This window comes from Lacerta agilis, chromosome 16, assembly GCF_009819535.1.
Source record: "Lacerta agilis isolate rLacAgi1 chromosome 16, rLacAgi1.pri, whole genome shotgun sequence".
In the NCBI taxonomy this organism is placed as follows: domain Eukaryota; kingdom Metazoa; phylum Chordata; class Lepidosauria; order Squamata; family Lacertidae; genus Lacerta; species Lacerta agilis.
Window position 1 is genome coordinate 16,642,086 of NC_046327.1, and position 72,089 is coordinate 16,714,174.

The window sequence follows — 72,089 nt, forward strand, 5'->3', positions numbered from 1 at the left end:
TGTCTAGAAATAGTGCTTTTACTTTTCACACACACACACACACACACACACACACCACAGAGAATATAGCGTTGCAAAGAAGCCTTTGCCTCAAGAATGCTTCTGGGAGTGATTAGCAGGTTTTATTTTTAACGATGATTTAAGGATAATGTTGGCTCGCTGGAGTTCCCTAACTTTCCTGTTAGCAGGGGGCAAGGCATAAGAACTGCTAGGATATTCCAAGCACTCTGGCGGGGAAAAGAATAAAGATTTGTTTTCCTAATAACTGCCGCGTTACAGAACTCGCCAGGACGGTTGTATCTGTCGACACCCTACATCAAAATGTGCCTACTAGATTGCATACCACTGACAGTACCAAAAATATGTTTGAATTTCAAGCCTGGGATGCAGGGATTACGTTCCCCGAGGGCAGATAAACAAGACGGATGGGCTAAACGCTGAATTGCTTAATGATCAAAATGCAGCAAAAGCTGTCATAGAAAGGACCGCTTTGCTCATCAAAGCTGACTCCATGGTTTCTGCTGACTTACCACTGCCCTTACTGAAGGCCTGGACACAGTGAGTAATTAAGTTCACAAATCCAAACAGTTGACCTGCTAATTGTCTACCCGGAGAGATACGCATCAAGTGGCCCCATTGATATTACAGAACAATCTTGAAAATAAAGAGTATCAACAAGGGTCAATAACTAGATGGGGGATTCTGTGTGAGGCAAGAACTACCTTTGAGAGAGGACTCTGTTTCTCTTTTCCCTTTCTTCCTCTGCTTGTGTTTTTATTTAGATTACGTAGTTTCTTTTATCGTATTTCATTATGAAAGGGCTTTAATAAAATGTTATTGGGGAGAGAACTAGATGCGATAGGTCAATAAAGAATCCAGCCTAGAATTCATTGAGAATCCAGCCTCTATGGATTCTCCAAGAAGTCTCATTGAATCCTGAAGGAGGAGGAGGAGGAGGAGGAAGAAGAAGAAGAAGAAGAAGAAGAAGAAGAAGAAGAAGAAGAAGAAGAAGAAGAAGAAATAATTAAAACACAGTAAAACACCAGACATTAAAACCTTTCCTATACAGGGCTGCCTTCAGATGTCTTCTAGAAGTCAAATAGCTATTTATTTCCTTGCACTGGCTATGAAGCCACTTGGCCACCCAGAGCGGCAAACCAGGGGGCACCTGGGGGTGGGGCGCCGCTCCGTAGCGCACATGCGCAGCATTGCTATGTACGCGCATGTGTTGCTATATAGCAATGCTGCGCAAGCGCGCTACAGAATGGCAGCGCCAGCAAACCCTGAGCAAGCCGTGGAGCGAGGCTGCCTCGCTCCGCAGCTTGCTAGTGTTTTTCCAGCGCCACCGCTACGTAGCATGTATGCATCACTATGTAGCAACGCTGCGCATGCGTGCTACGTAGCAGTGGCGCAGGCAAACCTGCTCGGTGCGCGCTTTGCTATTTTTGGCTCAGGCGGAGGCGAGGGGCGGGCCAGGGAGGGGGGCCACTGATGCCCTTCACCTCCGCCCAAGCCGGAAATAGCAAAGTGCGCACTAAGCAGGTTTGCGAGCCCCGCCACCGAACATGGCATTTTACTGGGCAGCCGCGGGGCTCGGCTTGGGCATCGCGGGGGGGGGGGGTGTGCCCAGAATGTCACCCCCTCCAGGGTGGCACGGGGGGCAGAGCACCCCCAACGCTCCCTCTTGCTCTACCCCTGTTTCCTTGACATCTAATGGAAGGGTCTTCCATAGGACGAGCACAACTACCAAAAAGGCCCTCTGCCTGGTTCCCTATAACCTCCCAATGAGGGAACTGCCAGGAGGCCCTCGGAGCTCAGGTTTATTCCCAATAATGTCACCATAGGATTACAGCCTTAATTCTGTAGCCATTTTAAGCAATACCTGAGAGGCTACAAGATTTAACCCTCCTATTAGCTAACTATATATTTCATTAGTTCAGAGGCGGTTTTAGGGGAGTGCGACTGGTTTGGCCGCACTGTGTGGGGGGTCTCAGGGACGCCACAACAGTGATGTCGAATGGAAGGTGAGAGACAAGGGGCATCTCACAGGGTGCTGCTGAAATCTGAGACCACGAGGTTGACCACTGATTAGTTATTGGTGAAGAAGATGAGTTTTAATTTGTGAGGACTCTCGACTTAAGAATACACCATCTGGAGGCGGACACACACACACACAAATGTTCCCTTTGAACCATGAATTGGTATCTTCTTTTTTAAATTGTAAGTTATCCTACACTTCATTCAGCAGAGTGTGTGTGTGTGTGTGTGTGTGTGTGTGTGTGTGTGTTGAGACTTTTCCAATACTGTACAAAATACAATCAACTATTTAGTTGCATTTTTTTAAAAGGGCGGGTGATAATCAGCTTTTTGAAAAATGACTCTTTCCAACTTCATAGTGCTGGAGGGAAATCTCAATAGCAAATGTGCCGCATGGAAATTACTCGGCATTTACTAAAGCCACCCAGAACAAAAAGCTTGAAATTTTTAGTGAGAGAAATTGATTGTGGTGGGGAAAGCACATTGGAATAATAACTTTTTTTAATATATAGTTTTCAAATATTTGCTGTAATTCACATCCTTGGCCTGCAAAGAAAGTGAGTTCCCTCTCTCCTACCCATTTGGCTGGGTGGTTATTACAGTCTTGTTGAATCATAGCGACAGAAGTTGGAGCGAGGCACTAAATTAAAATGTGAATAAGGCTATGTACAGATGCTTTTCGCCGACTTAGGCTTGATAGGCAGGCAGGCATCCTTAAAAGAAGTATGGCTTTCCATGGTGCATGCACAATTCTGTTGCCCCACTCTCAACTGCACAGGGAACTCGGTATTTGCAAATTCCAATACAAAATGCCCCGAACTTCACCACTTGGAATAATGTGCAGATCAGAACTTAATTATCCAAGAGATTTTGCCCTACTCCAAGCATAGCGGAAAACGCATTGAAATGCATGTTCTGAGAGACAATCCACATTTAAATACATAGTTTAAGAGGATCCTTTTTTAAAAAAAATCCAGTTTAATGCAGAAAAGTAATGGAATTATGAATATTTTTAACAAAAAAAAACTCAAAGTGGCACAGACCACAAGCAGGCAGATTTATGCCATCCGTATTGTCAACTCCGGCCACGCAATTTTTGGAAACAACACAAAAGCCTGTAAAAATTGGTTACTAGAGGCAAACGGGAGAAGAGGGCACCAACTGTAAAGAGGGAGCCTATTTAAATCTCTGTTCAGCTCCATGAAAAAACTGTTGTCTGTGCAAGGATTTTTCATGCACTCGCACTGGGCTGGTCGAACCACAGGGAAAATTCACAGCTCCCTTCCAGCAACCAGGGCCAGATTTAGGTTTGATGAGGCCCTAAGCTACTGAAGGTAATGGGGCCCTTTATATGTCCAGCTGTCCTTTGTCAACAACAGATTGTTGCTGTTTTTTGCATTGAATATACAGTCATACCTCGGGTTACGTCCGCTTCGGGTTACATTTTTTCGGGTTACTTACTGTATATTCTGGCGTATAAGACTACCTTTTAATCCAGGAAAATCTTCTCAAAAAACGGGGGTCGTCTTATACGCCGTGTGGAGAATCTGCAGTCGAGTATACCTCAAACTCTATATTTTAACTGGAATAGTTGGGTGTCGTCTTATACGCCCAGTCGTCTTATACACCGGAAAATACGGTACTCCTATAACCCGGAAGTGTTTTTTGCCCCGCGCACAGTCTGCGCGGTCTGCACATGCACAAAGCGCAAAATTGCGCCGCGCATGCACGATGCCACCGTTCGGGTTACATACTTTTCGGGTTACGAACGGCACCCTGGAACCAATTAAGTAAGTAACCCGAGTTACCACTGTATGCTATATGGTAATTTATGTACCTAATAGGAGCAAACCAGTGATATTTTAGGAAGCAGGCTAGCAGGCGGGGCCCATTACTTACATCATAGGAGCCTACACAACACTAAACACTGTTGCTATATGTAGGGGTTGTTGTTTTTTTCCTTTAATTTTTTTGGGGTCCCCAAGAGAGTGGGGCCCTAAGCTATAGCTTGTTTAGCTTATATGTAAATACAGCACTGCCAGAAACTAACTTAGAAGTTAGAGAAGGGAGTCTACAAAAGCATGCCAAATGGGACTGGTGAGGTCCTGGGGTCCAGGAGTTTTGGCTGGACCATCAAAGCCAGCCAAAATCTGTGGGCTCCTGGTGCTCCTCTAAAATTTCATAACAATCTTTCCAATAAGTTTAGCCAACCAGGATCGTTTCAAATTCAGCCTAATCCTTTGCTTTTCTCTTAATTCAAGAATGTCATTGTGCAAAGAATGTGAATCTGACCCACTTTCAGAGGGGGGACACACGTTACCATATCTTGTAATGATTTGGGTTAAAATACCATAAGAGGTCACTGCTTTATAAATGTAAAAAAAAAAAAAAACCAAAAAATTAACCTTGTATAATAATGAGTCCGTAATGAAAGCAAGACAGGTCCCACTTAAGAAGAGCTTTTCTATGTGCACATAGTAAGAAAGCAGAATCATACTTACTAGGAACAGTTAATGGGGATATACCCAAAGAGAAAGTGGATTTTTTCCTATACGCGACAACCGCAGCGAGAACATTAATAGCCCAGCACTGGAAGGATAACTACATCCCAACCAAGAAAGAGTGGCCGAGTAAGTTAGCGGAATATCTGGAGTCGGCAAAGCTGACCAATATAATAAAACAAAAGCCAAAAAAGGTAATTCAAGACCAATGGAAGTGTTTTAATGAATATTTAAGTAAACAAGGATCAAGAGAAAGGTTTTGGTTGTGTTTAGAATAGCGATTAAAGTTGATTTATGGTAATTTTTTTAACGACACACGATGTTGTAGGAAAGAATGGCAAAAATGTTCAGATAAGCGTAGGTAGTGAAATGCAGCGGTGGAAGTTGATTATTGTAGTTTTAACAATAATTTACCTCTTTTTTTCTTACCTCTTTCCTTTGTTTTCTTACTTTTCTTCTTTTTCTTTAATTCCTTCCTTTTTTCTTTTCTTTTATTGTTTGTAATGTGAATTGGATTATTTAAGTGCTTTTGTAAAATTTGTAAAATTTTGTAAACTATTTGGAAAAAAAGAAGAAAAAAAGAAGAGCTTTTCGTTTTTGAAACAGAGGCAATATTGTGAATTGTACTAGAACTCAAAGATCGGCAACGCCACCTCTGCTTGCTGGTGCTAGTGCAAGCTGAGGTGTACGCAAAGGGGTCATTAATCTGCACAAACCTCCCCAAAGTGCCCAGCAAGAGAGGTTTTTGCAGGTGTCTCCCCAGGGAGAGGGCCTTCTTGGTAGTGGCTCCCGCCCTGTGGAAAACCCTCCCACCAGATGTCAAGGGAATTTAAAAAAAAAATACAGTGGCCCCTCTGGATACGGGTTTAATTCATTCCGGGGGTCCGTGCACACCCCGAAAAATCCGTAGCCAGAGGTGCTGCTTCTGCGCACACATGCGGAGCGATGGAGCGCTTCTGCGCATGCGCAAGTGGCAAAACCTGGAAAAATACTTCTGCGTTTGCCGCTTTCACAACCCAAAGATTACGTGTCCAGAGAGGTACGTAACCCGAGGGTCTACTGTGTCTGATTTTTAGAAGACATCTGAAGGCAGCCCTGTTTAGGGAAGTTTTTAATGTTTGATGTTTTATTGTGTTTTTAATATCCTGTTGGAAGCTGCCCAGAGTGGCTGGGGAGGCCCAGTCAGATGGGTGGGGTATAAATAATAAATTATCATCATCATCATCACCACCACAGCTGCTCAGTTCTATTTGTCAGAGTCCACTTAGGGTGGGATAAGGAGGAGAACTCTGGCAGAGGCTCTGTTGCTTTTCATGCTGAGTAGATAGCTCAGTTGGTTAGAGCATGGTGCTGATAATGCCAAGGTTGCAGGTTCGATCCCCGGAAGGTACAGCTGCGTATTTCTGCATTGCGGGGGGGGGGGGGTGTTGGAATCGAGACGATCCTTGGAGTTCCTTCGTTCCTTCCAACTCCATGATTCTATGTGAAGAGAGAGGGTTTTAAAAGTCTGTTGCCTGTGCCTTGGTTCAAGAAAATGCAGCTCAGCTGCATAACCAACGAACCTACTCTGGAGATCCATCAAGTCTCCTATCCCTAATAATTTAAGGGTTTCCCCGTCCATCTCCTCAAGAGGCCCTGGAAGTATGGAAAGAGATGGGGACGCCCTCAGAGGCTGCAACCAGGTCAGCGTTGCTGCTTGAACCTTTATGACAACAGTATAAAGCAACTTCCACAACACCAGGAAGATAAGCTCTTTAGGAGAAAATATAAAAGCATTAGCTTGGCAATTCATCCGAACTTCATCATGCACTGTAGACCTTTTTTTTTTTTTTGAAGTTTAACAAAGAAAAGCACATCATTAAAGAATACTGCTCTATCGCCATTCTTATGCAAATCCTTCCCAGATAGTTGGGTGGAAAAATTCCATCTCGGCACTCAGCGAGAAATAAAATGTTGTCGGGTGGAAATTTCTGCTGTACCGAGCGCATCTATCACTTGTATAATCCAAACTACTGTATATGTGCCCTGACTACAGAATTAGTATCGATCCATTCACCATGTAAACATCAAGTGCTTTCTATTATTACCTGAAATAGCATGCTATCACAATTTCTATTTCCTTCCCCCCTATCTTAAATAGAAGTCCTGCACATTAGCTCTTACCTTCGTGTACTTTTTTGCACAGCTATCTAACTACAGTGTTCAAGGCTCTCTCTCCCCCCCCCACCCCAGGTTTCCTGCAGACATCTGCAGTATTACAGTCAAAGCACTTTACTTTCAAGTCGCCTCTAATGGAAGGCAATGCAACTTTCGTTTACCCAGAAACCTGTTCCCGAGACTTGGCCTGGCATAAAGATGCCGGCAGCTTTTGTTTCAAGGCCGACTCTGCCGGACGGCCATTACAAGCAACTACATCAAATGAGGCTTTCCAAATATTACTTACAGGCTTCTCAAGCGGTTCAGCTAAGGTAAGAGTGGGTCACCGGTGTCAAGGGTGGCTGTAACATTTGCGAACGTCTATGTGCACAAAGGCATTAGGCTTTCATTCCTACTATGCTCTCTCGCTGATGCTCAGAGAAAACGGGGAGGGCGGAGGGGAGAGAGAGAGAGAGAGAAAAGGAAAGGTACTGGTAGAGGAGAACGCTTTGGGAATGCATTGCAAGGCTGGAAACGTTCCATTCTGTTATCACCCACTTTGCAATTGTCAGGTGCGTTCCAACAATTCATCAGTGGGTATTAAGAACCTGGAACAGTGGCGGGAAGTATAGGAGGCATGGTGTTGATCGTACTGCTCAGCCAGAGCCACTGAGTGGTGAACAAGGAGCAGAAAGGGACCCTCGCTGTTGCCGGAGGGCATATCTTAGCAAAGGAGGCAGGTGGCAGTGAGGCTAGAGCAGCACGCTGCAGTTGTCATGCCCAGATCGTGATTTACCAGCTGCCTTGGGCTCTTCTGCTGCCCCAGCTGTCAGCTAGCAGCAGCCATTCCATCCGGCTGCAGCCAAGGGAGAGACAGGAAGTGGGGCTGCTCCAATCAGGTCTGCTGAGAGAACATTTCCATTCGGCAACTGCACTCTCCAAACGGTTTCCTTCTCAGCTGATCCTTAGAATCACAGAATCGTAGAATCTTAGCTGGTCCTTAGGATCACAGAATTGTAGATTTGGAAGGGAGCCTGGGGATCATCTACTCCAAACCCCTGCAGTGCAGGAACATGCAGCTGTCCCATATGGGGATCAAACTTAATAACAACTTTGCAACCAGCACCTGAGTTTCCTTGCTTTCTTCATCCCTCCTCATCCCAATTCCTTGTGTGTTATATCTTTTATCTTTCCAGGAGTCAAAATGCCTTTAAGAAACAACTAAATGGGTGCCGTCAAGGGATAGGTAAGTCCCTACTGCTGTCCATATAACGTTAGGTGAACACTGAGATGGAAAAAATATTTCTTAATTTCATATAGATATAGAGACAGATTCTGAGCTGGCAGTGAATGACCAGGAATGAGACCTTGGGGTCATAGTGGATAAAGCTTGATGAGGCTGTGGACCCAAGCCAGTACATTTGCATTGTGAAAAGGGCAGATTCCATGCTAAGGGGTCATTAGGAAAGGGATTGGAAATATAATGCATCAATAGGTAAAGGGACCCCTGACCATTAGGTCCAGTCACGGACGACTCTGGGGTTGCGGCGCTCATCTCGCTTTATTGGCCAAGGGAGCCGGCATATAGCTTCCGGGTCATGTGGCCAGCATGACAAAGCCGCTTCTGGCGAACCAGAGCAGCGCACGGAAATGCCGTTTACCTTCCCACCGGAGCGGTGCCTTTTTATCTACTTGCACTTTGACGTGCTTTTGAACTGCTAGGTTGGCAGGAGCAGGGACCGAGTAACGGGAGGTCACCCCGTTGCGGGGATTCGAACCACCAACCTTCTGATCAGCAAGCCCTAGGCTCTGTGGTTTAACCCACAGCGCCACCCGCATCCCAGGCATCAATATCATTATACAAATCTATGGCGTGGCTGCAATTGCAACCAAAATGATCAAGCGGGGTAGAGAAGAAGAAGAGTTTGGATTTGATATCCCGCTTTATCACTACCCAAAGGAGTCTAAAAGCAGCTAAAATTCTCCTTTCCCTTCCTCCCCCACAACAAACACTCTGTGATGTGAGTGGGGCTGAGAGACTTCAAAGAAGTGTGACTAGCCCAAGGTCCCCCAGCAGCTGCATGTGGAGGAGCGGAGATGCGAACCCGGTTCACCAGATTATGAGTCTACTGCTCTTAACCACTACACCACACTGGCTCTAGAGCAACTTCCCTAGAAGGAAATGTGAAGAGGCTTTTTAGCTTAGAAACAAAGGTGAGAAGGGGACACATGATAAAGGTGTATAAGACAATGCATGGGGTGAAGAAATTGGATAGGGAAAGGTTGCCCCCTCTCATGATACAATGAAGCTGGATGATGGAACATTCAGGACAGAGAAAATAAACTATTTCCTCACACTGAGCGGCATTAAACTATTGAATATGTTCCCATAGGACAGGTGTGGGGAAACTTTGGTGTTCATAGGATCATAGAATTGTAGAGTTGGAAGGGACCCTGAGGATCCTCAAGTCCAACCCCCTGCAATGCAGGAATATGCAGCTGTCCCATGCGCTGTATCCAACGGAGCTATCCAGGACTACATCTCCCATCATCCCCAGCGAACATAGCCAATGGCAAGGGATGCCGAGAGTTGTAGTTCAGTAACAAGAGTGATAGCCCCCAACTTGCGATAGCTTTGAAAGATTAAGAAAGTCCATGGATGAGTTTCGGTCCTTGAAGGCATACTGGAAATGAATGCCCTTGTGAACCTCGTTGTACCTTGTCCCAGTGCTGTTGCACACCTCTGCGACAACTTCACCCCACAACCTCTATACACCTTTGCAATTTTTAAGGTCCTTTGCATGTGCATTTATCAGAAAATTAAGATTTATACACTTAAAGTGCATGTACACAGATAGAAGACTACAGATCCTCTTGCCCCATTTTTTTAAACAACAACAACAACAGTGATGGGCTGAGCTGTGTGCTGTGTGCTGTGTCCATACAGCTGCAAAAAAAAGAGGGTCCTCTTGGAATAAAAGTGCTGAAGAAATCATCCCTCCTGGAGTAGGAATGATACAGCACAGTGCAGGTAGGCTAGGCAAACGCCTCTCCAGCTACATTCGTGTAGACTCTGCTCCTTGACCCTGTGACAAGTTCCATCTGCAGTGCAAAGGAAAGGAGGCAGAGCATTGGGACATCAAGCTACAGGCAGAAAGAATCAGATATACACACCTAGAGGATACGACAAGACTGGAATTCTGACCTTGTCCGGTGCAGACCAAGCCATGGGATTAAATGGTTTATCATAATGCAGAGCAAAGTTAAATATCAGATATTCGCTTGCATGAAATCTCCACTGTACATCTGGATGACAGCCTGGTCCTGACTTTGTTCTCCTTCCGAACTCTTCCTCTTGCAATGTCGGCTTCCTCCTACCCAACTACCCACGTAATCCATACATTAGTGGGCGACTGTGGTTCGAGCTGCTGTTCGTTTAAAGCTCTGCTGCGAAGTGTGCGCAACCGAAACATTTTTATCGTGGCAGTGAAAAGGAGAAAATATTTCCTACCAGAAACAAATTAATGAGCCTCTACAGTTGAGAAATTATCGTATGGCAGATCATTAGCGCCGCAATGAAAGACTTCCCGTTTCTCTTGCCCCGACTCCCAGCCTTGCCCACTCAAACGAAATAATCAAGCTTTACACATAATCAACAAGCAGGTATCTAAAATCAATTAATACACAACAGCTTACTTTGTAGTTCACCAGTAGCAGCTTGATTCCGGTTTGAGTTTTTTCCTTCTGAAGCGGCACTTGATTGCTCTGCTAAGTAGTGCTGTGCTTTCTGGAATACAGAACTTTGAAGACATTACACTATGAACTGATATCGTCTTTGTATCTGTTTAATTACCATCAGTAAAATATCTTTACAATTTTAGTTGGGGGGGGGGCTGAGTATTGACATTAGTTCATCCAGGAAAAGGAGGGCAGTATCCAAAAATTCAACTTTATGTCCCTTAAGTCTCCTCTTCTTAAAGATTGTTTTTGCTGTCCTGGTTCCTGCGCCCAACAGCTGCTGGGTTTGCAGACAGTAGCAGGTAAGATTCCTGCATAACACAGGGTGGAGCAGGCCAGACCATAGTTATTCAGCCAGCCAGCAATATCACTGAGCAGGGGCATAGCAAGGGGGGGCGGGGGCGGTTCGCCCCGGGTTCCATAATAGAGGGGGTGACAAATTATCAAGGAACAATTTTTTTTTGAAAAAAAGTTTTTGATTAATTTTTTTTAATGCCTGCTCCAAAGGTCTTATCTTACTATATTAGGGATTATATAGCTATATATGAAATTTCATGCATATCGGTTAATATCTTGACCCTCCTCCACCAAAATAGCTGTTCACTTGGCTGTTTTCCTATGTCATGACGGCTGAAATTTCAGTTCAGAGAACACTTACTGTTCCCAACCCTAGCCCTGTGGAAAGCCATCTAATTAGACTTTAATTTGATTTTGACATGTTTTTAGGAGGTAATTTAATTATTGTTTGATTTTATACCATTGTTATGTATCTGATGTTAGCCGCCCTGAGCCCGACTTTGGCCAGGGAGGGTGGGATATAAATAAAAGTTTTTTTATAATTACTTGTTATTATTCCTTTGTAAGAAAATATGAAATAACGTAAAACCATTTTTGCAGGGGGGGAATCAATGGGAGTGTTGACAAGAAATTTTCCGCACCGGGTACCACCTGAACTTCCCATGTCTTGGGGGGGTTGACAAAAAAAATTTTTGCCCCCGGGTACCAATTTACCTTGCTACGCCCCTGTCAGTGAGCCTTCTTAGTCATTTGGAGAGCAGGGTTGGAATCTTATCACGAGACAGGCTTTGGTGCTCTTATGTTGGAAAAGAACTGGTGCAACAACTGGAAATTTGGTTATCGGGCCATGCGAACTTAGGGCCACCAACGTTTTAACCAGTTGCGGCAGCTGTGTGTTTAACAGCGGCTTGATCTGTGGGAACGATGAGCACAGCTCTCCGCAAATTTCTCAATGAGCAGGCGTTAGATGGTTTATTTCCACGCCATGAAAAGTTTTGCCTGCCAAATTCTGAACATCAAGCCACAAGAACAGACAAGGCTTTTTTTCGTGGTTGGCTGACAACCGTTCATAGTTTACTCTATATACCTGTATATATATTTTTAGGTACTTATACCCCCCCCACACACCTTTCAAATAAACTTTCCCAGGATGGATTTATAATAAAAACAGAAATACAACAATGAGAGCAAAAATGATTTAAAAAAATATAAGTAGCAACAGTAGAAAAACCAGTAAGAGGATTCTAACAGTGCAATCCTAAGAATATCTACTCAGAAGGAACTCCTATTGAATTCAATGGGGCTTACTCCCAGGTAAGTAAGTGAGGCTTACACCCTCGAAGTTGTGACAACATAACCTATAACTCTAAAGTAAAAGCTTCTTTGGCTCTCCAGTATCATTAAGAGATAAAGGAAATTGCAGCCTCCTAGCAACTGTTGCATCTCCAAATTGTCCCAGTCGACTGTCAGTTTGCATTTCTTGGTGCAGAAAGTATTGATCTGATGTGTAGAGATCTTTCCTATTCTAATTAATTCAACAGGGTTCTGGAAGGTTCTCTGTGTGAAAGAAACAAGCAGAAGGTTTGTGGTGTTTGGGTTATTCCTTCAGAGAAGCTGAGTACAACTGGTTTAAACTGGTTCTCTTATCTCTTTCTGTCAAGGTCATGCTGACTATAAAAGTAAGGCGAGAAGGAGCCTGGTCTTCACTTTCTATCTCTTTTCCTTCTGGTTTGGTTTTCTGTACATAGTATGCTTAGTGTTGAGGTTTGGTCTTATTATAAGTTATTGTAAGTTTAAGTTAAGTCTACTGCAGCTGGATTTCTTATGGACAGTGCCAGTCTTGAATGTATTGGATTTGTGACCACTATGCTCATTTGCCTTCAGTAAAGCTCTGCTAGATGAAATACAATTGCCTCTGGTCTGAATGAATGAATTTATTATTACCGTCACAGACCAGTTCCAATTGCCTCTGGTCTACTTTGGGGGGATCCTGCAACATGTTTAAGTTTTTACTCTGCTAACTATACATTGGAATCTACTCTGGATCAACGTTGAGTAGAATTTCAATGACATCAACAGCCAGGTGCGATGGGAACTGTAGTTCAGCAACATCTGGAGCACTGCAGTTCCTCATCCTGGATTAAGGAATGGACAGGGCCGTCCGTGATCACCCTCCCAACCCATGTATTTTAACATAACACTGTACATTTTGCTCTCCGTGACTTACAATTTTGCCATTTCTGCCACCGTCGGTATTTAAGCGTCAGAGCGCTGCAGGAACACGGTCTTGCATCCCTCATTTGAAAATTAAAAACAGCAATAAAACCGCAAACTGGCGCAGAACACTCAGCTAGGCTGCTAAGAGAGACATCTGGCCATTCACACATAACACCTGCGCGGAAAGAGCTGCGCTGGCTGCCAATTTGCCAGGTTTAAGGTGCTGTTATCAAGATATAAAGCCCTAAACGACTTCAGGGCACAGTTACCTGGAAGAACACCTTCCCCCATGCAGGCCTGTTAGATCGCGTCGATTTTTGGAGGGTGCTTGTTGCCACAACCTGTGAAATTGCACCAGTGAAGAATTCTCGGCAGTGGCACTTATTTTGTGGAACATGTCCCCCATGCGCACAGTCATATAGCAGGCAACAACAGGGGTCTTTCCCCATTGTTTATCAGAATTGTGTATTTTTGCCCAGTTGTTGCCCAGTTTTAAACCACCTTCTGTACTGTCTTGGTGATATTTTATTGTCTTGGTGAGTTTTGCCACGGTTATGTCAAGCTGCTGTTGTAAACCACTGTGGGGTGGTTTTAAAAATGAAAAGGAGTCTAGTTTAAAAACAAACAAAACAAACAACAACAACAGATGGCAGAGCAGCAGAAAAGCACATCACTAGAGATAAAAACCCACAGTTTAAAATGCCTGGGAGAATTGAAAATGTCTTCCTTTGAAAAGACATCAGAGTCACTGTCCAGCCTCCAAGCCTAGCAGCCATTCTCAAACCATGACTTTAAGAACAGGAGGAGTTGGGAAGAGAGGAGTTAAGGGATATTTTTTTAAAAATAATTTTATAAGTTGTGTGTCTTTCCTCCTCATTTTGTATTGTGTTATTTTATACACTGTGACTTGCTTTTATTTTTCTTGATTATAGTTTAGAAATTATTTATTGTAATTGTTAAAAGAGTGAATTTCTGTTTATTGTTTGCTGGTATTTAATTTTATTGTGTACTACCTGTATTACACAGTGGTACCTTGGTACTATGGGATGCGGGTGGCGCTGTGGTCTAAACCATGATCAGAAGGTCGGCAGTTCGAATCCCCGCGACGGGGTGAGCTCCCATTGCTCAATTTATTAACATACACATAATGTCATTAGGGAAGAGCATTCCATCTAGAGACGAGCTTTGACTTGCTTTCAAACTGCTAGGTTGGCAGGAGCAGGGAGCTCACCCCGTCGTGGGGATTCGAACCGCCGACCTTCTGATCAGCAAGCCCTAGGCTCTGTTGTTTAACCCACAGCACCACCCATGTCCCTGTAGATGGAATGCTCTTCCCTAATGATAGTCTGTGTATGTTAATAAACTGAATAAAGTGAAAGATTATGTGTCATGGGGGTATGGAGAGAGTTTTTACTTAGCATCGCTTAGTTTATCTTTCGGTGGCTATTTTGTTAAAGTTGTGTAGATGATGATAATAATTTGATGATGATGATGATGATATTTATATACCGTTCTTTATCAAGCTACTGTATTGATTTGTGAATCATGTGATATGACTTCGGCTTCGTGGTGTTTAGTTTATTTTTAGTTGCTGCTTTGTTAACAGTGTGTGTTATAAGGCTGCAATGATTTCACAAATCGTTTAATTATTCTGTATGGTTCTTGCTTTGTTTCTGATGTTCTGAAGTGTGCATGCACACGAAAGCTCATACCAAGAACAAACTTAGTTGGTCTCTAAGGTGCTACTGGAAGGAATTTTTTATTTTGTTTTGTTTTGACTATGGCAGACCAACACAGCTACCGACCTGTAACTGTCATGTAACTGGAACTATGGAAGGCACCACATTGAGCCGCATGAAATGGAAGTCCATCAACGTCACCAAGAAACTTGCACATGTACAGACCAACATCTTCTTTCTGGCTAAATGCAAGAACCTGGACATTATACCTAATGGTCTTAGAATTAAGAACCCTCTACAATCCACTTATCCTACTGAATATGCAAGGACGTATCTGAAGAAGTGTGCATGCACACGAAAGCTCGTACCAAGAACAAACTTAGTTGGTCTCTAAGGTGCTACTGGAAGGAATTTTTTATTTTATTTTGTTCATCCTGTTATTGTTATTGTTTGTAAGTCGTCTGGGGATTTATTTAAATGAAAAGAGGCACAGAAATATATCAAATCAAATCTTTAATTATTCTATAGATTTCTACCGCATCTGTGGTGCTCATTATGTTCCATAGCAATGAGAATGACGACGATAACAATTTATTTCTTATACCCTGCCATTCTAACTGGGTTGCCCCAGTCACTTGGGCGCCTTCCAACAAAAACACAAGTAAAACACAGCGTCACTCAGAGGAAACTCTATCCAGAAAGTTAATAAAGAATGGGAAAATATGGAAAAATATGGAAAGGAAAATTAATTAACTGCAAATATAAAAGGTTTTCACTCGCAAAGATACAGGATAATATTATAAAAGATAAGTATATTAAGTATAAAAATAGATAACACAACAGAAAATGACAATTTAAGTCTTAATAAGATCGCACATGGGTGGGGGGAAGGAGGGAGGGAAGTGGGGGGAGGTGAGGAAGCAGAAGATAGTATTTGAAGATGTATTAAAGAATATTAAAATCGTGATGCAAGAACCACCTGACATATACAACAGGAAATGTGTGACAATGGCTGTAAGTTTTCTGTTCTTTTTTCTGTATCTTGGTATTCTTATTATTTAAATATAAAAAATAAAACAAAAACAAATCAAGCATTAAAAGTTTCCCGAAACAGGGCTGCTTTCAAAGGTATACGAAAAATTAGATAGCCGTTTTAACTTTTTTGACACCTGACAGTTGGGCATTAGACAGGGCGGGTGCGACTACGGAAAATCGAATCAAATATGTAATTATTCGTGCTGCATTTGTGATGTTCTAATTATGTCCCACCACGTTACTGTTATTTATTATTTGCAAGCCGCTTGGGGATTCATTTGAATGAAAACATTGACAGGGCCAGTCCCGCCGCGCATTCGTTCCCTTCACTTTTTTGCACCATGTAGCAAGCTAAGCCCTGCTGGTTTTTTTTGGGGGGGGGGTGTCATCCCTGCTGCTCATTCAGCTGCCTGCACCCCCTCCCCTCCCCGCCCTACTCCGTTTGTTTCCGCTGCATGCAACGTGTTAGCTCGCAGCTCCTGGTCTGTTGCAACAAATCCCTCCAAGGCAGCGACACGGTTTTCCCAGCGTGCGCAAGGAAGCATTGCAGGGCATCCCCGCTCCGCTCAGCGCCTCCCAAGTTCCTGCAGAGGGCGCTGCTGCTGCTGCGCCGGGACACTTCGGCGCAAGAGGGCAGCGAGGGGGAAAGAACAAAGGGGTCGTCGCCTGTTGCAAACCCGGCTGAGCTGCAGCTGCCGCCGCCGCCGCCGCCACGAGGAAGCGAAACGAGACTCCCGGAGGAGCGCTTTCCGGCCCGCAGCCAAACCGGTTTGCAAAAAAAAGCAAAAAACAAAACAAAACAGCGGGGTGTGGGTTGGGGGGTTGCTCTCAATTGCATTGCATATTTACAGGCTTGCTTTAAATAAATAAATAAAAATAATAAGAATGCAAGAAGGGAAGTCGTTTGCATTTGCAGTTGAAGCGCGCTCCGGATCTGGAGGAGGAGAGGCGGTCGGCAGGAGCCACCTGCTGGCACAAGAGGGAGCTGGAAGTTGCTCGCGGGGGAGGCGGGACCCTGGCAGGGCGGCCTCCTCCCCCCTTCCCCTCCCCCGCAGGGAAAGGGGAAGACCCGAGCACCACGTGGCGCCGGCGGAGGAGGCGCCCCGAGCGCGCGCCCCGGGCTGCAAAGCTGAAGCGAGTTGCATGGCGGTCGCGGGATCGCTGCTGTGCACACGTTCCGTCCTCGTCCCCCCCAACGGGTGAGAAGGGTTAGTTGGTAGAATCGCAGAAGTTGGAAGGAACCCCCCAGGTTCTATCTAGCCCAGGGGTCTGCAACCTTTAAGACAAAAAGAGCCACTTGGACCCGTTTCTGAAGGGAAAAAAAGAAACTGGGAGCCGCAAAACCACTGCGACATTTAAAACAAATATAACACTGCATTTTATTTTAAAAAATCCGATTTAAATAAAAAAAATCTGATTTAAATAAAAACATCCAATTATTTTGATTATATTTTTTTAAAAAAAATCATTCATTTTTATCCAACCTGGGGACCACTACCAGGTCACAGCCTGATCCAAGGTGGGTTGCAACAGCATACAAATATTTGATTTGTTGTTGTTGTTGTTTTTCAAAATGAGTCCTCAACTGCACACTTGTGTTAAATGTTTGTCCCATGTCTAATTGAAGACTGCTGGCTTTTACAATAATCTTAGTGTCTTTTACCCTTAATATTCCAGACCAGAGGCTATGCTCACCTCTTCCAACCTCCTCTCTTGCTAAATAAAGCACAGAATTGCACCAGAGAAGCCTGTGATGTCTGTGCGGACTTGCATACAGGTGGCTGTAGTAGTTCATAGTGTTCAAACCTTTTTAGGGGAGTTCCCTGCCCCCTTAATGACAATGGCGATAGATTTTGCACATGAACACAGATCCAAGTTTGGACTCCTCTCTTCCACGCCAACAGGTGCTTTGTCAAGGCTCCCCTAACACACACTCAGGACAGAGGAAAAACTGCAACCTTTTGGGGCGTCATTCTCCTACCCATGTCTCTGTGAGAACCAGCCCTTTATTCTGCCTCCCGTAGTACATCCTCCCCCTTCAAGAAATCATTTCCTTTGGACTTTCGGCCCATCTCCACCCCATTACTCCTTGCCCTCGCGAAGGAAGCATTTTCACAAGTTTTCTTTTTGGTGGGCTGTCCGTGCTTCCAAACACCTGGAAGTCACGACAGGGGCTTCTCCCCCACCTAGTAAATTCTGCCTCTGCATAAGTTACTCAGGTTTGGTTTTCTTTACCAGCCCACCCAACCACCCAACCACCCCGGTCGAAGCAGAGCAATAAGTCATTTACCTCAGTAGGGGACAAGCTCAGCTCCAATAATGAAACCCTTCCAAGGAGCGGGGGGGGGGGGTGTGTCAAAACTTGTGACAAGCAGGTAGGTGGTTGGAGAGCAGCATTGGAGGGGTAGGGGGGAAGGAAGCGAGAGAAAGCTTTCCCAGTTTTTACGCAAGCCGGAGCCTGAAAAGTTGCCAGAAGGAGACTAAAGAAGTGCTATTGTGGGTCGAGTGACCTAGAACTGGGAGAAAAGAAAGCGCGGGAGAACAAGCCCCTCTTTCAGCCGCCGAGGAGGAATCCCCCGGATCTCCTCCAGCCACAGGCTGCCCAACCAAACCGGGGCAAAGCCAAGGCGACGCTCTTTGCGCCGCGCGTTTGGAGAGGCCACTTTGGAGAGGCCACAGCCGGAGGGCGCGGCGCAGGCGGCCAACTTGCACTCCCGGGCTCCGCCCGGCAGCCTAAGCAACACACCTGAGGAAGCAGCGGCAGAGGACTCCCCCTCCCCAGTCCCAGTCCCCCACCCCAAGGGACTCGTTGGGGGGTTGCAAAGCCCCCCGCCCACGGCAGGCAGAGAGCTCGACGGTGGTTTCTGCCCAGCCAGCCCAGCTTTGCGCCCTGGAAGGCGGGGGCGACGTGACTAACCTTGCCTGGTGAGGTCCGGCGGCGGCTCCGCTCGACGCTGCTGCGGAAGAACGCACAACTGCCTTTTCCTCCATGCAGCCTTTTTAAGCAGCCACGTCCCTGCTGTGCGTGCTCGGGCTCCTAGGAGCCTCCAAGCCCCCTCGCGACACATGCACCCATTGGCTCCTGAGACGCGGGTCCCAGGCAAGGGCGAGTCCCGGCCTTGCTCCGGGGCGGAGAGAGACACGCGCCCGCGAGAGCGCGGTCTGAGGCTGCGAGCGGAACCAGGAGTGAAGGAGGCAGCGGCAGGGAAACAGGCGCAGCTTCCTCGACCATTTTTAAAAGGAGGGCTTCCCCCCTCGCCCTCGCCCACCACCCGCCGCCCCTGGCCCAGCCCACAGCTGCCTACCTCGTCGTCGCCTCGATGCAGCAGCCAGCAGCAGCTCCACACCACCAGCAGCAGCCACACCTCTGGAGGGAAACTGCTGCTGTCTGCTGCTGCGCCTGCGCTGGCAGAAACGAGGCACGACGCATGAGCAGAGCAGCACAGCAGCAGCACCCTCAGCCTCCGGAGGGCAGGCCACCGGCCAGCTGGAGGGCAGCCGCTGCCGCTGGCCAGCTGGAGAAGTGGACAGGCGTATCCGCCCCGGAGCCGCGGCAAAGGTGTAAAAGAGCCGCATGCGGCTCTGGAGCCGCAGGTTGCAGACCCCCGATCTAGCCTCATCCCCTTTTGCAATGCAGGAACCTCGTGACAAGTGGCCATCGGCACCCCCTCTACTTGGAAACCTCCAAGGAAGGAGAGGCCACCAACGTCTCTTGGAAGAAGCCTGTTTATCGGCATTGTTTATGTTGCGCCGGGTGTGCGGGGGGAAGGCGGGACACCCACCTGTCCTTATCCTCCGTCTAGCGGATTCTGAATGAAATGTCTCAACAACAACCGTTGTTTTAAAATGCTTTCTTTTGGACAACAATTGCTCGGGGGGGTGGGGAACCTGTCGGGATCTTTCTGCAGTTTCTACTTTTAGTTAAGTATTTTCATCCATTCACTTGATTTAGGGGGGGGGGGCAGCTGCACACACACATACACCCATGAAGTCCGTTTTACTGTGGAACTGCTCCCACTGTCAGAAAGTTATTTTTGAGGTTGAGTCAGTTTCTCCTTGAATGCACTGGATCAGGTCTCACTTTCTGGAGCAGGAGGAAATAAGCTTGCTCTGACAATCTCCCCATATGGCAGCCATTTAGGTATTTGCCTGACTAGGGCTTTTTCCAAAAACAAAACGAGGCAAATCCTAGGGAATTTGCTTGTGGTTGCAAAAGAGCATGTCGGGGGCCCAGAGCCCTCCTTCACTAAGGGTTAACACGACAAATGCTTGTTCTGTTCCTATTTCTGTACTACTTTTCCCAAGTCACTGCCCTACAAAATAAATACTAGTCTTGATTTAAGGAGAGGAGTCTCTTTTTCAGACTGGCCACTGCCTTTTCTGCATCCTCAAAAGGGCATCCGGGCCATTGCATCCGCCCTCTCACAAGGGATAAAAACAATCCACGATCCCTGCTCCGCTCTGCACGCTTTACTTAGGAGTAAGTCCCTCTCTCCCTTCAAAAGGGAGATAACTCCCTAGTCGGGGCGCAGGGATTGCTGCCCTGACAACTTGGAAGCTCGACTTTATAGAAGCCTGGAGTGTTTTCAAAGTAGATGAGATACAGATGGATCTGATTTGGGAGAGGAGTGGAGTGGGTGGGCCTGGAAGAGATGGAATAAGAGGGTAAATGGAGGAACAGATTGAGAGGGAGTGACAGTTGACGCAGAAATGATGAGTTTCAAGTTTCAGGGCTGATTTTACACCAGGGAAGCTAGGGATTATTAACCATGACTAAAGAGTTTTGAAAGAGAGGCATATTTCTGTTTTATTAAAAACAAAAAACCAGTATGCATTGTCTTTCTGACCAAGGATATTCCATAGAAATGTAGAGTTGGAAGGGACCCTGAGGATCATCTAGTCCAACCCCTTGCAATGCAGGAATCGAACCTGCAACCTTGGCATTATCAGCACCACACTCTATAAACAGCTGAGTTTTGATTTTAAAAGAATTTTTTGTGGGGTGTAACAAAACGAATCTGAAGGTGGCAAAGAATCGGCAGTGAATGGGATAAAATGCTTACAGGCACTTGGGGGAAAGAGCTTCCAATTATAAAATACCTGGTTCCATTGTCAGGATTAAAGTTAAGAGACCACCACATTCTTCTCCAGATCTTGCTCACCTTTCCACTGCCCATTGCTGACTTTCCTGTATCACTTGCATCTGAGCCAGATGAGGTTGCAAAGCAATTTTAGACTCTGGATGTAGACCTCAACCCAACACACTTTAGATGGCAACATGTGTTAACTCACTCACTTCAAAATAGAAAGTGCTGTATCTCATTTGCACAGCATGTGTTTGCATGCAGAAGGCCCCAGGGTCAACTCCCAGCATCTCCAGGTAGAGCTGGGAGAGATTCGCAGTCCGAAATCCTGGGCAGCTGCTGCCAGTTGATGTAGGCATGGTGTTCGCCAGAAAGTGCTAGGACTCTGCTTGGCCAGCAGTCATGGACAATGGGAGTTGTAGTCCACCAACATCTGGGGAGATACAACATTTGGCTACCCTTGGTATACACCAGGGTTTCCCAAACTTGGGTCTCCAGCTGTTTTTTGGAATACAATTCCCATCATCCCTGGCCACTTGGTCCTGCTAGATAGGGGTGGTGGAAGTTGTAGTCTAAAACCAGCTGGAGCCTAAGTTTGGGAAACCTGGAAAGGAAAACTTGTTGGCAGTGCCATATGGAGGCGAGGAAATACTGCAATCTATTACTGTAGACATAAGAATGGGTTTCTCTTAAGAATAGTCAGTAAGTATGCAGTTTGCTGTTTTAATGCCCACACAGAGCTGGCCAAGTTGCCACTGAAATAAGATTTCCATTTGACAGGAGCCCGTTATACTCTAGATCAGGGATGTTCAACTCCCAATAAACTGTGATCTACTCACAGTATTAAAAAAGAAAAAACTGGCAGTGATCTACCCATTGTCATTGGAGGATGGACCAAAGTTGTGCTTTTTTGGGGAACCCAAAGTTGTTGACCATTAGATCAACATGCCTGCTCTAGATAAACCCAGCTAGAATACAGGTGGGAGGGGAAAAGAGAGAGAGAAAAGAAAACCCCAAACCAATTGCTTGTCATAATAATAATAATAATAATAATAATAATAATAATAATAATAATAATAATTTATTTGTACCCTGCCCATCTGGCTGAGTTTCCCCAGCCACTCCAACCAATATGTGGAGGGCCACAATTTCCACACACCTGGCTCAGCAGGTGAGGCAGTATTATAGGGAGGGTTTTCCATAAGCTCGCCAGGGTATAGAAGATCTCTTGGCCTCCTGTGTGGAAATGAGTCAGGAAAGCTAGTGCCAAAATTGCTGACCCTCCTGCTTGGGATCAATTAAAATGTTAAACTGCAGCTCTTACTAACAATTGGTTACTGACCAGGGCACAAACCACACTGCTGGCAAGAGCACAAAACACATAGAGCATTTAAAAAAGATGAAGAATGTATTAAAATCAGTCACATATCCCAACAGCTAATATGTTCAAGAGTGCCAGGATTGGCATCTTCCAGCCATCAAATGTCTGGTGGACAGGGATGTTTTAAAATCTCTCCAGAATGTTAATAATAAGGGAGACAGGTGCACCTCTCCAGGGAAGGCATTCCAGAAACGGAACCACCACTGAGAAGACCCTGCCATGGGTGACACCACCATAGAGAGACTGTTGATATTGGGGGAAGAGCTCTTTTTGGTACTTCCTGTTTTTGACGCCTGCCAAGGATATAAAACTAGAGATTTGGGGGTGGGAGGGCCCTTGGCAAGGTCACAGCCCATTGCCGGATTTTGGCCAAATTACACAAACGAAACAGGTAAAACGCCTAGGGAGAAAGCAAATTTTCCCCAGATGGGCAGGCCTGATCCTCAAGATACAGGAAAAGATAAAGGCCTTGAGTAATTCACACTTTCGAAAACAACATGTGAACCAAAACACAGTCACTCACCCATTGAGACTTGCAGTTCTCTGAATTTCACAGTTGCATCGCTCCTTCCAAGTAATGTGTACAAAAGTGTACATAGGGTAAAAGAGGCATATAAAATGCATACTTTAGTGAAACATTGTACCCAAAAAACAAAAACAAAACCATCTTAGGGGAAATTGCTTTTGTGAAAATGTTCCATTCCTTGCAAAATGTGCATGCTAGGCACTGATGAATTTTTATGAGGACTTGAAGAAAATGGTGCTAAAGTGTTGAGAACTGAACCAAAGAGTGGAAAAATGAGAAATGGAAACAGACAGGTTCACCCATTTCTAGGGGGGGATGGAAAGAGGGCTGGGGAGAAGTACCATGTCTGCTGTCCCAAGCATACCTATGCTCCATCTTGCCCACAAACCAGGACATTTCCTTGCTTGCTGGCTTGTTTCCTTAAACCCTAAATCCAGCAGCAGCCTAAGCAAATGACATTAGGGAGCCTATAAATTCGACACGCAGCTTGGGTTTTTTTTGGGGGGAAGCACGTTCAAGCCTGGGAGAATTCGCTCGAAAATCCCCGCCACCGCCACCCAAATTCTTCTGCCACTCCAAAAGGCTTCCCAGCGAGATAATCGAGTGCAGGAACGAGCCAGGAGCCACTCCAGCAGGCAAGGCCATCCCTCCAGCTGGATCCTCAGCATGCCCATATGGGCTTATAAATACATGCTGGAAAAAAGCTCTAAACAGTTTGCTTATGAGACTAAACACGAGAGCTCAAAGGCTGCCTTGCAAATGGGGAAATAAAAGGCCTTAAGACCTGCATTTGTACACAATGGGCTGTAAAGGAATTCTTAGGCTGCCCCCTATCTGCACCCCCATCCCACACCCTCACCTTTTAGAGCCTGCTGTTAAAGGCAGGCTTGCTGACAAATGGCAGAGCCCAGCTCTGGGAATTGCCAAGCCCTCGCAGCTATCAGCAAGGGGGTGGGGGGGCAGCAGATTAGCACCAGGCTCAGCATCTCAGAGGCGTGAGTTGGGGTGGGAGCCAGTGGTGGTGGTTGCGTGGGGAACGCTCAGGTTTCCTTGTCTGGCCTCCAGCCTGAGATGCTCGAGTCTTGCCAAAGGGATTTGGATGCCCAGTCCTCGTTTGTGTCGGAACAGTTAGGAAAAAGATTCCAAATCGGTCTGGCAGCTCAAGAACACACACACACACACACACACACACACTGAAAACAGCCATTGTTTCTGTCTGTGCACGATGGGGATTACATAAGAGGCTCGTCTCAGCTCAGTTCAAAAACTGAATAGTGTGTGTACTCATCTCTTCGGTGCCAGCGCCACTTCATCCCTACCTGGCGGGGAACGCAGGTGCAATTAACCATCATGGCAAACCTCAAATCTGTTTGAACGGGGCAAGGTTGTTGTTGTTATTAAATTATTGAGTTTGCATACCACCCTATAACCGTAAGGTCACAGGGCAGTCCAACAGGAAAAGCACGAAATACATAACAAAAATAATTAAAAGAAATAACAATAATAATGTATGCACACTAATAAAAAATACACTCCCCAACGAAAGACTCTAAACAACACTCCAACCCGTTGTTGTTGTTGTTGGTACACTGCCCTATACCTGCAGGTCTCAGGGTAGTTACAACATAAAAACAATATAAAAACACAAAATACATAATAAAAAATAAAGAACCCAAGAATCCCCCCCCACAAATTTTTAAAGGGCATTGGGTGTCAAAATAAAATCCAAATTAACATACAACATTTAAAAACAATTTAAAGCAACCCCACTCCCCCAATAAAACTGCACCCACCCAAGTTTAAACCCCATCCCTGTTGAAGCAATTTAAGCACAAGGGGGCTGTTCCACGCCTTCGTTCCACCCCTGAAGAGGCCACCCAGTGCCTCTGGGACCAACTATTGGTCTCGTCCGCTCAATCTGCCAGAGACTGTCTTCGCATGCAGGGGAAGTCCCTAACTCGCTGAGGGTTTGAGACCCATCGGCTACCTTCACTCCGTTTAGCTGGCAAATTGAAGCCGTTCTGGGGTGTGGCCCCTGTTGCATGCTAGAAGCCACAGGGGAGAGCTGAGTGCAGGGTGGGGACCAGCGGTGGACAAACTACCCCAGAAGGAGCACAGTGTGTCCTCCACCAGAGGCATAACCTCTCCCCTAACATCCCATACACCTAGTCCACACCTAGTCCAAGCTCTGGGAGGAAGACCCTTCATCGCCTACAGACAGCCACCCAATCTCAAACAGCTCCTCACCCACAATAATACAACAACAGGACTCAACATGGACACTGGTACCAGAGCCTGCATTAAACCCAGATGCCAACTTTGCTGCCACATAAACCCGGACAACACCATTACTGGTCCCAACAACATCAAACATACCATCTCAGGACTATTTAATTGCTCATCTTCCAACATTGTGTATGCAATCAAATGCCAACAGTGCCCTTCAGCTCTCTATATTGGACAAACAGGCCAAACCCTACGCCAAAGGATAAATGGACATAAATCTGATATCAGGAATCACAAGACAGAGAAACCAGTAGGAGAACACTTCAATCTCCCAGGGCATTCTATAAAATATCTCAAAGTAGCTGTCTTAATACAAAGAAATTTCAGAAATAGACTGGAAAGAGAAGTGGCTGAATTGCAACTAATCACCAAACTTAAAACCATGGAGAAACCTGGTCTGAACAAAGACATTGGATTCTTATCTCATTATACATAACAAGCTATCTTTAGCCATCTCACCCCTTGCCTTTAAGAGTCGTCAACAGGTTTTCCACACCTATCAGCTGATCACCCATTCCCACTCCCTCACTATATTTAAGGATCTGGTGACTTATGTTTCAGTGTATCTGAAGAAGTGTGCATGCACACGAAAGCTCATACCAAGAACAAACTCAGTTGGTCTCTAAGGTGCTACTGGAAATAATTTTCTATTTTGTTTCGACCTAGTCCACAATTATGCATCATAAGGCAGTACAGGACAGAATAATGTTACTGACGCTCCTGCTTTATACAGGTATGCCAATCTAGTTCCCATCGTTGCTACAGGATATGTTTGCACATAACACGGATCCATAGTGTAGTACTGAGGGCCTGAGCAGGAAGCAGCCATTGTCCTCTTTGAGCTCACCCATTCCCTGCTGCTGAGAGGAGGACATTGGCAGGGTTGAAGGACATAAGAAGAACTTGCTGGATCAAGCCATTAGCCCGTCTAAGTCCAGCATCCTTTTCTCACAGTGGCCAATCAGATGCCCGTGGGGAAACCTGCAAGCGGCACCTGAGCACAAGAGCCCTCTCCCCTCTTGTGGCAACTGGCACTCTGAAACATACTGCCTCTGATCGTGGAGGCAGAGCTTGGTCATGCATAGCCTTGCAAAGCCATACAGGTCGATGAAGAAAATTCCATAGTCTGACTATGCACTGTGCGAATCTTTCAACATTCATCTTCATTGGATGTCCACAAGTTCCATCAATACGAGGGAGAAATACTTGTATCTATCCGCTCTCTCCACGCCATGTGTAATTTTACAAACTTCTAATGTGTCGCCTCTTGCTCTCCTTTTCTCTGTACAGACAGACCTTGGAAGTCGAACGGAATACATTTTGGAAGTCCATTTGACTTCCAAAACGTTCGAAAACCAAAGCGTGGCTTCCGATTGGCTGCACATCTTGACTGTGTTATTGCTTAATACACAACAGTAGGTGAACAGGACACAGCTGTGGGCAGCCAGAGGAAGGGCCATCCATCTTGGGCCTACCCATACAAAGCAGAGCGAGAAACTAAGGTGCCGTTTCCTAGAATTCTTCTCATTGTGAGACTTTTTTGGTTGAGCTGAGAGTAAATCCAGGACTGTCCCTGGAAAATAGGGACACTTTGCAGGGTCTGTCCTCAGGGCAGGGTTTGGGCCTACATGTCAATGAAAAGAGTGAGGCAGGCTGATCTCGGAGTCGGACTGCACACTCCCATCTTTGAACATGGCTCTTTTCTGCTTTCTGTATCCTGTTAACGTTCAGCAGGAACAGTAGAAAAAGCAGAGCCAGTGTGGTGTAGTGGTTAAGAGTGGTATACTCGTAATCTGGTGAACCGGGTTCGCGTCTCCGTTCCTCCACATGCAGCTGCTGGGTGACCTTGGGCTAGTCACACTTCTCTGAAGTCTCTCAGCCCCACTCACCTCACAGAGTGTTTGTTGTGGGGGAGGAAGGGAAAGGAGAATGTTAGCCGCTTTGAGACTCCTTCGGGTAGTGAAAAGTGGGATATCAAATCCAAACTCTTTCTTCTTCTTCTTCTTCTTCTTCTTCTTCTTCTTCTTCTTCTTCTTCTTCTTCTTCTTCTTCTTCTCCTCCTCCTCCTCCTCCTCCTCCTCCTCCTCCTCCTCCTCCTCCTCCTCCTCCTCCTCCTCCTCCTTCTCCTCCTCCTCGCTCGCTGAAAACATCTTCAGAGCGGTGGAATGCTGGCAGGTGGTCTAAAAGGAGCAAGGGATCATTAGGAGGGCAGACCATGTGAGCTTCAGTTCCCAGGTTGTGGCTGCACCATCGCCAGATAGAACTGAAGAAGGCAGCTTTTAAATATACTGCTACTAGGGGCGAAGCCACACAGCCTGAAACAGCTCAAGTACAAAAACACAGCAACTTGGCTGCTCAGTGTGACAGGCCGGCACGAACGTAACCCCTCAGAATTCTTCTCTTTTCCGCACAGCTCAGAACACAAGAGTGCAAGCTCAAAGGTTCTGCCCTGATGTTCAAAGCTCTCCATGAGATTGGCTCTACCAATCAAAGCAACCACTTCTCGCTCCCAGGAACACGGGTCTCTCGTACCAGCTGTGATTCACTGGAGGGGGAAAAATGCAATAGCCTCCAAGCAGGAATGCACCGCAAGGGCGAGGGGGCAACGCTGTCGAAAACAGCCAGGCTTTAAGTCGAACGCAAGGCCTTTTCAGACAAGAAATGAATGGCTTGAGCTGCCTTCCTCAGCCTGGCTGCCTTCTCTCGGGGGACTTTGCACATCACACTCATGCAAAGGTGCCCCACAAACGTTTTAAAAAGGCAGGGCTAAGTGAAGGGGGACCCTCACCCCAATTTCAAAAGCCGTCTCCCGGCAGTTTGCTCATTCCTCTGGTGAGAGAGCTACCCCTCCTCTGAGCAGGGAGACAGAAAAGGGGAAGGGACCGACCACCTAACATGGGCTTTAGCCCTGCTCACAGTCAATATGTGGCTTCCAACAGAAAAGCTAATGCCCACTGCTGCCCTGTTGTTGTTGTTGTTGCAGATGATTGTATTTCTTTGCCACTTACTATATAAAATGTCTCAAAGAGGCTTACAGTGATAAAAGCAGGACATAATGCAAACATTTAAAATACATCAAAAACATTATTGACTTAGAGCATTCATCCTGCAGCAACATTCAAAATTTGCCAGGTGCCAGGCGCATTTTGCACTTGGCCACTGGCCACTTGCGACCAAGTGGAGATGTCCGGGTGCCAGGATGGCACCTGACGTCTCCACCATCTGCAGGTGCATGCCTGGGGATCCTTGGATCTTGACTGTTTTCGCAACGTACCCTGTAGAATTTTGTCCGTTGTGTTTTGTCTGCACAATCAGAACCAATTTCAGGAACCAAAAAGTATTGAAAATGTATTTCTTACATCGATTGGTTCATTCTTAGGTTGATGGTGGGGTGAAAGTCATTGAATGCCTGGTGGAAGATGTCCAGAGTCTGCTGTCCAGATAATAAAAATATCATCAATGTATTGCAGGTACAAGAGAGGTTTGAGTGGGTAGTTTAGGAAGCCTTGTTCCAAATCTGCCATGAATATGTTGGCATACTGTGGGGCCATGCGGGTGCTCATAGCTGTGCCACTGATCTGGAGGAACAGGTCATCTCCAAATTTGAAGTGGTTGTGGGTGAGGACAAAATGGCAGAGTTTGGTAGCAAAGTCCACTGTGATTTTATCTGAAATGGTGTTCCTTATAGCTTGTTAGCCATCATTGTGTGGGATATTGGCGTACAGGGATCCCACATCTGTAGTGGCTAGCATAGTATTGTTGGGTAGATTGTTCAAAGATTGTATTTTCCTCAGAATTCTCAATAGAGGCCTTGCAGACTCCAGGTAACATGAAACTTTATGACACATATTTTGACATTAAACGGGAAGTCACGTGCACCTGGAGTCTGACCTTTGTTATCAGACTACTACTACAATGCTTTTGACTAGGAGAGGGCTATGCTTAAAATCTCAATATTTAGAAATCCCCTCAAACAGATGTTATGATGACCCAGTTTTCTTTTTTAAAAAAAAGCTTAATTGTGTGTGGAACAGTAGCAGTGGCATTTCTACCATTCACTCAGTGTTGAATACATTCATCAGAGAACGGAATGGATTCAATCACACTATTTATGTTCCAGTTACAGATGGGTAGCCGTGTTGGTCTGCCATAGTCGAAACAAAATAGAAAATTCTTTCCAGTAGCACCTTAGAGACCAACTGAGTTTGTTCTTGGTATGAGCTTTCGTGTGCATGCACACGAAAGCTCATACCAAGAACAAACTCAGTTGGTCTCTAAGGTGCTACTGGAAACTATTTATGTTATTCTTCATTCAATTTACAAGTATATCCCACCTTTTTGGGGCTTCAAACGTCATGACCTTAACCACCCCAAACCTCATAGCCCGGACTAGCAGAATCGCGTCACAAGGCAATTTATAAGACAAAATTGCACAACAATTTTAAGTACATTAATGACAGGAGCATGCCCCATGGAGCAAGAAAACATATTTGCTCAGAACAGTATTTGCCCACCACACTGCTAAAGGCGCTGAGAAAAACAGTTTCCTTTTCCATTTCGTTTTAATAGCAGGGATTTAAAATGCACACTGCACCCAAATACAAAGCAGACCATTTTCTGGCTAACAACTGTAAATATCTTAACAGTAATTTCAAATACATTTTCACATTCGTTTGTGTAAAAAGAACTACAGTGCAAATACCACGGTGAGGTCGTTGCCGTCGTCAACAGCACCACAAAGATCTAGTAGCAAAGAGAGACTTGCTCAGCCCCAGTAATACAAAACATTTCAGAGATTTTACTGGCACAAAAAGGTTGGAAGCGCACTTGCCTGCTGGTGTTTGTCTCAAGTACTTTTCAGCTGCCCCCCCCCCCACAATGAATTTCAGTATAATGGTAGATGGGTACTTGAGACGACAGTACCCTTTCTTTATATGCCAATGAATTACCGCACACTCTCCCAGAACAAAACCACTTTGAGAGAGAAATTTAGCTTTACGTTTTTAAAGGGTGAGGAAATTAAACCTTAAAAAAAGCCTTCATGGAATTATTTTTCAGTGTAAAGTTACTTGTAAAATCGTATGTTTATGTCGTGAAATATTTCCCTGAAGTTACTGGAGTCCATTGATTTATGTAGGCCTACTATATGACCTGAGGCAAACCCACATAACTTTATAGCACATCCAATACACGTTTAAAGGACATGGCTTCCCCCAAAGAATCCTGGGAAGCGTAGTTTGTTAAGGATGTTGGAAATGGTAGCTCTATTGGGGGAAACTACAGTTCCCATGAGCCTTTGGGGTAAGTGTTTCAAATGTGCACTGAATATGTGATGTATATTGTGGATTTGCCCCTATTGGCTATCACCCAGTAGAGGTTAAATCCTAAAACAGGGCGATACAGCTTCTGACCTATGAAGGCAAGTACAAACCATAAACCATGTATTCTGGCCAGGCAGGTGATTGGGGGGAAAGGATGGAGTCCTCCCGGAAGTTGGCCCCTTTCTCTTTTTGTTTCCTGCCAGGTGATTGGCAACACCACACAGGTGTTTTGGTACCAGGCAAACATCTGAAACGTGGTTCAATGTGCAAGTTTGTGTCTACAGCTAGCTAGCATTAGATAGGCTGAGATACCAAATTATGTAGGGGAAACCTGTCTAGTATGCAATATCTGTTTCTATAAATAAAAGCGTGTGTGTGTTGAAGAGGAGTCTGTTCTTACCACACTTAGTCTGTGACTGATTAAGTGGAATCGTTTGAAAAATCCAGAAAGAAAATCCGCAACACTTGAGTTTCTTTGTCTCATAAACCCAGCAAGGAAGAAGGAAGCTCATGCTTACAAATAATTTAATATCTAAGTGGTTCCAGTGGGTAAACATACAAAGATTTGAAAACCCTGTATGAAAATTTTGTGAAAAAAGCTAATAGACTGCTTGTGACTCAAGCCAAGTGTGGAAACTTACAAAATTGGCCCTCAAGCACTGTTATATATATATATAATTGTTAGAATATTAAATTGGTTTAAATTTGATCACTGAAATTACTGCTTCTTTCATGTAACTGAATATATTACATTTTCACAAATATGTTCACATTTCTCAACTAAGGTAGATTAAAATCGTGTATTAAAATATTGGGAGAGTAACCTCCGGTATTAAAGAATGGAAACACCAGGACACAATTCAGCCAAATTTTTTAGCACTTTCAAGTCCTAAATGCTCATGCTTAAAGCTCACCCATCAGATTTCAAGGTGCTCACGTCTGCTGGATCACCTCCCGAATAAGTTACAATCAACATAAATAGTCAGTTCTGACAATCACATTTCACTAGTGCCAGAAAATATTTCATCAAGCTTTTTAAAAGTTAGTGTTTTGTTTTCTGAAGTAGAAAAAACTTATTTTAAGACCACAATAAAAATTCTTCATACAAGTAAAATCACAATATAATCTCTTCTTTTATCAAGTCACATTAGATAGAAAGAAACCCAACATGATGCATCTTGTCCAAGTATGAATTCTAGCTTACAAAAAAATACATTTTTAGAGGCCACATAGAGCCACGTGGCAGTTGCAATACTACTAGATGTCAATAGTGCAGAAAGTTCGTGGGCAATGTAGCCTGAGCAAGCTTCACTGAAATGGGGGTTTGCATAGGAAACTTTGCACTATGCTTCTGGAAGCCATTTGCTACGTGAATTTCCTTATACACAATTGTCCTTTCACATTATTAGGAAAAAGAAAAACATGGCGTGTTTTTATGGGCATGTACAAAGAAGCTACGCCTGGCCACCCCGCATCACATTCTAAGCTTTTTATTCTGCTTTCTTGGCATGTCTTCTCTTAACACTGTCGCTCGTCTCTCCAGCTGTTGTGCGGTCGTAGTCTGAGGAGGCGCCATTGTAAGGGACTTTGGCCTCGCTGTTACAAGGTTCAGGGCAAGGCGGGTGCAGACCAAAGAGGAGACCAACCAGCACCTTCTCAAACGGGGCCAAGGGAGTGAAAGCATTATCTGTCAGCATCATGATTACCTGAAACAAGAAGCACAACAAGGGACATCAGCTCTCCAACAAGATTTACAGGTGTGTGTACTTCTGCATACCCAGGGAATACCCAGGTAGAAACCACTCGCTTACTTTTGGGTGGTCCTGTTTTGCTTCTAAACAGATAATCATGTGAACACCACAGTTCGCAATGAGAAGGAATGGTTATGGGCTATCTGATGTGCTATTCCTTGCATTTATACACGTTACATCATGAGGTCATGAGCAATAACCCATAAATAAGAATTCATCTAATTCCCCAATATTTTTTCCATTTTTAGATACAAACCAGGACCCAAGTTAAGGGAAGAATATCAAACACAATGCATATTTCTCACTAGATCATACAAGCAAATAAACACCACTTCTTAAAATTGCACAGTTATACTTTTTAAAACTGACATTAATATGTAATTCAATTCATATATCACTAATACACACACACACAAAGAGAGAGAGAGAGAGAGAGAGAGAGAGAGAGAGAGAGAATCACCTAGCATGCAATTCTGACATGGCTGAAGCGAAGGCAAAGTTCCTACTGATTTCACAGACACAAGGTCACGGGTTCAATTCCCATAGGGGCAACCTGCATATTCCTGAATTGCAGGGGGGTTGGTCTAGATGCTCCTTGGGGGTCCCTTCCAACTCTACAATTCTATGATTCTATGGAACTAAAACTAGGTAGATATCTTCTGTACACAGAACAATTAATGTCACCATTTGCATGTTTAAAATTGCTGCTTTACCTGGCAGGTTCAAGGTAGTTTGCATTAGTTACAAACAAACAAACAAATGCAGAATGATAAATAATACAACCCTAGGGAGACATCTAAGGGATGCCTACCCACTTGCGTGGTACCACTTTCAGGTTCCCTTCTCCCTCTTTTCTGCTCCTGCGTGCTTCCAAAATCTACCTGGGGGGTCCTTTGTCGTTCGTTCCCTCCCCCCCCCCAAGAAGCTTTTGAAGGCATAAGAAAAACTAGCTTATTTCTAAATATTGTAAGCTTAAGTGAATCGTCAGTAGACCTTGCCACTGGAATCCTAAGCTGGCTAGTAAATAGCACACTTAGACAGGATATGAGCACTGCAGTGGTCCTCGACATGAGAAACCACAGCCAGGGGTGGCAGAGGATAGCAGTAGTCATGTGAACTGGTCCTTGAAATTAAATATCTCATCGGGTTTCCAGAAGTGAAGTTCCCCCAAACATCCCTAGAGGGCTCCCTTCTGTTCTTTTGGCCTTTCTAGAGGACAGATGCAGATTATAGTCGTACCTTGGTTCTCGAACAGAATGCGTTCCGGGAGTCCGTTCGACTTCCGGAACTGTTCGAAAACCAAGATGCCACTTCCAATTGGCTGCAGGGGCAGCCTGCAGCCAATCAGAAGCCGTGGAAGCTGTGCCGGATGTTTGGCTTCCGAAAATCGTTCGAAAAGTGGAACACTCAAGGTACGACCAATTAGTTACTGCCACCATCCAAAATTTTCACCACTGAATTTCCCCCCAAATGCTTTAAACGGGAGGGGGCGGTTATCCTTCTACAGCCCAAGGGACACATTTCCTCTTGGTCAACCATCAAAGGGTGTGGCCAAGGCAAAAGTGGGTGTGGCTACCCCACACAGACCACAATGCAAGCACCATGTGCAAGGACCTCCACACACTGCATCCCTGTTTGCTCATCAGGATTTACTGCCTCCCCACCCTCTCCCTCCTACTGCAACGTGCCCTGCTGCAGTCCCTCCACAGTGCCGCATTTTATGTAATTGTAAAGCAATTAAATCTAATGTATGAAGCATTAGATGCATTACTGGAACCATCAGTACAAAAACATTCACAAGTTTATTTAGAGTGCCTGTAGTTAACTCGCGTCAGCAGAACGCCAAGAAGCCCCAAAAATTCTTACCTTTGTGATTACCAAGAAGGAGGTGTAATACAGCATGAGGTTGGGCTTCGCTACTGGAAGAAAAGAGAGGTGCTGCATTGTGAAGAGTATGGACCCGATCAAGCTTAGTTTCACAGGGCTGGGGGGGGGGGGAGAGACACAAAACATGTCAGGCATTATTTCTCAATTCCCCTCTCCACCCTCAAAGAAAAGTTAGTAAATCTGTCAACATTGCTGTTAGTTTTCATTAAGATCCCCCACCATCACCGTCCAAGATCCCTCACCATCACTGTCCCAGAGGCATTTGGGTTCTCTAATAGGGCTGCAAAACTTCTTATCAGTAAATGAAACAGCTGAAGCTTTAGCTAGCTGGCAGGCAAAGAGCAACGTCAATTGACTGGCTGGAAGTTAGAGGCACGGGTCTTCAACCTCCAAGGCTCTTTTGGCTTTGGTGGATGAAGAACAAAAGGAAAATATTAAATATGACCATCCCTTCTCAGAACATAGGTAGACTCCCTTTATTAAGTTGCTGTTTTAACTTTTTAACTCAGTAACTTTTTTTATAATCACCTGTTTAGGTAATATATATACATTACTGGTGTGATTTCTATCCCTCTCATAAAGTAATGTATGTAAAATCAAACATAACATTTTAAAATAAAAACTGAAAAACCAAGCAGAAGAAAAATAAAGGCAAACTCCCCAAAAGACAACAAAACCTAGTTGTCTTAGTGGCATAGGAAAGTTGAAAATAATTTCACATCGGGCAACCAATGTGCCTCTTTGGTTTCAGAGAGTACTGTACATGGGTAAAGGTAAAGGGACCCCTGACTGTTAGGTCCAGTCGTGGACGACTCTGGGGTTGCGGCGCTCATCTCGCTTTACTGGCCGAGGGAGCTGGTGTTTGTCCACAGACAGCATGGCTAAGCAGCTTCTGGTGAACTAAGCAGCACATGGAAACGCCATTTACCTTCCCGCTGGAGTGGTACCTATTTATCTACATGCACTTTGACGTGCTTTCAAACTGCTAGGTTGGCAGGAGCTGGGACCGAACAACAGGAGCTCACCCCATCACGGGGATTCGAACCGCCGACCTTCCGATTGGCAAGCCCTAGGTTCTGTGGTTTAGACCACAGCCCCACCCATGTCCTGTGTCGCCACTGTACATGGGTAGAAGAGTCTAAAAAGCCCAGAACACAAATTATCATGGCCCTCTAATGGCTATGGTGGCTTATTTACCAGCAGTCATGTATTTAGCATTAACTCTGCAAGTGTACATTCGATTCTGACCCAACTAAGCTTCCTGGTTTCTAGAACAGACTGCAAGCATGTGATCCAAACCTCTGTAGCAGTAACAGAAAGGCAGCTTCTGATTCTTATGAAAGCATGGTTTGAAAGCATACGAGAATTTGAAAACAGGGCTTGAAAACAGCTGTTAAGCCTCAGAGAGCTTCATATGGGAGGATGCACTTGATAAGAATCCCAAGACCCAGAATTCAAAGGTCTTTATAAGCAGATAGCGCAATGTTGGATTCCACTCACAGGTTTATTTAACGTGTAACACAGCTCAATGAAACTTGTTGAGCAGAAAAAGGGCAAATGATTAACCAGCCAAAAAAATCCATAATCGGGTTGAAAGCACTGCAACAAGAAGTTGGGAACTGTTTGCTAGTCTTGCTAAGAAATAGATCTGGATTTTATACAACAGAAATGAGAATTCCTCCGTTTTCTACCGCGATGCACCTGTCTTTCTTGAATCTTTAACACTATTTCCACTTGACATTTTGTAACAGCGCTTTGCTCAAAACACTTCACAAACATTCGTCCCGCTAATCCTTACACCATCTCTGTAAAATAGCATGGCAGTGTTGGAGACAGGCATGCCACATTGACAAACTTACTGAATAAAAGCTTGCCCAAGTCAACCAGTGAGTTGATGGCTGGAGATTGTAAAAGACCAAAGCTCCAGCCCTCCGCAGAACGTAAAAGGGGCTAATTGTTTAACATGCCTTTGTCTTTCCCTTGGTTCAACTGGGAGATCTCTGCCAGCACCCTATGAAGCAGGCCCCTTGTTAAAGGCACTTCAAAAATTCCCAAAACTGTGGCTTAGAGCAGGGGTGGGTAACCTCATGCCGGGGGGGGGGCAGAACCCCCCCGACCCATCTTATCTAGCCCTTTCTAATGTCTCCCTGGCCTCTTCTTCCCAGGATGCACCCTACACTGCCTGTCCTCCATGCCCTCAAGTGCTTTGCCTAGCTGGAAGGTGTCTCTGAACTGTCTTTGGCAATGCCTCTTGCTTGCCTGGATGGAGTGGGAGGGGTGTGACAAAACCTCTGACTTCTGGGTGGCCGGAACATCTGTTGCTCTAGTCTAGCCACATTTGCCTCTGGCCCTGCTCAGCATTTGAAGGCAGTCCGCCTGGGAGGTTTTGCATGAAGGAATGCCACCCTCTGGCTGAAAAACAAGTTCCACCACCTTAGGAACCTTAGGAGTTCCTAAATTCTCCTTAGGAGCAATGCTTGGCAGGGGGTTGGACTGGATGGCCGTTGTGGTCTCTTCCAACTCTATGACTCTATGATTCTATGTATAACCCAGAACTAAACTGCATCGTGCAGTAACAAAAAACTATCAATCTATGTATAGCCCTTTTTAAAATCCTGAAGTTCTCAACTCAGTGATATTGTCACAAGAGGAGCTCCTGAGAAACATTTCTCCTTTCATGAGCTTCGAGTTTCCTCTTTTAAAAACATGCAACGCTCTGCCTTGCATCGGCCGGCATATAGCTTTAAGAAAGGAAAAAAATACACCTGTGGCACGTTAAAATGACAAAAATTGTATTTCTCTTCACAGCTGAAGGATTTAGGTCACCTACACACACCCAACAAAAACAGGCAGCTCATACCACACACACACACACACACACACACACACACAGCTAAGCGGGGGGGGGGGTCAAGAGGGAGAAACGCCGGCTTTTGGCAACAGCTCTGCTTGCGTTGCTGTGTTTCTCTCCTGTCATTCTTTATTACCTAGGATAGTGGCTGGAAGCAGGATGCCTAAGTGCTTTGGAACTCCTGCTGCTTTTATCACACTAGTAGTGGCAGCCGTCTTTTCAAAATAATCACTTCCGCAAAGGAAACCCTGCCAGGAAGTCAGAGAGGAAGGGCAAGGGGACTTTAAAATGCCCACCATGAGCTCGTTTCCCCCTCCGGAGGAGCAGCTGTGGCCTGACAGCCTGCTCCAGCTCTTTTTGTACTTCCCATGGCAGAAGTTAAATTGGGAGTGATTTAACATTCCCAATTTAGCTTCTGCAAACCTGAGCTGAAAGCTGTAACTCAAGCCGTATTCCCCCGTGCGCCAGAGGCACGCTCTGAACAGCATACTAATGCGTCTCGCCTTCGGAGCAGGCTCTCGCATCCCCACAAAACCTGAGCTTTTCGTTCCCGATTAATTTCAGTTACTGCTTTGAAGCTGACGTTTTGTCAGACACTGCTGAAGTGCCCATCACTATGACTGGCAGGGTGCTTTGGGGATGCATTCAGCAAAAGGCAGGGCTGGTGGCACACATTGCAAGGACCCCTGGCAAGATTTCCCTCCTGCGCGAGACTAGGGATAAGGAATGTGCAAAACCGGGTGGTGTTCGGCTAAGACTCCCATCATCCCTGATCACTAGCCATGCTGGGAGACACTGGTGGGAGACTAAAGTCCAACAAGGGCCACAGGTTCCCCCACCCGTGATGTAGAGAAGTCAAGTGTCAGGATTGGGGTGGTAAAAAGGTTTAGCTCTCGGTAGAGTTTAGTCCTTAAGAGCAGTTTTAACTTTTATTTTTCAACCAGATGAGTGACGGGTACTATTTCCCTTACCTAACAAATCACACGAGGTTATTGCTGCTGTTGAGGTTCAGTTTGCCCGCCCTATTCCCACACACCCGGTAATCCCTTGCATCTGTAGGTGGAACAGGAAAAGGACTTACAGTTGCAATCGAAATGATTCAAACTCCCCCCACCCCCAATTGCAAATCAGGTTTGTAATAAAAAATTACAGACTTTCAGCTGTTTGCAACGAGCAAATCAAACAAAAGCAATTGAAATAGCTGAACGCAAACGGATGCTTCAAGTGGTTCCCCCAAATTCAGCTGAAATTGCAACTTATGCTTGCTTCTCCAGTCTCACTGTTATTCAACTCCCCTCATTGCAAACAGCTGAATCTCTCTAAAGTTTGATAATAAACCTGATTTGCAATGGGAGTTAAATAATTTCGATTGCAACTGTAGCTATTCCCCGGACTCCTGTTGCCAACACACTTGCCAATGAAAGCCAAAGAAAGACTATTTTAGATTTATATCCCACTTGATCTGCCTAACACTAGACCAGAGTTTCCCAAATTGGGATCTCCAGCTGTTTTTGGACTACAATACCCATCATCCCTGGCCATTGGTCCTGCTAGCTAGGGATGATGGGAGTTGTAGTCCAAAAACAGCTAAGTTTGGGGAAGCCTGCACTACTCTTACAGTCTGTTACTGAAAGGACCAGTTCCGATGAAGCTATATTTGCTTCATCTGTCTTGGTTTTCAAAGCACAGAATGAGAGTTAGACTCATGCTCTTGCCCCCATCCTGCACTCAACATGGCAGCTTCAGCGTTTCAGTCTTGGGTTTGTTTCTACCCTGCTTTTCCAGGTACACCTGAATTCAGAAACTGGTTTAGGCTGCAATTCTATACTTTCTCACCTAGGAATAAGTTATATTGACTTCATGCCCCGAGTAGGCATGTATAGGACTGAGCTGTCAATCTCAGTTCACTAAGCAGTACAGTATATGAAACCATAAACCAGGGGGGGGGGGGTAGGCTGAGTTTCTATTTATTAGCCTGCATGCAACCCATCACCTCTTCCAGGCAACCATTCAAGGGTTTCATCGCCTCGCTGAGAATGGAAGAAGGTGAAAAGAAGTCTGGGATAGCTCAGTCGGTAGAGCATGAGATTCTTAATCTTAGGGTCATGGGTTGGGCAAAAAAAATTCCTATATTACAGGGGATTGGACAAAATGACCCTCGTGGTCCTTTCCAGCGCTACAATTCTCTGATCATATGACCCATCTGGGTGTCGTCAGTATACTTCCAACCTCTGAATGAGCACTTTTGGCAGATTCGTTTTAAATGCTAAGAGGCATGGGGCATAAAACGCAGCAGATCGCAGGAGAAGTCAACAGCCACAGTGATCCCCAGTGGAAGTCGCTGCCAGCGTCTTTACTTGAGAGGCCCCATAGGTCTCTTCAATGAAGCTCTCTGCTGCCTTGTTCCTCAGCTCCCCTTCCCTGTGGGCAGTAGTGTAGACAGGTAATTTCAGATGAGCTCCATATGAAGTCAATAGGAAGTCAATTCTGAGGAGCTGTGGCCTGCAGCCATAGACTCTTCATCATCTTTATGTGGTTATATGTGCACTGCTTTGCTCACTTTTTCCATGTGATAAACCACAAGAATACAGAGCACTCTGGCACTCTGTATTTGCCCAGTCCTACCCAATCCATATAGAGCAAAACTAATAGGTTTTCTAGAAACCACGGCTACAACGTGCGACAGTTTCGTAGCAGATATTTTGGGGTTCCCCAGCAGCAAACTGGCACGGACAGTTCTCCCTCCAGGCAGAAAGTTTGAAGCGCACTAATTTATTATAGGAGAGTCATGTTACTGAAGAGCTACTCACACAGTGCTACTTTCAATACAAAGAAAGAACATTCCCAGGACTGTGCCAATTGTTATGTTCTTTTCATTGACTTACTAGGACATCTTCAGCAGTTCATTAGTTTCTGGCTTCCACACACCTCTCACTAACTGCTCAAAGTTAGATATTAGGCCGCCCCCGGCTCCTGCAATTCAACAAGAAATTATTACATGCATAAAATTGGTTCCAGAAGATCTGACGACACTCAATTCCGCTTCCAGCCAGGACAACTGCAAAGCTGCTCACGTCCCTTTCTAAAAGGAGCAGGGTATGGCCCTCAAGTTATAGGCACGAATGGAATGACCTACTTCGCAGTTTTTGAAATTGGGTCCTCAATTTGAGACTCCTTTGAAAGCATCCTATTGTCAAGGGCAAGCACCTAATATTTCAGGGGGGAAATTAATTCAACAAGGATCTTAAATTTTGTCAAAGCTTAATAATAATAATAATAATAATAATAATAATAATAATGTTGATGATGATGATGATGGAGGCAGCAGCCAACATCACCCGGTACACTGCAGCTTAGAATTTGTGACTGTTCATTTAGTTTAAAAAAAGCTGAGAGAGAGAGAAAGAGAGAGAGAGAGAGAGAGAATCCTATCTCTTAATGAAGTTAAGCACAAAATCTCTTCTTGCTTACAAAGCAATAACACCGAGATTATGCACCCAGTAATGGCTCATAGAGAGAATGACTTCTACTCTTCCCTGTGACTACTCATGGGAGTAGTAGTCCAGCCCTATAAAAGTCTCACAAAAGTTATTAGTCTACAAAATAATAATAATTTGACTAGCCTACTGGGACCTGGCAGAGGAGGGACAAACCAGTGGTCTGTTTTTAAACACCATGATTGCAACTCTTGCGCCCTTTTTGAAACACCCATCCCTTGTCAGCTCTCACCCAAAGAGCCTTTTGCAGGACACATATGCAAGAGGGTGTGAAAGCTAGCAGTTTAGTTATATGTAACTAAACCAAACTGGAGCTACTGTGGTATATTCCCTTTCCACCATTTCCAATGTTTACATTTTTAAAAAAGGACGAAAAAGCACTCCCCTGCCCTCACGTCCACCGTGCTGCCCTCCCCATCTCCTACCTGTGGATTGCTGCCTTATAATTTGAGCTTTAGACAAACCTCTGTCAGAGCTGACATAGAAATATAAATGCCCCTGCTAGTGTTATACCTGGCAGAGGTGGAATTCCGTAATAAAATGAGAGCACCTATAAGCGGCTCTCATCCAAGAACAGCATTTGCCAGGAAAACTGAAAGCTAAACTAGGGACATCTTATTCAGAGGCCACATGAACAGCAACATGTGATGAAGGCTGAAACCTTAGGCACGAGTTCTTTTCCTCAGGAGGATGGAACTAAACTTGAGCAGGATTGAGCTTTGTGGCTCTAAGGAGCAGCCAAGAAGGGGGTGGCAGTGATGAGAGGGAGGGAGGGAGGGAGGGGGAAGAAAACATTAACAGGATGGATTTAAATTGGTTTTTCTTCTAAAAGTGGCCCCGGGTGCAATACCATTTCATAGAACAGTGGTGCCTAAACCACACAAGCCATGTACAGTCTGCAGACACCCATTCTGGTGCCCCCAAAATGCCACCCAAAATGCCCATGATTTTTGTGAGCCACCCCAGTGTCCTTAAAAAATAATAATGGCCATACTGATTTTTTTTTAACATATGATTCATTATGTGTCAGTGCAGCCCATGCCCCACCCCAAAGATTAGCAACCACTGTCCTTGAGATTCCCCCTTAAAATTTGAAATTTTTAAAAATATTATATATATTATTATTTATACATTACCTCTGGCCCAGCCAACTACTATCATGATTAACCAGGCATTTTTGTAGTGCTGGTGTGCATGTGCAATCCCGCCAGTTATTTTCCACGTTCTAGTCACTTCCTTCATCCCTGAAAGCAGCAGTCGTATAGGTAGAAAACAGAAACAGCGGTAGGCTAGATCACGAGGACAATAAAATACAAGATACCTAAAAAATTGGGGGGAAAGTTTGAACCTTAGCTATTTCACAATGTTTGCAATGGAAGCATGTTGACAAAATGAAACAAACTGATAAAAGCTTTTTTTAATGAAACGCTAGATGTTACAAAGTCACCGCTGTAGTATTACGGCTATCAGTCACTTTAGCAAAAGGACCCCTGACCATTAGGTCCAGTCGCGGACGACTCTGGGGTTGCGGCGCTCATCTCGCTTTACTGGCCAAGGAAGCCGGCATACAGCTTCCGGGTCATGTGGCCAGCATGACTAAGCCGCTTCTGGCGAACCAGAGCAGCGCACGGAAACGCCGTTTACCTTCCCGCCGGAGCAGTACCTTTTTATTTACTTGCACTTTGACGTGCTTTTGAACTGCTAAGTTGGCAGGAGCAGGGACCGAGCAATGGGAGCTCACCCCGTCGCAGGGATTTGAACCGCCAACCTTCTGATCGGCAAGCCCTAGGCTCAGTGGTTTAGACCACAGCGCCACCCGCGTCCCTGTATCAGTCACTTTAGACCATAGTTAAACTAAACTATGGTTTAAATGTGAACATGCAGCGTGCTGCTGAAATTGTGGGCACGTGGCTCCTTCCCTGCTCTTTGGTTAAAAACAAACACACACAATTGCTGGAAAAAGAAAAACCCAACACCTCACTCTTTGTGGTATTTCAAGATCTGGCATTTTAAAGAAGTATAAAGCATTTAAAAAAAAAAAAGGTCACATCCATTGTGTTTAGTCCACAGGTATCCTCTTAATATTACACTTCTAATGTACAAATACAGCATTTTCCTAAAGCCCCCAAATTTGGGGCAAATAGGCTAGGGGCCCCAAACATGCATTCACCAATATTGCAACTGCATGAGTAACTCTCTCCACATACCTATAGGAGCAGGGGCAATTGCATGAGCATTTTGTCTAGCTCTGAACAGTCTTTCCCTCCCATTCACTTATTGAAAGAGATATATATTCCCTCACCGTTCCATCCCTGCACAAAGGTTGCACAATTACAAATGAAGGCCTGGTAGGCAGCATTTTACTCACTTCCTCCTAATCATCTATTGCTCTCCCCTTTTGCCTCTGCCTCTACAGGCTCCTTTAACAAAGAGACATCATTTTCATTACCATCTCCCTCCCACAGCCAAATCTGATTGAAAATCAAGCATGTCGGCTGACACAGAGCGAACAGAGATGCTGCTGGTTTACTGTCAGGATCAGAGGAGATCTCTTCATCAGGTTTCACCAGCCTTCTCCCATCTCTCTCCATCGGTGTGCCAAAGGAATAAGCCTTCCTCAGATGCCTGCTCGTGTGCCGATGGAAGCTCAGAGGGCCAAGCATCTCTTCCTTCTTCAATCCGCACAGATATGCTTTATTATTGCAAGCCAGCAGTTGTGACTTCACTATATGGACCTTGCTTTTCCCCTTCTCAGAATATACGTACATTTCTTAACATCTATATTTAATAATAATAGTAATAATAATTATAATACGCAGGGCTTCAATCTGGCATGTGAGTTGTCTTAACACAATAGAATTTCCCTAACCTCCAGCAGGTGCATTGGGTGTAAATCTTAAAAAAAAAAAATTAAACTTGCACTTGGAAACATTGTACAATATGGGTATTTTTTTCAGAGAGGTCAAATTATCTTTGCTTATGAAGCAGATCTTTCCCTAGCACCCTAGTGCAAAAGTCTTCAACGGGAATTTGCAATGCCAAACCTGCCCTCCTAGGAAATACCAGTGGATCCAGCTGCCCACCTAGAAGCAATAGGAGCCAGTGTTTGAAATTCTGCACTTTGCACCTGACTATTGGCCATTTGCAACCAGGTGAAGATGCCCGGGTGCCAGGATGGTGCCTGATGTCTCCACCACCTGGAGGTGCATGCCTGAGGATCCTTGGATATTGCCTGTTTCTACACACTAGCAACACATCCTGCAGAATTTTATCCATTATATTTTATCTGCACAATCAGAACGAACTGCAGGAACCAAAAAGTTGTATTGAAAAATGGCAACTTGACATTAAAGGAAACATTTGGCACCTAGGCTCACATATCTGAGTGTTTAACTCTGAAAGGAGCAGGTGGAAGAAGTGGTTTATCTGTGGGTCTGTTTGATACCACAGTCTGGCGAACCATACAGGGTAGTCTGAACCGCCGCTCTCCATCCTCTCTTAAATTTGCCTGTATCATTGCTGGCCAGGGATCTATAATAAATTAGGAGACTGCTCAATGGGGATTTTGATCTCATTAGAGAAGTGGTATTACACAATATTTGCTCATTACTGTACACCTGTGAAATCCTTTTTCCCCCCAAGGGAGAGGGGACACAAGAAGAAGAACTGGAGAGGAATAGCCATCTTTAGTTTTTCCAGTTTTCTTCTGGGCCTTCACATCTCTAGAGGCACATTCCTTTCATGCAAAGTCATGGCAATGCATGTACATAATTGCCTCTGCTGTATAGGAAGAACAGCAGATTCCTCATTATGTCCTAGTCAGAAGAGGGGAAATAGTATATAGTATTCAAATCAGGCACTTATAATAAATAAGATTGGCACTTGTAGAATGCCGAGAGATGTTTCCAATAGCTGCCAGTAGATGTCACTAGTTGACAGCCATAACAGAATCTCTATTAGCTTGGTTTGTTCAGTGAAGGGGGAAAGTTTCTTTTCTTTTTTAATTTTTTTTATTGCTAGTTAAAATAACAAAAAACAAAAAACAAACAGAATAGACAACATCAAAGTAACATAAAAAAATAGGAGAAACAGCAAACAAAAAAAGATATCAACCTAAATACAAAAAACAAACAAACAAAAGTACATAAATCTTGACTTCCCTCCACCTGTGTATGACTTCCTTCTTTGTCTTTTATTTTAATTGTTGTGTCATCAATAATATTTTGCCTTTATACCTCTTATATCCAATTTCTCCTTGTCTTTACCCTGTAAACTTCACTCATTGCATATAGATATGTTTATGCCAGAATAATGTTGTTTTCATGTACAGGTACAGTACTCCTTTACACAATCCCAGTCTTCTATCAGTTTTTGATCCAATTGTCCTCAGAGGATGAGAGGGGAAAGGTTTAAACACCTACTTCTCAGATATGCCATGCTTACTTTTAATAATGATAGCAGTGTTATTAACCAAGGTCTCATAGAATCCCTTGCACCAGAGGTAACTAGCACTCAGCTTGGGGCCCTGATAGGGCCCCAGAAACAACTGCTGGGGGGCCACAAAACCCCACTGTTTTTCTGCATGGGTACAACCTATATGTAAGAAAAAACAGGAGTTCATCATGATGTATATAGCACAAAATCAGTATGTTGTACAGTGGTGCCTCGCAAGACAAAATTAATTCGTTCTGCGAGTGCTGTCGTATAGCGAAAATTTCGTCTTGCGAAGCACCAACGGGGGAAGAGCAGTTTGACGGGGGGGGGGATTGGAAATTTTTTTTCGTCTTGCAAGACAAGTCCATTGAAAAATTCGTCTTGCGAGACAGCCTTCCGCTAGCGAATGCCTTTCGTCTAGCAGAGCACCACTGTACATCCCAAATACACCAGTAAGGCAGTCAAAGGGTTTCCCCCCGCCCTGGGGGGGCAGCTTCCCTAAACACTTTAGGAAAAGTGTTTCTTATCCTAATAGATGCACCTTAAAGTAGAGATGATGATGCATGAATATAGCAAGAAACGAGGCAATGGAGTTATTTTTTCCTTGGCCTTAATTTGCCTGAATAACTGGAGTGTTTATCAATCAATCAGTTAATTTTAATAATACACCGTTTAAGTCTCTGCATATTGAAAAGCAGCTTCGACTATACCTCCCTATAGCTTCTTCCTATGTCAAGCAATGGATGCAACTCAGAATGGCATCTCATAATGAGATTTTTGGATTCTAGGATGAGTATAGGATGATGCTAAACACATGGACTTGAATCCTGAGGAGGGGTCACATTGTCACACAACTACCTCATTCATCAACAGGACCCCCAACTTATAGGGACAGGGGGTGTTTGGGGGGTGCAGCAGGCTGCAGAGTGAAGCGAAAGGCAATTCCATGACCACAAATTCTGTTCTGTTTACGGAAGAAAAGTTAGGGTCTGAGCCAGAAAATGCATGCTTTGTTTTTCAGGCCACAAGACCCAATTATTCTGATTAATGGTGACCTAAATCAAAGCAAGTTCTCATACCGATGAACTTCTAATAAGATGATGTTAGTACTGCTTAAACTGAGAAACTACTATAGTGAAGGAAAAACACTCCCCCCCCCAAAAAAGACCCCACAAGCATTCACCCCACCCAAATGTGGGTTAAGAGACAGTGGAAGAGAGTTGCATCCATTCCACAGCTCATGTCACAGCAGCTAAAGAAGGGCTGAGATTCATAAATTCAACCCCAACTCAAAACTGTTAATGAGCTTCACTAATTGGGAAAAAGTCCTAAAAGGAACAACATGCACTTTATGCACACATAAAAAGATACTGTTCTGTGCCAGTTACGAAAACTGCTAAGTCCTATTACTGGGCCTCTCAGCTAGTTGGAAAATCACATGGAGGAAAAATCTAGCTCATAGTAATTACTAGTTTGCACGTACCAATTTTCTGTCTTTCTCCTAACTCCAATGTTCTGAAAGACTACAAGTGTAGTGTTCAGAGTATTGGACTAGGACTTGGAAGACCAGGGATCAATTCCCCAACTGAACCTACTTCACAGTGTTGCTGCGGGGATAAAATGGGTAGGGGGGAGAATCATATATGTCACCTTGAGCTCCTTGGGAGAAAGGGGGCTCTAACAGTCACAAGAAAAGCAAATCTTAATGCAGTAAATTGATTGACTGGCTTCCATTTACAATGCAAGATACCAAGGTAAGCAGCCCGATCTGATCTATACTTACTAGAAGCCGAGGCCCACTGAGTTTCAGGCAAGTAACTAAGACTGCAGCCTTTGTGAGAAAGGTATTGATGACGGTGTTCAAAATGAACCTGAAAACAGTAACTGCTTGCTTTTACTCTGAGCAGGGCAAGCCCCATTTCCGCTTGAAAGACAGGCGTACCTGCCAGTGTTCTGAAGTAATAGGTCTTACCCCACATTTGAGACAGACTGTATTATTGCCTTTTAAAGTTGTTCTTTTAAGTGCAACATTTTCTTTTAGTCAATCTAACATACACCCAGTGCTCTTTTGTTAAAAATAAAAACCACGATCCAGTTTTTATATCCATGTAAAACAGCATGGGGGCGGGGACAAGAAAAGAGGGTTCTTGATGTCACAGGGATCAGACATTCAGAACTGTGAACAGCACCCTATAGGAAAACCTGCAAATTATTCACCTTCCCCAAGCTAGACCATGAACCAAAATAACTATATGTACATAATGTAGCAAGTGCACCAATTGCCCTTTTTATGCATGTCTATATAAACACCCAATTTTTAGCATATGAACAGTTTCTAATTACAGGTGCAACACTGTGTTAACTAATTGATAAAACTGAATAAAAACCTTTTTCAACGAGGTGCCCGGACAACAACTTGTATTAAAAAGCATATTTAAAAACCACCAATTGCAGACGCCCAATTCTCTTGGGCCCTGAATATTTTTATTTATTTCTTGCTATGAGCTTAAAGCTGAAATAAACTGATTTGATTTGATTTGGTTTATTCATTCATATGCAAAACTATGCAGATTTAATCTATTAAAACTCACACAATTAACTGACCTAGATTCTTTGAATCAGATGGCAGCTCTAAAACTCTGAAGCTGCATTCCATGACTTTCAGCACAGATTTAAGTTTTAGGCAACATCCTTCATCGTAAAAGCTGCTTACCAGACTGACGAGGCAAGTAAGACATTGGTGGTGTTGGCAAGAAATCCAACTGGAGGTTCTGCAAGCATCAGCGAAGATAAAATGGAGCCACCGAAACAGTAAAGCATTGCGCTAAACCAGCATGCAATTGGGCTGCGGTGTGCTACGTCAACTGCTCCTGGAACAGTAGAAAAGACACAGTATAAGTAGTTCAAATGTCTCTCACCATAATTTCTACAGAAAGAGCAAAAACCTGATCACAGATCAGCACCAACCACCACCCTCAGCAATTCTCAGGTCATCCACTGGGGTGCAAGTTTGGGAACCACTGTTCCGATCAATGTAGTTCATTAATTTGCTTCACACACCCAATAAATACCAAAATGGGCTTAAGCATTATTTATGAAAACAGCATATAAAGCATGATCTCCAACGTTAGCCAAACTCTGTGCAAACTCATTGAAATAAATTGATTTTTATTTTGTTCAGTGTGTTTCTCATCACTGAATAAAGTTGGATGCTGCCCAAAGTATTTGAAATGGCATCACGAGTGTGAAGGGTCATTGTGTCTTTCCTGATATAACCCCCCCCCCCAACTTCCTAAAGATGATCCTAAGAACAAGAATTGGAGCACAGGAGTCTCTGGGACAGGATTAGGAAATGAGAAGAATTTGGTTGGGGACGCCTTGCAAAAGCAAAAGGGCCTGACCATTCACCTTTGGATCCAAGCCAATAAATCCATTGCCCATCCAGAGCTAAAGCATACAGAATAAACTGTCTCTGGTCACAATCCTAAGAACACTTTGAGAGAGCAAATCCCACTGAACTTAGAGCTTACTTCTGAGTAAACATACTTAAAATTGCATTGCCAACCCCATTGTTGTCATTTAAGATTTCTCCTTAACTGGCCTCCCTGTTGGGTTTTAAGCCAACCTTATAAGAAGACTTTTGTTTGATTGTGTGTGACGTGAAGGACCAACTCCAGGCCACAAGGCAGAAAAGGCTTTCCACCCCCTGCCCTTCTTTTAAGCCACAAATGACGGGCACAGAGGGTCTCTGCAGTCAGTAAAAAAGCTGTTATGAACTTTGTGTTCCAAGCATGGTCCACATTCAATATGTACTTATTGAGCATGATGAAATACTGTGCAAAGCATAAAGACTCCTCAACAATCAGCTACTACGTGAATGTCGAAAAAGATACATTTACAATGGTCCAAGTTATAACAGCCCTGAATGCAACCATCATAGCATCAGAACAGGTGCAAGGTTTCATTCAAAAGGAACAACCCAGCTCCAGCTCTCTACAAAACACTCTACTTCTGCAAATGCAATACTATTTCAATTTAAAAAAAACTTGCTTTCTTTCCAATAGCATGAGCACAAGAAAACAGGTAAGTTAAGAAACTGGTATTATGTGGGAAAGCAAATTTTAACAGGGGAAAACAAAAATGATCACGTGATTTGCTTTCAGTAATCCACAAGTAATTAGATGTAGCCACTAATGACCTTTCCTTTAAACTGCCTTTAATTCATACCAAAAAATGAGAATCCAATTATATCTGTAGGTGCACATGCAACTTAATTCTTTGGAATTACTTTTGTTAAATCAAATTAAACATAGTGTGTATCAGCAATATCCAAATATAAATTGCCACGCTTTTATATCTGCACTGCATGTCACAATGAATATTAGTGCTGAGGATTCAGTTCACATGTAACCCATCAATATTCTTTCTAGCATTAAAGCTGCAGTTAATTAAGCTTAATTGTGTGCTTGACAAGGGAGATAATTATCTGGATGAACTATCAGATTTACCTAATTACAAGTCTGGAACACAAGATATTAAGTCCAAATGCCCTATTCACAAGTATATATTTACAAGGATTTGTGAGAAGGTCAGAAGACAGGCACATATTTCATAAGTCTAATTTCCACTACCCCCCAAAAAATAAAATAAAATCAGGCATTGAGAAAGATGTTTTGATATATATCAGGAAGATGCTCCAGATTCAGAGGAACAGGGGCTGGTGGATTAGTTGCAGGTTTTCTCTCCATGCAAGAACAGCAACAAGTGAAGACTCCACCTTCCCAGAGAGACCAGGAAACTCAGACTTCCAGAATGATGCCTTATTGTCCAAAATTATACGGGTGCAAGCAATGGTAACTTCTCCCTGCTACTCCTCCTATGCTCAGTTCGTGGTTGAGATGTTGTTGCATCATTAAGCCATAAGCAATCCTGTTCCAAAGGAGTCATGAGAGCACCACCACCTGTGCTTCCAGCTCCTTCTGGTTCTGGTCCTCTGGTCTGCCACTTTCAGCTGGGAAGTCTTGCCGAGCTGGCCTGAGTCTCCGGTCCCCTTCAGCTTTTGGTGCTCCTCCCTGGCCCCCTATGCCTCTTGGGGTACGTCCTTCTTTATACCAGCCTTGCCCAACTAGATCTATGAGCCAAGCATTACATTTTGGGTAACTTAAATGGCAGGTGTTCACCATGGATGAGAACTGAGCTTAGCTCCCATTCAAAAGCACCACTACCATTCACCACTGCAGCATGTCCAGGGACCCAGTGGAGAGCAGTGCTACCACCCAAGCAGTGGTGGTGCAACAACCACTATACCACTGTCACCACAAGCAGGACTGGGCCATGACCTGGTGTTTGTGGTTGGGATGGGATGTCATTAGCACCATTCCCAGGTCTCTCCGAAGTCTGACGCCAGCCCTACACTCCAGCTTTGATTCCCAGGATTCTTTGAGGAAGCCGCAACGTGTAAGACTGTGCTGCAAATACGTCCCTGGAGTCCAAGGCATCAATTTGTTTTTCTTCAGAGGAAAGGAACACTGCACATTATTTGTGGGTCCAAAAATTCAAGTTAATGATTATAGCATGGGCATGTTGTTACTATACTGTTATGCTGCTTCAATGGCTTGCCATTTAAAGTTGCCATTTATAGCTATATTGTGGGTAGAATGATGAACTAAATTTATTTTTTTTTTATAAGAATTTATTGACATTTTTACTTATAACAACATACAACCTTAACCACACCTACATTTATACACATACAAAACAAATACAATTACACATCTTATACAAAGATTGCCATGATTTTTCTTCTTAATTAGACATCTACGAAAAAAAAATTTCTTTTTCCAATCTTGACAGTTGACTTTTCACCTTCGAGTTTATATCCATAATCTACTTTTTAACCTCTTCATTTAAAAAAATTAAACTTAATTATATATATAAAGTAAAACATTCATCTTAATCTTCATCTTAGTCTTAATCGTCTTAATCTATAAACTTAAACCACTTAAAATGACTTCATTTATACTACATCCTCATAGATCCTCACAAATCATCCTCATCAAATCTATCTCTTCTATCCTTTGAACTGCTGCTAATAACATAAAAACTTGAAATATCTCTTTTCATATTCAAACAAATAATAAAACAAACTATTGTTGACAGTGTTCACCCTCCGATTTCAAAATACCATAACAGATTGCTTTAGATTTTACTTAATACTTCACCCCACACCCCCTCTGTCCATTCTTCTTCTCCTGATGGCATCAGCACTGAACTTCCATGCAACTTCCCTCTCCCAACGTCCACAGATCCAGGCACAGTCCAAAGCTCTCCTTGCCACGAGCTCCGAGGTATCCAACCCTCCCTCTCTCAGCTTCTCCGGTTCTTTGTAGCATTCCTTTTCTTCTTGTAAATACCTTAATTCTCTGTCCCTGGCCCCCGAGCTCACACCTCGGGGACTGGATATAGCAAATCTTGACATCGCCTTGGGGCTGCCACCCCCAACAGGCGAATTTCTTCTCCGAAGTAGCTCATTCATTTCTTCCCATCTTTCCATCCATCCTCTCAGCTCTTTGACAAGATTTCCTTCCAAGGTGTCAAAAGTTTTGTTAGCCTCCTCTGTGGGCAGTTGGTTCCATTTCAGACCCCCACACAAGACTTTGACTTTTCTGTAAATTAGTTCCACCTTCAAGGCAGTGAGCCTTTGTTCATCTGTTAGTCCAGAGTTCAATACCAGTTCAAGGACGAAACCCAGCATACTGGCAGAGGAGGAGGAAGTGGGTATCATATTTCTTCTCCTGTCTCTTTGTTCGTCGCCATTTTCCTAAGCTGGAGCGCAAACACCGCAACTTTGAATAGAGATATTTTCCGCTAGTTAGCTTCCCAAGAAAAAAGTTTGCCAGTCTCATGTATCGATTTTAGATACTTTATAACCAGTTCTGTGGCAGCAATCCCTCAAATTGGTTAATTTCTTAGGCTCGAAGGGAGAGAGGCAGGCTGCCTTTCTCCTTCCCCCCGGATCGTTCCAAAAACACGATTTCTGCCAAGATTATTTACTCACGACCACCGGGTTCCTTTAGCTCCATTCTTCACAGGTAGAACTTGGACGCTCACCGCGGGCTTTGCCGCCGCATTTGCATCCCGGTTGGGGCATATCCCCGTAAGCCCGGCTCCGTTGTCCCTTCACCCCCACTCCCCCTTTACAGGGGGGTAGGGGAAGGGTTCGGAGCCTCCGCGGGCACAGCCGGGGAGCCCAGGGTGCGGGACGCTCTTCCCGCACCCCAACCGGAGCCGCGCGCTGCGGTAGCGCGGCTCCTAACCCCCGGGATGGATCGGGCGCCTCGCAGCCGAAGCAGCCCCGACCACCCGCTATGGCGTCGCCAGCCGGAAGTCTAAATTTAGTGTTTTGTATCATCAGTCTGAACATGGTCTTGTCAGTTGGGTTTACCCCACTAATGATGAGACATCATGAAGGCATGCAGTGTGTGCTCCAGCCAAGTGGTGAAGATAAGGTTGCTAAGGGGCCAACTTCATGTGTCACACACAGCTCTGTCTTTTTTAAAAGGAGAGAAAGAAGCTGAAGGATTCTGAGCAGGGAAGCCGCACGTAAGTGTGCCTATACCATAGAACCATATCCCTTTCACTGTTTCCCCCATTCAGAACTGCCTATAGCAGCTCCACTCGTGCAAAATGCAGGCAAATGTGGTGCATTTTCAACACTACCAAAGGAAAGTCACATAGTACTTCCTTTTGTCTGCCTAAACACACCTGTTGAGAGTCAAGGTCATGGTGAACAGTTGCCCAATATGAAAACAGCACTAACAGAGAGTGTCGTGGAAAGGGATCTTTTTGTATACAACCTTGATTGTATATAATCGTGAGGGTTATTACAGGCCAAGGAGAAGTCGGGGGGGGTGGCATGCTCAGCTACCCCTAGTATAGACCCAGTTTTTAATTTGTGAAGAGAAAGTTCAAACACTCTTAAAGGTTCTGAATTGGTCCATGGCAGACATTGTGAGACTACAGTGCATGGTTGGAGAACCTGCAGGCTTCCAGATCTTGTGGGACTCCAGTTCCCATCAGCCACAACCAGAAATGGTGGGAGTTGCAGCCCAACACCTGGAGAGCCACAGATTCACCACCCTTGCACTACAGAGTTTCACAACTTGTGCCCTGAACCAGTTCGGAACCTAAAGCAACATGATGCAGCAATAACCTAGGTGAAGCCAAGCAGGTCTGGACTAGTCAGTACCTGAACAGATTACCAAACATCCAACAAGTGCTACGTGGAATTTCATCAAAGAAAGCACAGCATAACAAAATAAGAGTCATCACTTTAATCCATTCATTGATATGTGATGTTCGTCAAATCTGCTCCATACACACTCCAAATCCAGTTTGCATATTGCTTTTATGCCAAAGCACTAAGCTAGCCATATTTGTGTCATTTCAGCAACAGGCCTTTGCCAGCCTTTTAAAAACCCCTGAACATTTTTTTTTTTTGGGTGCTGCTTGGCATTTGCTTTAATTCTGCCAGCTGCTTTTAAATTGTGGTATTTCAATGTTCTTGTTCCCATTGGTTTTATTTTTATCTTTTGTAAGCCGCCCTAAGAACCTGCTAATGCTAAATAAATAAGTTTTTTAGGACAGTCTGAACCTCGCCACAAATTTAAACTCTGGCAACCGCTCTTCTTGATACATGAGCTGATTATAGCCTCAAAGTGCAGGGTACCGTTCCTCAAGCTGGTGCCCTCCAGGTCTTTGACTACAATCCCCATCAGCCCCAGCCGGTATGACCAACAGTTGCAGATGGGAGCTGGGAGTCCCAACTTCCAACAACACGTGGAGAGTCACAGGTTCACCATCCTTGGTGCAAGGGGGGAAAGCAACTCTGCACATGATCAGAAGGACTGTTGTTACTTCCAAAGGCCTATCAGGTCCAGCATGCTCTTTCTCACAGTGACCAACCAGACATCTACAGGCACTGTAGATACACAGGCACTGTTGTGTATTAGCTTTGAGTACGGTACAGACTTCCATATAACACAGCTAATAGTCACTGATAGAATTGCAAAGTGGAAAGGGACCCCAAGGGCCATCTAGACCAACCCCCTGTAGTGCTGGAATCTCAGCTAAAGCATCCAAGACAGATGGCCAAACCAATCTCTGCTTAAAAACCTCAAATGAAGGAAAGCCCAACAACTTCCAAGGGAGACTATTCCACTGTTGAACAGCTCTGAGGAAGTTCTTCCTAATGTTTAGTCGGAATCTCCTTCCTTGTCTCTTGAATCTATCGGTTCAGGTCCTACCCTGCGGAGCTGGAGAAAACAAACTTGCTCTATCCTCCACATGACAACCCTTTAGATATCTCAAGATGGCTACCATGTCTCCTTTTTACCAGGCTGAACATGCCCAGCTCCCTAAACCTTGGTTTCCAGAGTCCAGACCCTCAACAGTCTTAGTCAAAGGGGGCCAATATTGAAATATTGGGTGAGCCAAGTAAGCCCCACCCCATGTAACTGATCAAATGGTGTTGCACACATACACCATTTGAATGGCAATGCTCATTAACTCAAATATTTTATGGGGGGACTGAAGACTCCTTTGCCCCTAGCAGTCGGCTCCTATGTCTTTAGTCGCCGCCCTCTGCATAACATCCCTTCTTAAACTGTGGTGCCCAGAACTGGATGCAGTACTCCAGGATACAATGATAAGTCTTATATCCTCCATGCATTTACCTAATCCGGCTACCTTTCAAAGCCATCCAATGAACCATGCGTCTACCACCAAAGCCTATGGATTCAAATTCCATAAACTAATAATAATAATAATAATAATAATAATTTTATTATTTATACCTCACGCATCTGGCTGGGTTTCCTCAGCCACTCTGGGCAACCATGCAGCAGGCAAAGGTAACAAGTTTTGATGAATGTAATAATGGAATACTGAATAGTTTAGTTTATGTAAAATATGCAGGGATTTATGGTATGCAAAATGAACCATGGGAAGAGAAGGGAAGTCATTGACGTCTTAAGGTTATTTAAATGAACATTCTAAATGTAAAACAGAAAATATGGAAAAAAGAAACAAAAAAAAATGCTTAATTTTGTTTTTCCCAACAAGCCAATCTCCCTCCCCCCCCAGGAGTGTTTGTTTTTCTTTATAAAACGTGCGGGCATGCAGCATACAATTAAAAAAATGAGAAAAGTGGCGTGGAGCTGAGCGAGCCCTCGCCTCGCAGCTAACCGCGCTCGTCCACAAGTGCCAAGGGAAGGCACTCTGCACATGCCCAGGAGGCACGGTCAGACGCGAGGCCGGGCTCCTCCCGCGCCGCCATCCCTCCTGCCCGCCCGCCTTCCCCGTCACTCACCCGGCTGCTCCTTCAGCGACAGGACGGAGGCCGCGTAATGTGCCAGGTCGAAGAAAGGGAACATGGGCAGGCGAGAGAACCGATACGCCACCTGCCACAGGAGCTCCTCCATCGCGGCGGACTCCGCCGCGCATGCGCCGGCGACGGATTTAAAGAAGGAACGTGAGGGGGGGCGGGGGAGGGCGAGAAGAGCCAAACGAGCGAGGGGCGGAGCTTAGAAGGGCCCCTCCGCCCCCTCTCTCTTCATCGCCTCAAGCCAAAAAGGGGCGCGAACGGTCCCAGTCGAATCCCGCGCATAGTTTTTTGTCCCGTACAAACAGCCGTCGGGCGGGAAGAGCGCTCGACTCCGCCCCGCCCCCTCCCTCCCTCCCCCCCCAACGTTGCTCTGGAATGAAAGGCGATTGGCCAGGCTGCCGCGCGGTGGGCGGGGACAAGATGGTAGCCGCGCGATCAGGTTGACAGTTCAGAGGGGGAGGCTGTGAGGGCCGGTCCTCCCATTGGGGAAGGTGAAGCAGAAGAAACAGGAGTGGCAAATCCTAATGCAGATAATTATTAATTTCCCCTCCCCCTCTGTACCTGATGTAGATCTCCAGTCTAGTGTTGCCAGCTTTGTTCTGGCCTAATGCGCAGGTTGGGTGAAAATATATATTTTTCCCCCATCTGGTGCTGAAGTGACAACTGTGTACAGCTGAAAACGCTGGCAGCATTAAGATAAATTCAACAGTGTAAATAAGTTCTGATGGATGGAATACTGAATGGTACAGTTTTTCTAAAATGTGCAGGGATTTATTATATGTATGGAAAGAGAAGAAGCGAAGTTATTTATATTTTAAGGATGTAAAAATGAGTACTTTTAAACTGTAAAACAGAAAATATTATATTATATTATATTATATTATATTATATTATATTATATTATATTATATTAAGAGAGAGAAGTGATACTGAGATAGATAGATGATAGATAGATAGATGAAATTACTTCAAAACAATCCATTGCAATCTATTGTAGCCTCACAGGATTGCCTCTCTGGAATTTGTCCATACACAAGAATTTGTAAATCTGTCTGTGCTTCGCTACTCAGAACTTAAATACATGACGTTTCACACACCCTTTCAAACACATGCATTTGGAGAAGATCCCTAACTTGGGAGAGAGAGGACCTGAAATACAGGACAAACTGTATCAATACAGGATGTAGCATTTTACACTGAAATACGGAACAATCCTGTACAGCCGTAACTTGGCTCCTGAACACCTTGGGAGTCTAACGTTCCAGCTCCCAACGATCGAAAACCAGAAGTGATTGTTCCAGTTTTCGAACATTATTTTGGAAGCCGACCGTCTAACGGGGCTTCCGCGGCTTCCAATTGGCTGCAGGAGCTTCCTGTAGCCAATCAGAAGCTGCACTTTGAAAGTTGAACGGACTTCCGGAACGGATTCTGTTTGACTTCCGAGGTACGACTGTATTGTACAGGACAGGCGGCAACCCTCATCCACAGAGGGGAGCTGTGGGGGGGGGACCATCTTGTGATTCGTCTCAGTTCGCCTGTCTTGGGCTGGCACTGCTTGGGTGACTTTAAGAGGATTGGACCAGTTCATGGAGGAAAAGGCTGCTTGCCATGATGGCCACCAGTGATGCTTTATGAGTGCCAGTTGCTGGGAATCACAGCTGGGGAATGGTGCACTTATGCTCAGTTCCTGCTTCTGGGAGCTTCCTACAGGGGCATCTGCTTGTCCAGTGTGAGTACAGCTCCTGCCAACCTAGCAGTTCGAAAGCACACTAGTGCAGTGTTTTTCAACCTTTTTTGGGCAAAGGCACACTTGTTTCATGAAAAAAATCACGAGGCACACCACCATTAGAAAATGTTAAAAAATTTAACTCTGTGAATATATTGACTATATATAAAGTAATTCTCTTGAATTTTTCAATTTTCCCCACGGCACATCAGGCAACATCTTGCGGCACACTAGTGTGCCGCGGAACAGTGGTTGAAAAACACTGTACTAGTGCAAGTAGATAAATAGGTACCGCTGTGGCGGGAAGGTAAACGGCATTTCCGTGCGCTCTGGCTTCCGTCATGGTGTCCTGTTGCACCAGAAGCTGTTTAGTCATGCTGGCCACATGCCCCAGGAAGCTGTCTGTGGACAAACGCCGGCTTCCTTGGCCTGAAAGCGAGATGAGCACCGCAACCCCATAGTCACCTTTGACTGGACTTAACCGTCCTGGGGTCCTTTACCTTTTCCTTTACTAGGATGCTAGACTAGACAGGCCATTGCCCTCATCTAGCAAGGCTCTTCATAGGTTTTCTCTCTCTCTCTCTCTCTCTTTCTCTGATTTTTAAGATTAATAGTTAACAGCACAGGACCCCATTTTTTATTCACTAGGCTAAAGGTGCTTCCAGCCCTCCTGCCCCACATATGGAGGACGGTAAGTTCTGTTAATTGGGAACCGGATGTCTGGAGAAAAAAACCCTCATTGACAGACTCTTTAAGCCTGACGCTGTAAGACCCGCCTCCTCGGTGTTTGGACAGGTGCGTCCCGTGCGTCCCGTTCCCCCCTTCGTTGCTGGTTCTTTCGTCCCTTTACAGCTGGGGCAGCTCAGTCGATAGAACATGAAACTGTTAATCTCAGAGTCGTGGGTTCGAGCTCCGCTTTGGACAAAAGCTTCCTGCATTGCAGGGGCGTGGACTAGATGACTCTCGTGGTCCCTTCCAACAGAGTTTTGATTCTATGATTCTTAAGGGATGTTTGCCTGTTTTCCAGGCCCTCATAATACACTGCAGGGAAAGAACAAAGCTAGCTAGGACAGAGAAAAACTGTGCTGTGCCTTTTACATATAAGTAAGAAACAAGTGAGAGCTGCCTTAAGGTGCGAGATGGCTGCCTTGGGACCTTTGCAGATTGGAGAACTGGGCCAAAACTAAGAAAATGAATTTCAATAGGGACAGATGCAAAGTTCTACACTTAGGCAGGAAGAACCAGCTGCACAAATATAAGATGGGGGAATACCTGGATTGCCAGTAGTAGATGTGAAAAGGAGCTAGGGGTCTTAGTTGACCACAAACTTAATATGCGTCAACCGTGTATTGCAGCAGCAAAAAAGGCTGATTGGGTCGGCCCTATGTCCGTCCATTCTGGACCCAGTTTCAGATGGCTAAATACAGCTGCAATAGTTAATAGCTATAGAAACTGAGTTCTAAAATTTAGGGGAAATTCCCATTCTAATGATTATGCTCCAATAATTTGTTTACTCTTTATGCTGCTACAGTATTCATAATTAATATTAAAAATGCTTACCAAGGTCAGATATCTAACAATATCTGACATACTCGTATGGGAAGCCTGAAAGCAGATCACTGTGCTCTTTGCAATACTGCTTTATACCCACTGAGTGGCATCACATTCATGTCTAAGAAATGTAAATATAGTTCTGCTTGATTTCCTAAATTGAGGAAGTACAGGGAAGAGGAAGGAGTTAGTTAGTTTAGGATGGAGGTGGATAACTGGCAGCCTAGGGCCCAGTCTGGATGGCAAATAAAGTATATCTGGTCTTTGCTAATCCTACCAAAGTTGATTCAAGGTACTGTAAACAGTTTGTTCACAATTTTACTCATAAGGAAAATTATGTTTCCTAGAACATGAACCTGCAGAAATACACTGCTGCAATTATTATTATTATTATTATTATTATTATTATTATTATTATTATTATTATTATTGGCTTCCACAGTGATGGGATTTGTATTATGATAATTCATGGGGGGAGGTTGTTTGTGTGTTTGAAATATTAATATGGGTCCATATTAATAACCTTTCCCTTTCCTAATCCATCCAACACACTCTCATAAAACTTGAGACACTCTTCAGATGTCTATCCACCCTTCTCAAGATACTCAAGTCACATAACACTTAACTAAATTAACAAATATGTAAAAAGAATGGAATGGACAGGAGGAAGAACTGAAGAAAGGAAGGAGGGTTTTTTGTCTGAGATTCCAGCTGCCCAAGTAATCAGAGATGTTCCTGCACACCCTCTCAGTCCCCAAGAAGGTTGGAAAAGCCTTACAAAGATGTCTTCAAACTTATCCAGATTCTCCTTTTTCATAAATGTGACTTTTAGAAGTAAATTTGTTGTTCATCACAGCTGTTTCCGGGTGTTGCTTTCTTCTTGGACACAGATTTGTGAAACTGATTGTGGAAGTCATGCAAGTCAATTGCACTGGCATCCTGTACAACCGATGTAAGATTTTTCTGACAGTCTCTTCAATAATTAGGTGAAACTGTCTTCCCAAAGTAGCTAGACCACAGTTTGTCCCACATTTTGTCTTCAATTACACATGAGATCTTTTCCCCCATACTTTTTCACAGCTGGAAGGGGGCCCATTTGGATTTTTAATTTTATAAAAGCTGAAAAAAATCCCTTTCCCCTTTGCACCAATCCAAAGTAGCAGAGTCACAACTGACACATATGAGATACTTGGGGCATATAGAAGGTGCCAGAGGTATGCATGGTTCAGTGAGTTAAATATACTGCTCAGGGATGTGAGATGCAATTGGAACCAGTGCCTGACCCACAAAGAATAACCGGGCCCGGGAATTCTTTTGGGTGGTTTCCATGCCCCCCGTTTCATATTTAGAAAACGCATCTGAATTGTTATTTGCTGATATGAATATTCACAGTTACATTATTTGATGAACTACATGGCTACAACTCATCAAACGTCTTATTACTTTTGGTCCATATTAGCCAACATCTGTCTTGATTGTTCAGGCCAAACATACCTTCTTTAGGGGCCTTTATGTTTCCTTGTAAACAGTTCAGAAACATTGGTTGTTGTTTTTAGTTTTTGCTTTTTTAAAGGCAAAGCTGACATTGTCCCAGAAGCTTAGCCCATCAGGAAGGAATACACCCCTATACCAAGTCAGGATTGGGTCAGATTAGGGTGTCCCATTTTACAATCAATACATATTTAAAGCAATTCTTATGGTCAAGCCGGCTCAATGGGAACCTGGTTTCTGATAGAAAGACTGTCAGTAGCATGAAAATAGAGGAGGGATGGTGAGGAGCCAAGGTCAGTAAAAGCTGGGCAGAGCAGATATGAAAAGGCACAAAGGCAGTTCTGTAGCAAAGGCAATGGAATTGTAAGCAGCCAGTCCAGGAATGAGAGCTGAACCGATTTGCAGAAGTGCATCTATGGCGTGTTTGTTCTTTGTACTTAACAATCATCTACTTACGGGTATGTATGTGCATGTTTTTAAGAACAAAAGACACAGCGGAAGAGCACAGACTTGCAGTCTAAAGAAGAGGAAATTTGGATTGGAAGGAAATGGAATATAGAGGAAGTGTAGCTTTGTTTTCAAACAAATTGTTAAAGAGAAAAGATCAAAAGGAGATTTCCAATGGTACAGAGGGACAAGCCAGTTAGGAAGCACATCACAGCCTTTCCAGAGCTGTCGCTTGACAGCAGGATGGAAGGTTCTGCACCATTCCCTCTGGTGATAGTTAAGAGAGATTTCTGTTGGTGGATCCCAAAGCCCTAGATTGTAGGCACTTGAGTGGGGTGTTCCCTCCTTATATACAAACGTATAAATAAATAGCTCTTATTAACGTAGTACACATCCAATCGACTAACCTGCCCTGTAGTTTGTAAATCATCATCTATCCCCTATCATCTATGTAAAAGGTAAAAGGTAAAGGACCTCTGGACGGTTAAGTCCAGTTAGAGGTGACTATGGAGTGCAGCGTTCATCTCACTTTCAGGCCGAGGAAGCTGGCGTTTGTCCACAGACAGTTTTCTGGGGTCATGTGGCCAGCATGATTAAACCACTTCTGGCACAATGGAACACCATGGTGGAAACCAGAGCGCACGGAAATGCTGTTTACCTTCCCACCACAGCAGTACCTATTTATCTACTTGCACTGGTGTGCTTTCGAACTGCTAGGTTGGCAAGAGGTGGGACAGAGCAACGGGAACTCACCCCGTCATGGGGATTTGAATGGCCAACCTTCTGATCAGCAAGCCCAAGATGCTCAGTGGTTTAGACCACAACGCCACCCGCTCCCTTCATCACCTGGGTTACATCATCTATGTAACAACTGTTGTCTCTTACATTTGCTCAAAACACCTGTTTCTTATTAAGGGTATGCAGTATGACTGTTCATCTAGAACTCCCAATTCCATTTTCTCTCCCTTTTTGGGGGTAACCTGTAGAGAAATTGGTCAAATTGCCATGTAGCTGCAAAGGGAGGAAAGCTGAAGTTCACCTTTTCATTTGAAATACCGGTAACTGGTCACACTTTTGGCTACTAGCCTATAATTTGTGGGATGCATCCAATGCTGCCGTCATGCTCATGCAACAGACTTCTACTTGTGCAATGGAACCCTTTCTGCTCTTCTCTCCAGCAGCCCCCCCCCATGTTGTTGTTGTTCAGTCGTTCAGTCGTGTCCGACTCTTCGTGACCCCATGGACCAGAGTACGCCAGGCACGCCTATCCTTCACTGCCTCTCGCAGTTTGGCCAAACTCATGTTAGTAGCTTCGAGAACACTGTCCAACCATCTCATCCTCTGTCGTCCCCTTCTCCTTGTGCCCTCCATCTTTCCCAACATCAGGGTCTTTTCTAGGGAGTCTTCTCTTCTCATGAGGTGGCCAAAGTACTGGAGCCTCAACTTCAGGATCTGTCCTTCTAGTGAGCACTCAGGGCTGATTTCTTTAAGAATGGATAGGTTTGATCTTCTTACTCGGCTACGAGTGATCGCCAAAGAAGAAGAAGAAGCGAGTGGCACTACACTTGTGCAATGGGACTTCTTATTCCTCTTCCTACCCCCCCATGCACACCCTTAAAAAATTGGGGGGGGGGTAGGAAGAGGAATAAGAAGTCCCATTGCACAAGTGTAGTGCCACTCACTTCTTCTTCTTCTTTGGCGATCACTCGTAGCCGAGTAAGATTGTCTTCCATAAACACGGTTCTAAAAGTGAGTCCATAAGTGACTGTTGAGGCCAATTCTGGATCCACACATCCTTCCACAGTGGGGACATATGTTTCCAGGCAGCAGTTGATCATGGTGAGCGTTTGCCAAGCGTGCCTTCCTCTTAGCACATTTCTCCCTTTCGCCCTGAGTTTGAGTGTCTTCAAAGCCCGTGACACCTTTGGTAAAAGCTGTTCTCCAATTGGAGCGCTCGCAGACCAGTGTTTCCCTGTTGTCGTTGTTCATACTACTTTTTTTTAGATTTGCCTTGAGAGAGTCTTTGACCACCAGCATTATTGTTGTTGTTGTTGTTGTTGTTGTTGTTCAGTCGTTCAGTCGTGTCCGACTCTTCGTGACCCCATGGACCAGAGCACGCCAGGCACGCCTATCCTTCACTGCCTCTCGCAGTTTGGCCAAACTCATGTTAGTAGCTTCAAGAACACTGTCCAACCATCTCATCCTCTGTCGTCCCCTTCTCCTTGTGCCCTCCATCTTTCCCAACATCAGGGTCTTTTCTAGGGAGTCTTCTCTTCTCATGAGGTGGCCAAAGTACTGGAGCCTCAACTCCAGGATCTGTCCTTCTAGTGAGCACTCAGGGCTGATTTCTTTGAGAATGGATAGGTTTGATCTTCTTGCAGTCCATGGGACTCTCAAGAGTCTCCTCCAGCACCATAATTCAAAAGCATCAATTCTTCGGCGATCAGCCTTCTTGATGGTCCAGCTCTCACTTCCGTACATTACTACTGGGAAGACCATAGCTTTAACTATACGGACCTTTGTCGGCAAGGTGATGTCTTTGCTTTTTAAGATGCTGTCTAGGTTTGTCATTGCTTTTCTCCCAAGAAGCAGGCGTCTTCTAATTTCGTGACTGCTGTCACCATCTGCAGTGATCATGGAACCCAAGAAAGTGAAATCTCTCACTGCCTCCATTTCTTCCCCTTCTATTTGCCAGGAGGTGATGGGACCAGTGGCCATGATCTTAGTTTTTTTGATGTTGAGCTTCAGACCATATCTTGCGCTTTCCTCTTTCACCCTCATTAAAAGGTTCTTTAATTCCTCCTCACTTTCTGCCATCAAGGTAGTATCATCAGCATATCTGAGGTTGTTGATATTTTTTCCGGCAGTCTTAATTCCGGTTTGGGATTCATCCAGTCCAGCCTTTCGCATGATGAATTCTGCATATAAGTTAAATAAGCAAGGAGACAATATACAGCCTTGTCGTACTCCTTTCCCAATTTTGAACCAATCAGTTGTTCCATATCCAGTTCTAACTGTAGCTTCTTGTCCCCCATAGAGATTTCTCAGGAGACAAATGAGGTGATCCGGCACTCCCATTTCTTTAAGAACTTGCCATAGTTTGCTGTGGTCGACACAGTCAAATGCTTTTGCGTAGTCAATGAAGCAGAAGTAGATGTTTTTCTGGAACTCTCTAGCTTTCTCCATAATCCAGCGCATGTTTGCAATTTGGTCTCTGGTTCCTCTGCCCCTTCGAAATCCAGCTTGCACTTCTGGGAGTTCTCGGTCCACATACTGCTTAAGCCTGCCTTTTAGAATTTTAAGCATAACCTTGCTAGCATGTGAAATGAGTGCAATTGTGCGGTAGTTGGAGCATTCTTTGGCACTGCCCTTCTTTGGGATTGGGATGTAGACTGATCTTCTCCAATCCTCTGGCCACTGCTGAGTTTTCCAAACTTGTTGGCATATTGAGTGTAGCACCTTAACAGCATCATCTTTTAAAATTTTAAATAGTTCAGCTGGAATATCATCACTTCCACTGGCCTTGTTGTTAGCGAGGCTTTCTAAGGCCCATTTGACTTCACTCTCCAGGATGTCTGGCTCAAGGTCAGCAACCACATTACCTGGGGTGTATGAGATCTCCATATCTTTCTGGTATAATTCTTCTGTGTATTCTTGCCACCTCTTCTTGATGTCTTCTGCTTCTGTTAGGTCCTTTCCACTTTTGTCCTTAATTGTGGTAATCTTTGTACGAAATGTTCCTTTCATATCTCCAATTTTCTTGAACAAATCTCTGGTTTTTCCCATTCTGTTATTTTCCTCTATTTCTTTGCATTGCTCGTTTAGAAAGGCCCTCTTGTCTCTCCTTGCTATTCTTTGGAAATCTGCATTCAATTTCCTGTATCTTTCACGATCTCCCTCGCATTTTGCTTGCCTTCTCTCCCCCGCTATTTGTAAGGCCTCCTTGGACAGCCACTGTGCTTTCTTGCATTTCTTTTTCATTGGGATGGTTTTCGTTGCTGTCTCCTGTATAATGTTACGAGCCTCCATCCACAGTTCTTCAGGCACTCTATCCACCAAATCTAAATCCTTGAACCTGTTCTTCACTTCAACTGTGTATTCATAAGGAATTTGATTTAGATTGTATCTTACTGGCCCAGTGGTTTTTCCTACTTTCTTCAGTTTAAGCTGGAATTTTGCTATAAGAAGCTGATGATCTGAGCCACAGTCAGCTCCAGGTCTTGTTTTTGCTGACTGTATAGAGCTTCTCCATCTTTGGCTGCAGAGAATATAATCAATCTGATTTCGATGTTGCCCATCTGGTGATGTCCATGTGTAGAGTCGTCTCTTGTGTTGTTGGAAAAGAGTGTTTGTGATGACCAGCTTGTTCTCTTGACAGAACTCTATTAGCCTTTGCCCTGCTTCATTTTGAACTCCAAGGCCAAACTTGCCAGTTGTTCCTTTTATCTCTTGACTCCCTACTTTAGCATTCCAATCCCCTATAATGAGAAGAACATCCTTCTTTGGTGTCATTTCTATAAGGTGTTGTAAGTCTTCATAGAATTGATCAATTTCAGTTTCTTCAGCACTGGTAGTTGGTGCATAAACTTGGATTACTGTGATGTTAAAAGGTCTGCCTTGGATTCGCATCGAGATCATTCTATCATTTTTGAAATTACATCCCAGTACAGCTTTCGCCACTCTTTTGTTGACTATGAGGGCCACTCCATTTCTTTTACGGGATTCCTGCCCACAGTAGTAGATATGATAGTCATCCGAACTGAATTCGCCCATTCCTGTCCATTTTAGTTCACTGATGCCTAGGATGTCAATGTTTATTCTTGCCATCTCACTTTTTACCACATCCAGCTTACCAAGGTTCATGGTTCTTACATTCCAGGTTCCTATGCAATACTTTTCTTTACAGCATTGGACTTTCCTTTCGCTTCCAGGCATATCCGCAACCAAGCGTCCTTTCGGCTTTGGCCCAGCCGCTTCATCAGCTCTGGATCTACTTGTACTTGTCCTCCGCTCTTCCCCAGTAGCATGTTGGACGCCTTCCGACCTGAGGGGCTCATCTTCCAGCGTCATATCTTTTATATGCCTGTTGTCTTTGTCCATGGAGTTTTCTTGGCAGGGATACTGGAGTGGGTTGCCAGTTCCTACTCCAGGTGGATCACGTTTGGTCCAAACTCTCTACTATGACCTGTCCATCTTGACCTGTCCATAGCTTCCCTGAGTAATTCAAGCCCCTTCGCCACGACAAGGCAGTGATCCATCAAGGGGACCAGCATTATGCTTACCATTTTTAAGTTCGGAGTAGAGTAGTTGCTTTGGAAGACGATAAACAGGCATCCGCACAACATGACCACACACACACAGCAATGGATACAACCCAATGTTTATATTTTAAAGTCCCAGGCACATGGGGATGCCACATTGCAGAACCTAAACAGGTCTGGTCCTTTTCTAGTTGAGTGACTACCTGGGAACCACAGGTAAGTCACTTTGGGTTACATGCTGAGAGAAGGCACAATATTAATAAGCAGTCACAAGATGACTGCTCTATACACAGGCCCATTTCCCCATTGAATGGTGTTGGATACACGCTTAAGGAAGTATAGCATGCTGTCTGCTGCAGAAGCAGCTATTTGCTGTGCAATGCTGTTCACAGTTGCAAGGATTAGACTTTTCCCTCTTACTGTTTAAAGTAAGAAAAAGAACTTGCAACAGGAAACAAACACCGCAAACTGACGGTTCCACCTTTCCTACCCAATTTAACAGCGGCCTGCTTGGAACACTCTAAATTCTCAAGAGCTTCGCGGGCTTCCCAGAGTGAGCTTTGTCTTCCGAGACAGAAGATGTTTTGTTGTTAACTGACTCGCAGGCGCATTGTCCTCCATTGTTGCTGCTGCTGCTGCCGCCGCCGTCCCACCAGCCCCTGCGTGGGGCACCCTCCCTGGATGGATCCCATTACCGTGTTTGGGATCATGAAGTACAAATTAGCATAATCAGATTAGCTGCATGGTGCTGTACGTCTGAAAAGGACGAGGGGAAGGGGGTGGAAATGACAAAGGGAGAAAGTATTTCGACAAAGGGAAGCCCTGAGGAGGGCAGAAAGGGTTTATTGGTGTTAGGCTGCGGAGCTGAAGGCTTTGCACCTGCAATGCGAACAAGTCCTCTTCTAAGTAAGGACTCTTAGATGGTATTAAAACACGGGTGGGTGGGAGGGAGGGAGGGTGGGCAAGGCAGCGAAAGAAAGGCGCGCTGAATGAAAGAGGGATGGAATGAATCAGCCTGCATGCATCCCATTAATTGATTTATCGGGATAGGGAATGTGCAAATTGCTGACAGTGGTAAAAACAGGCCGTTTGATTTCTACTCAGCATGGAGAGGAGATCAGCCAAGTAATCTGGTCTATCGAGATAAGAGTTTTAGAGCCTCTGCAGGAGAGTGATAAGAAATGCCAAAACCACATTGGTGGTTATAAGTTGTGTTTGGGGGCTTTGCCTTTCCCCTTCTTCTTTCAAATCCTGCTGAAATTCTTCATTATTATTATTTATTCCATTTCCAAATATGTAGCCTCTCCCCACCCCCCACCCCCTCCACGGTCCTTCTTTCTTTTGTGAATTTAAAAGTACAAAAACAGGATGGAAAGGAGGAGGACAAATCTGCAGGGTGACACAGTCTGCCTCAAGCAGGAAACCTAAAGGTACCGTGAAAAAAGGCAGCGAATTCCCAATAATTTGATATATTTATATTTTTTTTTCTGGGGTGCTTCATTTTGTTTTTTGGCCTTAGGCACCAAAATGAAGTGGGTTGCCTCTAAAGAAAATCACTAGTTAGATGGTGGCTCGGAAGGACTACTCTTAATAACATAACATAAAATAAAATAGTAAAATGATTCCCTTGGATTCAAATGCTTTTAAGAAAACGTTTGCTGGGGACTGTATATTTAAGGCCTTTGTTTAATTTGCTGCTGAGATTTACCAGCGTTAGCTACCGCAAAGCTGATTTGCATGGCTAGCAGTGGGGTTTGTTGCTAATTAATCCCATCCTCTTGTTCCGTTACAGAGTGGGAGAAGGGAGGGAAGGAGCTCTCACAAGCCTTAGTGCTGAAATTCCTCACCAAGATTACCAGCACTGTCCAACTGGGACAAGGTGCTGTTGTCGTGTTGATTCTACAGAACGATGCACACCATATGTTAAGACCAGCCCTCTGTGAGGAAAAGCTCGGGTTGCTTCAACATTTTCTGCCAAGCTTTTTGCAAGATCCTTTACTGGCTAGTCTGACAGCTCAACCTATTTCTGTATGGAAAAGCCAGTTTGCTTACTGGGCATGGAAAGCTGCAGAGGTGCTGAAGAGGATCTCCAGATTGTTGCAATATGATGAAGTTGGCTAATCATGTGGGCAGGGGAGAGGGGCATGACTAGCACCAGAGCTTGGTATGGTTGGGGAGTCGCTGAAGCCCCAATCTGTTGTAGGTCCTTCTTGCCAAAAGCCTGTCCTTGGAAATTAAGTTGTTGACAGATGCAAATAAAGACGGAAGGCCTTACGATGAATAGTCATGCATCATAAATTCATCACAAATAATAATAACCGCACAGACTGAAATAATATAAACATTTGATGCAATCCTTGGCCTCTCCAATCAGGGCTAGGAAAGATTCTACTTGGAAACCCCAGAGAGTTGCTGACAATAAACAATACTGAGCTAGATCAGGGTTTCCCAAACTTGGGTCTCCAGCTATTTTTGGACTACAGTCCCCATCATCCCTGACCACGACCAGGGATGGCTAGCTGGCCATCCCTGCTAGCTAGGGATGATAGGAGGAGTTGTAGTCCACCAACCAATGGTCCTGTCTGACATCTTGGAGGGCCACTGCCAGTCCATGTAGGCAATATGCTGGTCTAATTCAGTAGAAGGCAGTTTCCTGTGTTCCAATGTACGGTAGACTGCCCAGTGCTGATGGACTACAACTCCCATAATTCTCGACCATTGACCATGCTGTCTGTGGCTGGTGGGAGTTGGAGTCCAATGACACCTGAAGGACCAGAAGTTCCCCAAGTCCAGACTTAAAGCATAGCAGCAGCCTTTAGCATGGACTGATGGTACATTGGTCAGGGTCTTATTATTACTCAAGACTTGGGAGAGATCTGCCCAACTTGGGGCCCACAAGCCATGAATCAAGAGCTGCCAGACAACATCCCTTGTTTTGCAGTCACAGGTCAACAGCAAGAATAGATTTATCAGTTCTGTGGTGGGTTGTGCTACATGGTTTTGTGCAGTGTGGCACCGAGTCACAAGTCGCGCCAAGGGACCTGAGAGAGAGACCAGATGGAAAGGAGAACAGGGCTCTTGGATGGAAGGTATTTCTGCAACGGGGGGAAAAGATGCATTTCCCTGGATCCTCTTTTGCATTTGGTCATTCCATCAGAAATAAATGATCGTGTGCAACAGAGCTACTCAGAAGTAAGCCATGTGGAATTCAGAGGGCTTACTCACAGGTAAGTGGGGTTAGGTTTGTAGCCTAAATCTTTTATTTTTTTACTCACCTTCCTCCATCCCTTTAGTTTCCCTCTTGGCACCTGCTGTTTTAAAAGTACAATCATGGCTATGGAGGGAAAAAAAGAATGAATTTAAAATCACTTTATCTCTCTGGCCTTTGGTTTTAACAATGTGACTTTTAGATGATCTCTGACCTCACAGGTCAGCAGTTAAGCTGGCCATTCTCTCACTTTCCTTTTATGGTTGAAGGATGAAAGAACCCATCAGATGTGAACTGTTTACCCTGTATCTTCACTTGGTCATCTCAGACAATTCCCTTACGGGCAAAATAAAAATAATGTGAAAGAATAATGTGAAGTGTGTGGAGTTGATGTGCCACTGCAGTATTTGAACAGCATGTCTTGGGTACATTACTGACTAGCATAGATCTCTTGATTTCACAATGCTGGGTTTCTATTGCAGAAAACCCCACAGATGGTTAATTCCAATGCAACTCCTCTTTTCTTTATGAATATTTAGGGTATACATGCACAGTGAAATACCAGGAGCTGATTTACATGTACTTTGATAGGAAATATAAGGCAGCTTGACATGCTTTCTTTATCTAGCTACTCTGACTGTGACGTCTCATGTTGTGAGGCACAAAGTGTTTATCGTAGGGTTACCAGATGTCCCCGTTTCCCAGGGACAGTCCCCAGATTTGCAAATAAGTTCCCGGACAAATTCCATCCCTGGAATGTCCCCAGATTACATCTAATGTCCCTGGGAAATGCAGCAGCAGCAGTCTCAGCAGCCTGGAGCAGTTGGCTCTGACTGGCTTCAGGAGCTGCTCGGAAGTCCCCATATGATGGTGGTGCAGGGGCTCTAAGATGCAGCTTCCGGGTTGCCTCCACCTTCCCTGACCCCAGCAACTAAGCTGTGAAGGGTGGCTTCACGCTGCCTATCAGAGCTTGCATGCAAGCAGGAAGGGACAGGGATCTTTCAGGCAACGGGAAGCTTCACTTCCCAGCTGAGGGATCCCCGCCCCCTCCTGCTTGCACGCAAGTAGGAATGGGATTGGGGCTGCTCCGATGGGAAGGGAGGCATCGCACTGCCCGAGTCTCACTGCCGCCACCGCTCTTGGCCCTCCTTCTCTGCCTTCCATGCCTGACCCACTGCTTCCCCACCACCACCACCGAAGAACCAACTCAGGGGCTGCCCAGGCTCATGGAGAAAGGAGATAAAAGCCTCGGAGGAAGGAGAAATATGGCAGTTGAGGTCAAAGTGGCAGCCGCCCCTCTGCCACTGCCATCGCTGCAGCATCAACGTCCTGAACGTGTTTTATTGAAACAAAATAAAATAAAAAATTCCTTCCAGTAGCACCTTAGAGACCAACTAAGTTAGTTCTTGGTATGAGCTTTCGTGTGCATGCACACTTCTTCAGATAAAACTTCAGATGTTTTATTGATTGATTGATTGATTGATTGATTGATTGATTGTGTCCCTGGATTCATTGAAAAAAATCTGGTAACCTTAGTCTATCGGTTCTGAACTGAGATCCCATTTTAATTCTGAAATGCCAGAAAGTGAACTGAAGACATCATGTATGCAATGCATATACCTCCCCCTTCCTATAACTCTAGCAAAGGCTCGAGGCCTAAACTGCCGTGACATGCTAACTTGAGATAAACGCTACCTCAAAAACCCAATGCTTTTCAATAGCATCCGTTCAGGTGCTCAGCAAGGCATGTGTTTTCGGGACTCATGTAGCATTGAGTATTGCATCTTAGCATAAGGCCAAGCCAGCAGGGAAATCTTAGCTGATAATAAAAAGTCTAACTATTAACATCTGAGCTTTTTTCACCTCTCAGGTGGGCGCCATTGCCATCATAAAAGAACAAGGGAAGCGTTCATTGTGAGTTCCAGCACCTCTTTTTCTATAAATTTAGCTCTGATTAGCATATCCCAAAGAAATGTATTCTCCCAAACTTTCTCTTTGCACATTGTCAAACCACAAGTAACATCCGAAGCAGACATAATCCATCAGAGGTAATATAGCTGTACACATGGTTAGAACCATTGGTTTAAATTCCATCTTGGCCCCTTCTAGAATTTAGAATTCTAATCCGGTAAAATATAATGATGTGTACAGGATTATATCCGATGTTTGTCATACTCACCCACTGAGATTAATGAACTCATCAATTAGGCTAATCAATTTCAGTGAGCCTGCTCGGAATACAACTTAGTTAGATGATACACCCCATAGGCCTATTGTTGGCTCAAAGAACGGAACGAGGAATCAGGGTGCTGAATTTAAGGTGATTTTGCTTTGTAAACTTGACCAGACAAGAGACGTAGACTAGGAGGACACTAAATGAAAATTATAGCTACCCACCTGGCTTTCCATAATGCCTAGATCTGGTAGAACTTACCTGTGCCCTAACATCATTGTGCTCTTCGTCTCACAGCCCCGGTCACTGTTCTCTTTATCTTCCAACTTATGGGAGGTAACTTCTGCAGCAGAAAGCCTTTGAGATTAATAGAGGCTCCCCATGCATTTCAGATCCCCAAATGTTCTCCAAATCCTTATCTGTGGACCATGGCTTTACTCAAACTACTTGGGAAATGCAGTGAATTTTATACACAGTAATTTTAGTGCTGATACCCAGATATGTCATGAGCACTTTTCTGACTATGCAAAATGGCTCTCTCTAGATCTGGTCTGTTGTTGTTGTTGTTGTTGTTGTTGTTGTTGTTGTTGTTTACTGAATTTATATACCACCCTATACTCGGAGGTCTCAGGGTGGGCACTCAAATGGATTTTGGTGGTTGGTGGCTATTCCCACCCACTTTGAGTGCATGCTCACCTCCCTAGATGGAAGCGAAAATACTTCTTCTTTTTTTAGCCTTTAATTGGGCTGTATTCTGGGAAATCTAATTTGGAGTTTGGAGAAAAGGTTGCTACAGTTTTTTTGTGGGCAGAAGCAATTGCTAGGAAATTGGGCTACAAGACTGATTGCCCACAGGTTAGCACTACTTGTGTGCTTGCTCGCCATCTGTTCAACCTGTACATTTGGGAATCATTTATTACAAAAGTTACTATGATCTCCAGTACACTTTCTTCACAAAGTAACTGAGCATATGGAGCTGTTCCTGCTTCTTCCTACTGCTATGAGAAATGTTAAGACCAGTGACTTCCTCGTGTAAACAATGACAAATCTTTTCCCAGTTGGAACAATTTCATTTTTAATAGAAGAAACAAAGCGACCACTTTTGTAAATAATTTATTTCTTAATATATTAGCCATTAAATAGCATAGTATACAGGAAAAGGTATCAGTTACACCATATTTGATCATAGC

The 72,089-nt window shown here is 44.5% G+C and overlaps 1 protein-coding gene across 1 annotated transcript; it reads right to left on the reverse strand.

Moving 5' to 3' along the window:
• Window positions 1-30,746: 30,746 nt before the first annotated feature.
• TMEM38B (transmembrane protein 38B) lies at window positions 30,747-55,371 on the reverse strand. The gene is made up of 6 exons (XM_033173082.1): window positions 55,028-55,371; window positions 47,372-47,528; window positions 41,361-41,545; window positions 39,613-39,700; window positions 33,856-33,973; window positions 30,747-31,944 (listed from the first exon to the last, which is right to left on the reverse strand). The coding sequence occupies exons 1-6, from the start codon at window positions 55,137-55,139 to the stop codon at window positions 31,729-31,731; spliced, it is 876 nt and encodes a 291-aa protein (XP_033028973.1). The 5' UTR covers window positions 55,140-55,371; the 3' UTR covers window positions 30,747-31,728.
• Between the last annotated feature and the right edge of the window lie 16,718 nt (window positions 55,372-72,089).

Excerpts from the sequence above, each read along its gene's own strand:
- TMEM38B (XM_033173082.1), bottom strand. The coding sequence starts at position 55,139 with ATGGAGGAGCTCCTGTGGCAGGTGGCGTATCGGTTCTCTCGCCTGCCC. Across the intron at positions 47,529-55,027 it reads GTCGCTGAAGGAGCAGCCGG|GAGCAGTTGACGTAGCACAC; the intron begins GTGAGTGACGGG and ends CTACTGTTCCAG. Across the intron at positions 31,945-33,855 it reads CCTTCTTGGTAATCACAAAG|GTAATCATGATGCTGACAGA; the intron begins GTAAGAATTTTT and ends TTCTTGTTTCAG.